We start from the raw sequence: 72,089 nt of genomic DNA on the forward strand, positions 1-72,089 counted from the left end.
TTATTAGGGACACTTAGGTTTTAGTCATTTGAGTAATTTTTAATCAGACTTTTAAAGACTTGGGATGCTAACAATAGCTAACTGCTCTGATTTCAATGATTTTCAGTAGATTTTGTTTATTCAGTAAGGCAAAGGCTATTGGGGAGGCATACCTTCTCAGTAGTGCCTTCCTGGAGAGGAATGATAAAGAAATGATTGACTATAAAGAAATTTCTCCCAGGCAAGAGCTGCTTGCTACTCTTCACTTCTTCCCCTTCCACTGTCTGAAGCCTAAACTCTGCTTTGCTTAGGACCTTTCCTTTCTTTGCCCCTCCGGTTTCAATCCCTATCCTCCAATCCCTATCTCTTCTGCATCTCTCAGACAACGTAAGATGAATAAGTGCTGGGGATCTATTGTACAGCATGGTGACTACAGTTAATAATAGTGTATTTTAAATATTTTATTTATTTATTTTAGAGAGAGTGTGTATGCAAAACCGTGGGGAGGGGAAGAGAGGGAGAGGGAGAAAGAATCTCAAGCAGACTCCCTGCTGAGTGTGGAGCCAATACTGGGCTTGATCCCAGGACCGTGAGATCATGACCTGAGCTGAAACCAAAAGCTGAATGCTTAGCCAATGGAGCCACCTAGGCACCCCAACAGTACTGTATGTTATGCTTAAAAGTTGCTAAGAGTGTAGAGCTTTCATGTTCTCATCATACATACCAACAGCAGCAATAACAAAATGATAATTATGTCAAGTTAAGGATTGTTAACTAACCTTATTGTACTAAGCCTTTTGCAATATATACATGTATCAAGTCATCACATCATATACCTTAAACTTACACAATGTTATATGTCAACTGTATCTCTATAAAGCTGAGGGGAAAATGAAAAAAAAATCCTGGCTCCAGACAGTGAGGTGTCCTGAAAATAGCACTGGACTGAGAAGTAGGAGATGAGTGTTCTAAGACTTGATCTGTCACTTCAGGAATTTGTCTAACTTCTCTGGTCCTCAGTTTTATTATCTATAAAAAGAGGGGATTGGATTACCTTATATTAGAGTCAGTTTCAAAATTTTACCCAAAGTAGCATGCACATCATCATGCTTTGTGCATCTCACTGGAATCATCTTCCATTTTGCAAAATTCCTCTAAGTCTCTTGTTTGTTTTCAAGGGAACCTTTGCATCTATTAAATACTGTAATCATCTGCTAACTTTGTCCCAAGAACCTGTGCTGTGAAGTTCTTTTTAACAATTTTTAATTATTAAACTCTGAGCACATTTAAAATTCAATGTAAATAATGCAGTAATAGTCATGAAAAGAGAAAAAATCTGCTCTGGAATCTGGCCTAGTGTTTTAGCGCTGCCTTCAGCCCTGGGCGTGATCCTGGAATCCCAGGATCGAGTCCCACGTCGGGCTCCCTCCGTGGAGCCTACTTCTCCCTCTGCCTGTGTCTCTGTCTCTCTCTCTGTATCTCTCATGAATAAATAAATAAAATACTAAAAAAAATGAAGTGTCGATTATCTCATGTAATTTATTGAATACAGTATTGAATGTGAAACCCAGAATGGTTACAGGGTACAGAATGGTTGTCAGCATATGGGTTGTTCACCATCACGATCTCATGGCGGATTGGAAGTCCTGGGTCACAGCCACTGCCCAGCTCATTGACAGTGTCTATCACATATTGCTAGCTTGGGAAAAGATCAAAATTAAAAATTCAAAGTATGGTTTCTACTGATTGTGTATCTCTTCTGCACAAGTGTAAAGTAAAAAAAAAATCATATGTCAAGCCATTTTAAGTCATGATCCTCTGTGTTTATAGTTTGTGTCAATTTAACTAACAGTATGGTAAACTGGAAGATGCCTAGGACTCAGCTCCTTTACTAGCCAGCTATGTGCCCCGAAACAAGTCATTTCACCACTCCAGAATTCAGTTTTCTAGTCTATAAAATAAGGGAGAGGTGGACTACATGGATGATTTCTAGGCACCCTTTCAACTCTTTCAAGCTGTCCTCTACTTACGGTCTATGGCAGAGTATTATCTGGTCTTCATTGCCCTCTTGTGGGTAAAAGATGAACTGTAATTATCACTGTATTTGTATGAGATTTCAGAATAATCACCTTATTAAAATAACAGCATTCAGCATAAACACGAGAGGCACCTAACTCTGGGAAACGAACAAGGGGTAGTGGAAAGGGAGGTGGGTGGGGGGTTGGGGTGACTGGGTGATGGGCACTGAGGGGGGCACTTGGCAGGACGAGCACTGGGTGTTATGCTATATGTTGGCAAATTGAACTCCAATAAAAAATTTTTAAAAAACATGAAAAAATAAGTAAGTAAAATAACACTAAATCCAAACCAAACCAGTCATTTGGCATCATGCAGACAAAAAAGCTGGATGGATGAATAGTCTGATTTCTACTATTTTTTCTATCATGGTGACACAAGGTTACTCATAATTTTTGAAATAAAAATAAGTACATAGTCTCATGTGGTCAGGAACAAAAAATAGATCAAATAGATATTTTTCTCTCCCCTACCCACCCTAGTTTTCTATCTTACTAAAACATGAACTTTTCAATAACCTGTCAGTGTTTTTTAAAATACTGTAAACAAAATTAAAAGAGAAGACATATGAGAAAGGATTGCAGAAAACCAGCAGTATGGATAAGATTAAACGTTAATACCTATATTATAGAAAAAAAAGTTTCTGGAAATCAGTAAGAAACAATAACGAATGTTCCCCACCCCAAATGGGCTAAGACCAGAATGGGGTATAACTCAAGAAAACAATAAAAATGGTCAATAAATGCATGAGCAACTATTTACTCTCAAAGGATGAAAAATATGCAAATAAAAACATGAGATCACTTTTCATCCATCAAATTGGGCAAATGTGGTTTGAAAGGAAGGTAATATTTGATGAATGATGGAGTGCTTAGAAAAACAGGCCTGGTGTTTGTGTAATTTGGGACAACTTTCTAGATGGCAATTAGTCAATATATATTAAAAACCATACAAATAGTCATAATCTTTGACCCAAAATTTTACATATAGAAAATATAGACATGAATTAAGATTAATATGGGGACATTAAATGCTGTTTTATAAAAGGAGACTGTTCGAAAACAATCTTAATGTCTAGCAATAAGAGTTTGATTACATATATTATGGTAAATCCTTCAATAGAATATTATGTAAGCATTAAGTGCAGTTCCTAAAAGAATATGTAGTGACTAAGAGGAAATTCCAGTATATATTAAACGAAACATTATGATCAGTGTGTTTAGAATGATATCACTTTTATTATATAAACATATAGGATTAAGATCTGGTTACCTCAGGGTAATAGGATTACAGATAACTTATTTTCTTTATCTTGCTTTTTCTCTTTTGTTCCTTTTTTTTTTTTTTACCATGGATATATATAATTTCTGTAATCAGGAAAAAAAGTTCTTACTGGTGAGACTGTTTTCTCATTGGGAACAAATGGAAAAAGAGATGATTCAAAGTTTACACCAACTCTTGTACATCTATAAGAAGACTCTATATTGAACAATATATTACAGAACACACCTTTGGGTATGCTGTTTTTAAGGCAGCCAGGAACAATAAAAGAGAAAAAAGAAGAGATAAGCCTATCTCTTGCTTCCTCACAAATGTACTACATGAAGGCATGATTTGTATTTTTACTCTAATCAATACAGCTAATGTTGAATTAAGAGCTATTTCTTTCATTAAGGCAGCATTCTTCAATCCCATTTGATCAATTAAGTAGAAGCACAGCGTGGCTTGTCTGGATAATTCAGGGGGGCTAGAGTGAAATTCATTACACATTTACCCGTAATTCATAAAGCATAAAAGGAATTGACAGATCACTAAAAAATATGCACACTTGCACTCACAAAACCCACCATTTAAGAAATCACTTAAATATGGCTGAATCAAAATTCTCTTTATGGCTTTGGAGAAGACCTAAGCAATTTATAAAGACACAGATCATTGCAGCAGTTCCTATATGACTAAAGATGACAATTCCCTCACATCTTGAGCTGTGAAGATGCTTATTCTCACTGGGAACGCACTTTGGTAACCCTTCACCTCCCCCCAAAAAACTCACACAAACATCACCTCCTCCAGAAGCAAAACAATTTTGGAAACATACCGATGAAGGGACATTTAATAATTTCTTTCATTCTTGAAATATTACTAGCTTCTATCATTATCCTTTCCTTCTCTTAAAGAGAAAGGAGTAAAGAATTAGGGCTTCATTGGCGATGGTAACTTGAAATAATTAAAAAGAGCAAAAGGAAAGGTGAGGTGGTGGATATGTTAATTAGCTTGTGTGCCCCCCAAAGACTAGTTTTGAAAAAATATATTAACATTTTATCAAAGGGTGTATCACAGTTTACCTGCCCCTAAATGAAATGTAAGAAAAGCACTCCACTGTAATGAATACTACAACTCCATAGCAAGGAGAGAAAAAAAGTGAAATTCTTATCACGATCATTTAGGTAAAAAAAAATTGTTGCAATTAGAACTACTTCAGGTAGTTCAAATGAAAGTAGAGATTCCTACCCCAATTCCCATCCTGACCTTACTCAAATTGCTGTCTTAATTTTCCAGTGTTTTAAAATTCAATTACAGAATTGAAGAGAAATCTATCTATTCCACATCCTCTACTTTCTAGAAGGATCATAGCCAAGCTATTTCCAAAAAAATGAGGGTCTATACTATTTGTTAAGACATTCAGAGAAGGAGTTTTTCCAGTGGATTATGAATCAAGCAGAAAAACAGCAAGGACAGAAAGCTAGTTTTCCGCTTTCAAAATATCAGTTTTGGATAACCAAATCCTTTTTAAGAGGCTTATAAATCTCTGATCTTCTATAGCCTAAAAGCTGCATCATTCTTTATAGCCTAATCAAAAGGATTTCAGGTGCTGTATTTGAAGCATGGTCTGATAATTTGTTAAATAATTATCCTCAGAGATGGAAACAGTATATGTGGCAAAAGAAAAAAGAAAAAAAGAAAATAAAAGAAAAGAAGAAAAGAAAAGAAAAGAAAAGAAAAAAAAAGAAATCTGCTCCCCCGCCCCTGCCCCCGTGATTTCAATTGCCCAGAGTCCCAATAGGCAAAAGTAGAGGAATGAGAGAAGTCTAAATCTGTGACGGATGGAACCAATGTAATGAATCTATGTGCTGCAGAGAGACAAGTGTCCATAATTTAAAAGTCATCACTATTGATATTTAAGACATTGGGTGCTAATGCAAGTATCTTTAAAGTCCAATATGTAAGAAGCAAGAGAACAGAGTTATTTCACAAAACCATACTTTGTTTTCTGATCTGTTTCACCTGTATTTTCGTGTTTTCCTAAGATCTGGACAGTCTACCAGTCAAGAAGATCAAAGGATTATGTACATTCTGTTTATATTTTGTGATGGTTTAACATTTGTTTTAAATTATAATGAAGAAGGAAAGTGGAGAGTCAAGATCCAATTTCCAGTCTCAATGTTCTTCATGCATTAAAAAGTGGCATAAAAATAAAGGGAACCTCCCCACATTAATCCCAATCATTAGAACCTATCTCTCTGATCATTAGATTGTGGCTGCTTGGGGTACCACAGTGAAAACATCATCCAGAGGCCACATGAAGTGTAGTCTCAGGATAATTTGATTCTTAAGTACTGTCTGTCGTGCCCACAGTTGCTCAAAAAGAGAAAGGGAGAAAAGCAGCACAAACATTGTATCCTGGTTATTCAAAATGCACTATTTATTCACTTTAACACAGACGACTTTTTTTTTTACAGTTGAAATATTTGATACATAACTTTGAGTTTTTAGCAGCACCTGCAACGAGAGGATCATGGAATACCTCAAGGTAAAGGAGAGATGGCTGAGGCAGGCACAAATTAACCTGAAATTCACCAATCCACTGAAGACATATGGAATCTGAGGCCCCTCGAATGTTAGCCCAATGCATGACAATAAACTAATATTCTGCATGAGGTTTTAATGGAGTATTGTAAAACAGTATAACTCCAATTAGAAATATCTTATTCAAAAACTCCAGTGTTCATTAAAAAACTTACTGAAAATATTGCACTCCACCTTCTAGTGTTTACAATTTCTAAGTCTATATGCACAGTTCCTGGTACTCATAGATTTCAGCCTTTGGTGTTTTATAATCTTACCCAAACTATATGTCAGCATCCCACTGAGTGTTACTCACCAAAATGCCACTGGTTTTGTCACTTAATGTTTACTGCTTTCTTTGAGATATTGTGTAGTGATTTGGCAGAAAAAATGGTTATGGCTAAGAGGAAAGGGGCTTCAGATGATCTGTCAATAAAATTAACACTTGCCTTGGTCAGACAGGAGGTCTATGAATAGGATACCCATGTAATTTTTTTACTTAAATGACCACATGTCATCTTAACAGTGACAAGTACTTTTGTAAGTGGATGGAGGTCTTTATGTAAGCCTGAGATCTACAAATAGAAACTATTATAAGCAGAGTGCAAGTAGAAAGAGAAGGCCCCAGGTCTCATGCACTTAAAAACAATTAGCATTTAACAGTTCTGATGTACAGATTTTCACCCTAACATGATTGTAGCAAAACAATCATAGAACTTGGAAACCAGTGTGGCTGGCTATAGGCATAGGCAGGATAGGGACCAATACTTAAGAGCTGTGGGGTCCCAGTTCTGGCTTAGACTTCTGGCATCAAAATTACTTTGACAATGGGGTCAGGACTATATTTAAATGGGAAATATTGAGTATGACTGGATTGAGATACTTTCTTCCACTTGTCTATGTAGCCAAAAAGTCCCAGAGCTCTTAAAGCACATAAGGTCCCATGTGTAAGGCTGATTCCATATGTGGCTACAACGGAGAGTTCTAGGCTATATTACTGTGAAAGCTCCTGCTTCCTCCCTGGCCTACATCTCTTTTGGGGGGCCATTTCTAACTGTCCCTCACTACCTTGGGTCACTATTTTATATCATAGATGTTTAAAAAGTACAGGCTAAAAGCTTTGCAGGACAAACAGATCAACCAACAAGAACTAGACTGCATATTTGCAATACAGTATATAGCTAGCAGTCATGGTAATCAAAATTTGGCAAACCATTTTTTGTTTTTTAATATGGTCCTTTTAGGATATTTATATCAGGGCACATAATGACTACTCAGAGCCCAAGAATTTATCCTGCCATGGCGCAAAAGAAAGAGCTGTGTAGTTGCTGTTAAATGCTGATCCCAAAATAGTTTGAGAATTTTAAAAGTCCATCTCCAAAATCTTAGCTGTTGTCTTAAGAAACATCTACTGATAACATGGCACTGAAACATAGTTTGTACCTTCCAGATACATAGAACTTAGACCTGGAAGGGATTTTAAACCAAATATCTAGCTAGTACAGAAATTCTTCTTATGGTGTTTTAACAGATGGTCACTTAGTATCTTCTTGAATATTTTCATTGGAAGAGAGTTCATTATTAAGGCAGTCCATTCCACTGTTGGGCAACTCTATGAGAAACTCATTCTACCACTGGGTTAAAGTCTGCTCTCATGTTACTTTCAATGTCCTAGTTTGGCCAGCTGAACATAACAGTGCAACATTCAAGATATTAGTTCCTTCTATAAGAAATATTTGAATGAAGGAACCTTGTGAGAAAAGCTCATTATCCCCAAATCTTTCCTGAAGTTTCCTCTGAGAGCAGAGCATGGTGGACCAAAGGACCATCGAAATTATGAGCAGAGAGCACTGCATCCAAAGCCATATACGAAGCAGCATCGCTAAATTGATAAGTGGTTGTCAGAGAAGCAACATCCCTATGCAGCAAAAGTGGACTTACAAAGTAAAAGCAGACCAACCATCTATTTGCAAGGGTGGTTGGCATATTTAAGCATAATCTAGTCACTAGTACCCTGTAACTTCAAAAACAAAGAGTATAATCAATTTCCAGTGTCATCAGTGTATCTCTTATTGAGATATTTTTTGAAAAGCTCAAATGGGAACAAACCATATATAAAGATTCAAACAAGGCAGTGTACACCATTAAACTCTTGTATACCTAATTATCACAACCTTTTAATAATTGAAGCTTAGGAATCCTTGTTTGCTTTATTTTTAAAATTGTAATACAGCTCAGTCTTATTTTTTTCCTTTGGCAGAAATGTCAGAAACTGCTTGCCAAGAGTCCATGGTGACATTTGTTAGTTGACTAATGGAACACTTTAAGAGATAGCTGTAGCTCTTTAACTCCTTCATGCTGCTGGGTTCTAAGTTTAAACTGTTATTTGAAAATATTTAAATCTCTCAGGACTAAAGCTTTCTGAAATGTCCTGATACACACAAGAAGGAAACAGCAGAAATCACACAAAATACACTTGGCTTGATAAAGCTTTTTTTTTTTAATCACTCTATAACCTTAATTTGAAAGGCTCTGATACATGATCACAACCTTCTATCTTACCCTCTTGTTTGTATATGTGCACTCTTAGAGGGGCACAGTTATTCTGACACTATTGACTGAACAATTTGGGGCCCACTTTTTAAAAGGCTTCCTACTTTTAACAGCATGAGGATCCTGCTTTGGAACCACTATTCAAATCAATAGTGTGACCTAACATGCAATGTTCCAGCTGTTCCTCTACAGCCAACACCTGCCTGACAGCTTCTTCAAAGGCCACTGTCACATTGGTATCATCTTTGGCACTTGTTTCTAGATAAGGGTAATCCCCATTCTCCATGCACCAGGCTTGTGCCTCCTCAGTTGTCACTTGCCTGTCCTCTTTGTCTACCTTGTTACCCAGAACTACAAAGGGGAAGTGCTCAGGGTCTTTCACATCTGCATAGTAGATGAATTCTTTCTGCCAGTTACCAAGGTTCTCAAAGCTCTGCCGGTCATCCACGCTGAAGGTCAAGAGGCAGCAGTCTGCTCCCCTGTAGAAGGGTGTCCTAAGGCTCTTGAAACGCTCCTGCCCTGCAGTATCCCAGATCTGGAGAGTTACAAAACGTCCATCTACCTCCAGATCTCGATTTAAGAACTCTACCCCTATGGTGTGAAAAGCCTGGGAGTCAAATTTATTGGTTACATAACGGTTCATAAGTGAGCTTTTCCCAACTCCACCATCACCCAGGAGAATAACCTTTAAGAGCAAGGATTTCCCACTCATTGTTGCAGCACCAGATGGGAAGGAGTTTATAACCTAGAGAACCTGAAAATAAAAGAAAAAGTAGGAGGGAAAACAGTTAAACTTGAAACTTAAATTAACTTCATAGTAAATTTCTCTGAATTATATGGCCTACTAGTTTAACGTCTCTTGATTCATGCTCATTAATTATATAGTACAGCAGAAGGAATAAAATCCCTTTGCATACAAAGGAAACTAGGTCTTGGTTTTCTGAGGTCTTTTGCCTGTGTCAGGAAAATGGCTGAATGCCATGGGTAAATGGACTAGCAGATGGTGTTATAATTTGGTTAGTTCTGACCCTATTCTAGGGGAGAGAGTCTAGAAAAGGAATACCACTCAAATGTACAACCATATTATTAGTTTCCAATTTGACAGTTCCAAACAAGAGGCAAATAGTACAAAACTGATTTGGAATTTGAAGTCTGTTCATGATGGACCCAAGAATTATTGAGGAAAGAAAGTTGTATAAGCTAAAATTTTAATTTCATCAGTAGAGTCTGGGGGCTACAATTAGACTGGACCCGAGAACTTGGAAGAAAGATAAAGGTCAAGTTTCTTTGGGAATTTGCCTCATTATACTTGCATTCATACAGATACCCTCACAAATAAAGGATATTTCATAATCTTTTCTTCATGTAAGTTGATGATTATTGACTGGTATCATTATAACAGCTATCATTTAGGAAGAAAATCTTGAATGGCTTATTAATATTTAGATTTAGGTTCTAATTCCATAATAGCACCAATGAAAATATACTGTAAACTTTAAAGTGTTAATAATTATGCTGTTCCCTTCCTGTTACCTCCACAACATGTCTGTATATGTAATATCTAGAATGCATCTTAAAATAAAAAGATCAAATGTTTACTGAACAACTAATCTGTACTAGATTTTGTTAGGTACTTTCACACTAGAGTCATTTGGGAACAAAACAATGGTGATGTTAATTGGGTGTTATTTATGCAAGAGACCCAAAGAGATGAAAAGCAGTTACTAATCACAAGAGCACATACAAAAGAGCTTCTGTAGGCAAACGCATTTGAAATGTAATTTTCAAAAGCTTCATTAGTCCTTAGTATTATATTGGTGCATGTGTAATAATTATATATTTTTCTAAATATTCCTTTTTAAGATGTCAAATGAAAAAAATAAAATATATACCTACCCAGTTGGGTCTTTGCCACAATTTTAGTCTTTTCTTTTCCTTGTTGTTTTATTCTTTTTAGGGTTCTAGAAAATGGATTGGGAAATGTTATTTTTAAAAATCTATGATAAAATAAAGTTAAGTCTTTATGTAAATATACTCAAGTCAGGAAAGAAACAGACTCACCTCAACTTACCTATGGAGGATGCTTTTCACAAATATACTTAATAGTTCAAAATGCTATAAATGCTTAACATGGACAAAATAATATTATTGCAAAAAAACTTAACTTGTCCTAATGAGTATACTCATATGATTTTTAAAGTTTTGTATGTCTCTCCCTTCAAAGTAAAGGTAAATCAAAGGAAGTAGACGATATTCACAATAGACAATATTCAGGAAAGAGAAAGCACAGAGGAGTCTAAGACATGTTGAAATCCTAAGTCAGAGATGAAACTCCTTCCCTTTATGTTTACCGATGTTCCTATCTCCAAAAAAGTTAATGCATTCACCAATCTGCCTCGAGGTTGTCTCTGCAATTGATTCCACAAGATTAGAGAAGAAATCATGTTTGGAGATTCCCTGTTTACAATATATTCTCTTGGCTAATTATTTTATTCATTAATTTTGATCATCTGTCTCGAACACAGGTTTTAGTATTTAGCTGGCTTTATTAAATTCAAACAACTTCACTTAACATTATAGTTAATTATGGCAAGAGTGTTATTTAAGCAGCATCGAGAGTGCTGGTTTAAAGAGAAAACAGTTCTTAGATTTGTTGAGTATTCTTTCTTACTGAGGAATAAAGGTTGTAAGAAATCTCTATTGCCTAATAATCTCATGTTATTTTTTCAAATATAGATAAAGCATATAATAAGGAACTTATTAGAAATCTAAATTGGTAATTATGAATTTAAATAATGTCTTCTAAATTGATAGGCTTTATCCTCCTCCTTGGTCTATATCTACTCTAGACATTTTTCAAGTTTTCTACCATTTCTGATTTTTGTCCTCTTTTTTCCTGCTCTCAAATTGTTGTCTTTGGAACTAGCTCAAGTAGCAAGCATTTCTTTAAATGGAAATATACAAGTCTTAGCACACTTCTTTACTTTTTATACTGGTCTGTAGGATAATGTTACAGAATGTTCACTTTAAAAAGGAACAGAGGAAAAAAAAAGGAACAGAGGAAGTACAAACATGGGTAACAGTACTAATAGTATTAAGGGTCAATGACAAATGAGCTTCCTCAAGTTCCTAGCAAACAGGTGTTCACATCATTAAACAACTCAGTAACTCTACTTTCCTGGCTGTGGAGAAACTCAAATGATGGGTCAAGGACTGAGTGAATGTGGAAACCAAATACTCAACTCCAGGAATAATTATGAAGTATTAATAACTATGTCAGATAACGCTGCAGTTGCTTGTGCATTCCCTATCTGGTCATTTGCACAAATAACTTCTGGGTACATAAGCTCTATACCAGGGAAAAGGGAGGAAAAGCAATGTGGCTCCGTGTCAAGTGCACTGGATTGGCAGCAGTCAGGAGACAAAAGTCTTCATCACTACTATGCCATTCATTTATTTTATGGACTTGAGCAGGTTATTTAATCTTGCTGTGTTTCAATATCTTCCTATATAAATATGGATTTGTAATCCCTGCCCTATTTAACTCACAGGATTTGAGGAAAAATGAATAACTTATGAAGTTTGCAAAGATTTGGAAGCGTTTATTGAAATTTTTGGTTTGAGATTTTTGTTCTTCTTGCTCCTCCACCTCCTTTCATTCACCGTTGGGGGCCTTGTGACTCATTATTAACCCTTCTCAGAAAAGGCCTGCCACCAATCCTGCCACTGATGCTTGAGAAAACATTTGAGTTCCGATTGTGTGCTGTGTCCTTACTAAAAAGTAACCCTCCGCTCTCATCCACTGTCTCCAACTCCCATTTCTTTCCTGAAGGTAGAATTGAATATGATTTAGACATGTCTTCTTGCCTTCAGTCACTAAATCCTGTGGAGTTTTCCTTGGAATATTCTTTTCCAGTCCTCTGCTACCATCCTCATTTTGGCCCACATCTCCTTGCATCTATTGTGAAAACGTCCTGGCTCTTCTCTCCCTGCCTCTGGTTTCTCCCTATCTACTTTGGAAAACTTCATCACTTGAGCACCCATTGGGTGTAGACATTACTGGAAATGCATACATTTTTAAGGCAAGGTCTTACCCTCAAGGAATTCATGAAGTAACATGTAAGGTTCAGATCTCATGATTTGCAGTTGAAATGGTATCATTATACTGCCTTATTTTGTCAAACAACCTTTTTTTCTAAGTATATCTTTCCTATACAACCAAATTTCAAATTCCTGGATGGTAAGACTCTTCTTTGTATCTGTCTTTGAAGTCTCTCCAGCATGCAGCAAGCACCAGGGTCCTTCATATGGATAATCAATAATATTTGCTAATTAATTAACTGTTTAGGTCGGTGCTCAGAACCAGTGCCTCCGAAATGATGTCAAGGTACAAGAGATCTGCAGTTCTGTAAGATGTTCAAATACTATTATTTATTTGTGACTAAAGAGCAGAAGTTATGGACTTATCTGGGTCAGTTTCTAGATGAGACTTAACAGGAATTTCACCTGTTGAAAGTCAATGGAAATACTCTAGTTCCCCTCCCCCTACATTTTTAAGATAAATACATAAATTTCTCTGTCCCCACCAAATATAAGAGCAGTATAATTATCTCTACGTTATGTTTTCAGCAGATGCTGGCATCCTTATCATCATTATCATCACCATCATTTGAAAATAAGTGTGATTCCTTTAGTACATACTCAAAAAGGACTAGCATAGTATAAAAGCAAACCAATTTTTTTCCTTCCCCAGAATATGCCAAGTTAAAGTCAAACCTTAAAAGGAGATTGCATTAAGTAGGCAATAGAATTCTTTGATAACCCTAAGTACATGTAACAGGAAAGTCAAATCCCTTATCCATCCTATATGGGTCCTCTATGAGCTTAGGATTTTGACTAAAATGTTTAATCTGATTTTGGTCCTATTCCAAGAAAGATCTGTCTTTAAACAACTCAAATATCCTAGAGGTGCAATTCTCCTTTCTAACCAACTTCCCACAATTAGCAAGAATTTTCTAAGAATAGTATATTCACTTTTTTCCCCATTTAGAGTCTAAGTCTCAGACAATAAGGTAAATTAGAAATTCACATGACTGATACTCCCTAGTTTTCTTTGTTCTTTAGCACACTTGAAAACTTTTGAATCTGCTGTGCCCGCACCCACACAGTTTATTAAAATTATTGTATTTAGTTGGGGAGGTTTAGGAGTGTGTGTGTGTGGGGGTGTGTGGAAGGAAGCAGTACAATGACAAGAAAGAGGTTAAACCTTTGAAAACAGTGCATTTTAGTGTGATGATGTAAAGAAGAGAAACAAAAAACCAAACTGGCAACATCAGTTCAGTTGCCATGGGTGAAATGATGCTCAAATCCATAGTGCAGTTTGTTTGGGAGCAAGTGTTAAGAGGGATGTGGTACTGCAGGGCTGGGGGTGGGGGAGAAGCAGCAGGGGAGAGCTAGGCAGTGGATGAGAGTGCCCCTGATAGCAATCTGCACAGAGGAGGAGCCATGGTTGAAGCTGTAGGGAAAGCCAATCTTGGTGATACTGGTTGGGCCACTCAACTCACTGTTGATTCTTGGCACAGTATTTGGAAAATACTGCGCTGGGGAACAGGGCAGGGCTTGCTTTAACTTATGTAAAAATCAATACAAATAAGAAATTATTGTGTCTTTGAGACCCTCTATCTTAAATGGTGTAGGTTGTTTCCAGTACAACCTGATGCTTATGGGGGAGGGGGGTTCTGTAGCGGGGAAGCCCACTGACGCACTGGATTCATTGTGCAGAGCAAACAAGTTATCCGCTACATTCCTGCTCTGAGTCTAAATGCCACAGCTGTCATGCCACTGAAACACTGTTCCCACATTTATGACTATATTTATATCCTATATGCAACCAGAAGGGTTCAATGTGGAATTTCATCTCTAACCTTTCACTCCTCACAACAGTTCTAGGGCTATGAGCCCGAAGACACACTAGATAGCAATTTGGCACTGTTCCCAGGCCACTTCTTCCCAAGTAGACTGCCAGGAGACAGGTAGGTGAGGTTTGAGTGACATTAATTGAGCGGAATACAGGGGAAAGAAGCTTCCTTAGGAGACCGGGAATGCTGTCATCCCTATGACAGGGTCACTGTTAGCATTGAGGATCTGGAAAGTGAGATGTTAAGCACAATTCCTACTACCATCCACCAAGGTGGGCTCACCTCACCCCCATCTCTCAGAACTAGCGGCTGTGGCGCATGCGCACTGAGCCACACCCGTTCCCAAGGGAGCCCTGCGTCCATCTGCGGGGCTTTGGCAGCAGCTCCGAATTACTCAGCAACGCCCCCCTCTATCGTCACCTTCCTTCCCCAACTGGAACCTCTGCAGTGCCTAGGCCTCTTTCCCAAGGTGCAAGGACCCCGGGGGATCACCGAGACCTCCCTTTCTCCGTCTTCCCACAGACCCCCCACCTCCCGGCCTCCCGCGTCCACTGGCAGCGAGCCCCTCTCCCTGCCCACGCACCGGTACCTTACCCAATACAATGGGAGAGCGATGGGAGGGGGCCAGGCAGGTCAGCTCTGCGTGCCGGCAGTCCGGCTCCTCAGTGACACGGTCACCGCTCCTGCTGCCTCCTTGTCCTCGGTGGGGCAGCAAGAGCAGCTCGGACGTCGGTGGCCTGACAGCTGCCGCTCGCGCCCGCCAGGGCCGCCGCGCAGCGTCTCGCGCCCGCGCCCGCCAAGGGAGGGGGCGGGGCCCGCGCCGCCTCCTTGTGCCCCTTTCTTGGAGCTAGAGACCCGGCGCGCCTCCCGCCCTCGCTTGTAAAGAGCGCTCCCTGGCTCGCTCGCTTTTCTTTCATGCTCAGGGTCCAACCCTGGCCTCTCCTCTCTTCTCCGATTAGTAGGCACAATGACAATGGACCCTCAGATATTGCTCTCCCACTTCGCTCCTCTGCTGCCTGGGGGGCCTCGCCCCATTTTCTGCAATAACCCTTCAACCTACCTCATTTACCTTTCGTCCAAACCCTCTACTTTTGTAGAAGATAGCACATACACCCTCTGGTTTCAAATAACTCAGGGAAATACACGATCACAGCGCATTACTAGGCCCTCTAGCTGGGCACTGCTCATGAAATTCTCTAGGCAATCCAAACAGAAAGGTTCACATTGATAGCTCAGGCCTGGAAGACAAACTGCCCTTTATCCTTTAACAGCTACCTTTCTAGACAGCCACACAGAGAGTATTACCTGAGGACTCCGGAAATGTTGCTGGGGTAGAACGCAGTGTTCAAAATGTGCTTAGCCACCCAGTCCATCCCTTCTTGTTTCCTTTGGCCCTCTGATTCCTCCAACTGGTTTGTGATTTTTTTCCCCCGAAACCAAAAGAGGATGGAATTCCTGGGGTCATTTAGCCTGCACTCCAACTCTCAGGCAGATTCATCTCCGAAGCTTCCCTGATGTATGAGAATCTGTGCCTGTGTGCTACCCCTCACTCATCGTGTGCCCCCTCAGGGCTGTCACATATGCTCTCTCTCCATCTAGACCACTATCTCTTTACAAGTCAGCCATTCAATCAAATCTCATAGGCCCCAGGTTAACTATCATTTCCTCAAGGTAACCTTTCTCAATAACCCCAGAATAGAAAAAGTGCTCTGATTTACGTTCTGGTGGTCTCCTGTAGCCAGCCTGCTGTATTTTTCTTCATAATATGTATCCATTTAGGAATAGTTTTTTAAATGTATGATTATTTAACTGACAACTGCCTTCCTCCACTAAACTATGTTTTACCAGAAAGTCAAGGATTGTAATGGTTTAGATTTATTATCATATCCTCAAAGCCTAGGTCAATCTTTATTACATAGGACATGCTCGGAAAATATTTAATATGAATGAATGTTATATCATCAATTATTGTTATTTTAAAATAAGATTAATGGATCTAATTGAATTCCTTGTGCTTCTAACTTAAACCAGTCTTGCCGTCCACGAAAACACCCTAAAACACGCTTCTGATAAAGAGATGTACTTAATCCTCCAAATCAGTTTTTTTTTAATTTTTTTTATTTTTTATTTATTTATGATAGGAACACAGTGAGAGAGAGAGAGGCAGAGACACAGGCAGAGGGAGAAGCAGGCTCCATGCACCGGGAGCCTGATGTGGGATTCGATCCCGGATCTCCAGGATCGCGCCCTGGGCCAAAGGCAGGCGCCAAACCGCTGCGCCACCCAGGGATCCCTCCATAATCAGTTTTTTACTCACATATTCTTATCTGTAATAAAAGAAAACTTTTGATCATTGGTCTCTATATATGTATATGTATTTAGAAGTTACATACATTTTCCACTGTGTATATATACTTTATTACATTATGTATACATTATAATACATACGCATTAAAATACTCTGACAGGGTGACAGGCATTAAGGAGGGCACATTACGTGGTGAGCACTGGGTGTTATACTTTATGTTGGGAAATTGAATTTAAATAAGAAACAAAAAATACTCCAACACAGAGATTTAAAAATAATAAGAAAAAAACAAGTACGTTGATGCCTCAATGTTGTCTTTCTGCACTTCAATAAATAATTTTGTAAACTGCTCAAAATAACAATTCTTCATATTAGAGTCTCTCATCCTTTAATCTAATTTTTTTTAATTTTTATTTATTTATGATAGTCACAGAGAGAGAAAGAGAGGCAGAGATACAGGCAGAGGGAGAAGCAGGCTCCATGCACCGGGAGCCTGACGTGGGATTCGATCCCAGGTCTCCAGGATCGCGCCCTGGGCCAAAGGCAGGCGCCAAACCGCTGCGCCACCCAGGGATCCCGAGTCTCTCATCCTTAAGCGAATCTAGACTCTTCTGTCCTTTTCTCATAGATGCTATTTTCCAAAGTTTAATAATCTTTGAGAATCCTCCAAACCTAAGTGCAAGATTTAAGGAACTTTTAATTTTTAGGCTTGGACACCCAATTCTGTAGCCAGAAGCTCATACTGCTGAAAGCATTACATATTTGCAGAATGTGGGAACCCTTAGGGGTAAGTGAAATCCTGTCAGCCCAAAGATTCCTAACTGCAAATTCTGCACTAAAAGAATCTTTAGAAGCCATTTGAAAAGCAATTACCATTTATGGGAACAGAAACAATGTGACTACCATTAGTTAACGAGGAGACAGCACCAAATGGGCAGCTCAAAGTTTCAAATAATTGCTGTAGGTTTTGTGACTCTCAACTAGAGTATTCCAAATGATCCACCAGTGAAGTCTCAAACCATGTCCTCCATGAATAATGAATGCTTCCATGCATAATGAAATAATTTAGTCCATCTTTGTGACACAATTACACACACACACATCACTTTTCTACCAAAAATAGAATCATATTATGGTCATATTTTGGTTACATAGTAATCTAAACCATAATTGCCTTTATATACTAGAGAAAAGCTTACTTTTGTAGAGTGACACACACATGCAAAAATCAGCATTCAATGTATGGAATTTATTATCTCCAAAAGTCCACAATCCTGATTCAATTTTAAATACATTGACCTGGGTTTAAAGAAGACACAACTGGAATGTAATCAATATAAAAGAAAAGCTTGATTCAGCGTTCACAAGATGCATACAAGCAAGAGTTCCATGAACAGTTCAAACAAATTAATAAACAGTGCACATTTTTCCCTTCCCAAAGAATTACAATGCATATTAGAACATTAAAGACTCTTGGAATTTTGCATTAAAGAAAACATTTCCCAAATATTTGTGATCACAGATTCCTTTTATTTATGGAACACCTGGTAACAGGACTAGTACACTTCAGAACCCAATTTGGCAACTGCTGTCTTAAGCAATTTTACAGTGTTATAAAGTGATAAAAGGTCATCAGTTTGCCTTAAACATGGATGGTAATATATGTCATCTTGCTTGGCCACTCAAATTGGTTTGTAGTGGCTTTTTGGAGAATTGTGCTGTGAAGGATTCTAATAATCAATAAGGTGAATCCAGCTCAGTAGGAAAGACAGATTAGTTAGTAATGATTACCATGGATGAAGCAATGTGTTTGTCATTCTTGGCCTAGAGTATTTATATGGCAACTATACTTTTCATATTTTCTAGATAGTTCTGATTTTGAATATTTTGTTCTTTTGTCCCCATATCTACAGTAATACTTGTGGCACCATTTGATGTTTTATTCAGAAAATATAGTAGCCATAGGTATGTAAAAAGGAAATTGGACAGCAAAATTTGCCAATATTTACCAACCATTGTCTAAAGCAAGCCACTGGTTCTGGTGACATGATATTTTTTATTTAAATTCAATTAGCCAACATATAGTACATCACTAGTGACAATATTTTTTTATTACTTGCCTGAGTGGAACAGGGATACTTTGCAAGTTTTTCCATAGCCTGAAGGGAAAATCTCTGAAGACTATTCAATTATTGAAAGCCTCAGTATTGGGGATCTCTGGGTGGCGCAGCGGTTTGGCGCCTGCCTTTGGCCCAGGGCGCGATCCTGGAGACCCGGGATCGAGTCCCACATCGGGCTCCCCGTGCATGGAGCCTGCTTCTCCCTCTGCCTGTGTCTCTGCCTCTCTCTCTCTCTGATGACTATCATAAATAAATAAAAAAAAATTGAAAGCCTCAGTATGAATTCAGTTTTCTTTTTAAAAAACATGTATTTTCAAGCCCTGTTTACTAAAAAAAACTCTTAGAAACAATGAAAAACTTGGTGTCAAAGAGCACCTCTAGTACCCAGACTGAGATTCTAAATATTCTCTGATGAGAGGGACCAAAATTTCTTAGAGAAATGGCTGATTCTAGTTCTATGGCAAGAAGTGACCAGGATGAACCTGGGATATCTTGTCATATCAGATATCAAAGAAGTTAAGGAATTGTGAGATAACAGAAAATAATATATTGGTCTCTGTCTCCGGTGTCTGGCACAGAGCTCCTAAATTCCATATAAATTCCTAAGTGATAAGACCATTGAGAGCATCTTTTGATCTAATAATTGATCTTCTTTAAAATTTAAATTCAATTCAGTTAACATGATGTATTATTAGTTTCAGAGGTAGAATTTAGTGATTCATCAGTTTGCACATAACAACCAGTGCTCATTACATCAAGTGCCATCCTTAATGCCCATCACCCCATCCTCCAACTCCCCTCCCCTCCAGGAACCTCAGTTTGTTTCCTAGAGTTAAGAGTCTCTTATAGTTTGTATGTGTACACACACACACACACACACACACACACACACACACCACCTCTTGTTCATCCATTCATCTGTTGATGGACATCTGGGCTCTTTCTATAGTTTGGGTATTGTGGGCATTGCTGCTATAAACATTGGGGTGCATGTACCCCTTTAAATCACTATTTTTGTGTCCTTTGGATAAATACCTAGTAGTGTAATTGCTGGATCTCTCTCTTTTTTTTTTAAGATTTTTATTTATTCATTCATGAGAGAGAGAGAGAGAGAGAGAGAGAGAGAGGCAGAGATAAAGGCAGAGGGAGAAGCAGGCTCCATGCAGGGAGCCCGACGTGGGACTCGCTCCCAGGACTCCAGGATAACGCCCTGGACTGAAGGCAGGCGCTAAACCACTGAGCCACCCAGGGATCCCCAGTTACTGGATCTCAAGGTAGTTCTATTTGTAACTTTTTGAGGAACCTCCATACTGTTTTCAAGAGTGGCTATACCTACCAGTTTGCATCCCCACCAACAGTGGTTTCCCTTTGTCTACATCTTTACCAACATCTGTTGTTTCCTGAGACGTTAATTGTAGCCATTCTGACTGGTGTAGGGTGGTAGCTCATTTTGTGTGTGTGTTTTTAAAGATTTTATTTATTCATTTGAGAGATAGAGAGAAAGCACAAGCCAGGGTGAGAGGCAGAGGGAGAAACAGACTCCTCACTGAGCAGTGAGCCCAATGCTGGGCTTGATTTGAGAACCCTGGGATCATGACCAGATTCAAAGGCAGACACTCAATTGACTGAACCACCCAGGAGCCCCTCTTATTTTGGTTTTGATTTGTATTTCCCTGATGCTGAGTGATGTTGAGCATTTTTTCATGTGTCTGTTAGCCATTCATATGACCTCTTTGGAGAAATGTCTATTCATGCTTTATTCCCATTTCTTTAATGGATTTTTTGGTTTTGTGGTGTTAGGTTTGGTAAGTTCTTTATGGATTTTGGATACTAACCCTTTATCTGATTAGTCATTTGCAAATGGCTTCTCCCATTCTGTAGGTTGCCTTTTAGTTTTGTTGACTGTTTCCTTTGTTGTGCAAAAGCTTTCTCTCTTGATGAGGTTCTAACAGTTCATTTTTGCTTTTGTTTCCCTTGCCTAGACACGTCTAGCAAGAAGTTCCTGCAGCCAAGGCCAAGAGGTTTCTGACTGTGTTCTCCTCTAAGGTTTGAGTGGATTCCTGTGTCATATTTAGGTCTTTCATCTATTTTGAGTTTGTCTATTGTGTAACAAAGTGGTCCAGTATGATTCTTTTGCATTTGGCTTTCCAACTTTCCCAACATCATTGGTTGAAGAGACTTTTTTTTCCATTAGACTTTCTTTCCTGCTTTGTTGAAGATTAGTTGACCATAGAATTTAGGGTCTATTTCTGGGTTTCCTATTCCGTTCCATTGATCTATGTGTTTGTTTTTGTGCCAGTATCATACTACCTTGATGATTACAGCTTTGTAATACAGCTTGAAGTCCAGAATTGTGATGCCTCCAGCTTTGATTTTCTTTTTCAACATTATTTTGGCTATCCAGGGTCTTTTCTGGTTCCATACAAATTTTAGGATTATTTGTTCCAGTTCCTTAAAAAATTCTGTTGGTATTTTAATAAGGATTGCTTGAATGTGTAGATTGCTTTGGGTGGCATAGACAATTTAACAATATTTGTTCTTCCAATCCATGAGCATAGAATGTTTTTCCATTTCTTTGCGTCTTCCTCAATTTCTTTCACAAGTTATTCTATAGTACAGATCCTTTACCTCTTTAGTTAGGCTTATTCCTCGGTATCCTATGGTTTTTGATGCAATTGTGAATGGGATTGATTCCTTGAATTCTCTTTCTTTAGTCTCATTGTTAGCATATAGAAATGCAACTGATGGGATGCCTGGGTGGCTAAATGGTTGAGTATCTGCCTTCAGCTCAGGGCGTGATCCTGAGGTTCCAGGATCAAGTCCCAAATCAAGCTTCGCACAGGGAGCCTGATTCTCCTTCTGCCTATCTCTCTCTCTCTCTCTCTCTCGAATAAAAAAATAAAATCTTAAAAAAAAGAAACGCAACTGACTTGCATTGTTTTTATATCCTTCAATTTTGCTGAATTTCCGTATTCTAGCAATTTTGGGGGAGAATTTTCTACATACGGTATAATATTGTCTGCAAAGAGTGAAATTTTCACTTTTTCCTTGCCAATTTGGCTGCCTTTTATTTCTGTTTTGTTGTCTGAATGCTGAGGCTAGGATTTGCAGTACTGTGTTAAATAACAATGGTGAGAGTGGACATCCCAGTCTTGTTCCTGACCTTAGGCGAAAAGCTCTCAGTTTTTCCCCATTGAGAATGATATTGGCTGTAGGTCTTTCATATATGGTATTTATGATGTTGAAGTACGTTCCTTTATCTCTACTTTGTTGATGGGTTTTATCATGAATGGATGGTGTACTTTGTCAAATGATTTTTCTGCATCTATTAAGAGAATGATATAGTTCTTATTCTTTCTTTTATTAATGTGGTGTATCACACTGATTTGCAAATATTGAACCATCGCCACACCCCAGGAATAAATTCCACTTGTTCATGGTGAATAATCCTTTTAATGTACGATTGGATCCTATTAGCTAATATCTTGTTGAGAATTTTTCCATCCATCTTTATCAGGGCTTTTGGTCTGTAATATTCCTTTTTAGTGGAGTCTTTGTCTGGTGTTATGATCAAGGTAATGCTGGTCATTATATGCTGATCATAGAATGACTTTGGAAGTTTTCCTTTAATTTTTACTTTTCAGAATAGTTTGAGAAGAATAGGTATTAACTCTTTTTTGAGTATTTGGTAGAAATCTGCTGTGAAATCATCTGGCCCTGGATTCTTGTTTGTTGGGAGATTTTTTATTACTGCTTCAATTTCTATGCTGGTTATGGGTCTGTTCAGATTTTCTATTTTTTCCAATTTCACTTTTGGTAGTTTATATGTTTCTAGGGATTTATTCATTTCTTCCAGATTGTCCCATTTGTTGCCACATGATTTTTTTGTAATATTCTCTTATGATTGTATTTCTTTGGTACTGGTTGTGATCTCTCTTCTTTCATTCATGATTTTATTTACTCGGATCCTTTCTCTTTTTTAAGTCTGACTAGGAGTTTATTGATCTTATTAATTCTTTCAAACAACCAGCTCCTAGTTTTGTTGCTATGTTCTACTGTTTATTTTTTATTTCTATATCACTGATTTTTTTGTAATCTTTATTATTTCCCTTCTTCTGCTGGAATTAGAGTTTATTTCCTGTTCTTTTTCTAGCTCCTTTAGGTGTTAGTTTAGGTTATAAGTTTGAGACCTTTCTTATTTCTTGTATTGCTATCTACTTCCATTTTAGGACTGCCTTTGCTGCATCTCAAAGGTTTTCAACTGTTGTATATTCATTTTCATTTGTTTCCATGTATTTCTAAAATTCTTCATTAATGGGACACCTGGATGGCTCAGTGGTTGAGCATCTGCCTTCAGTTCAGGGTGTGATCCTAGGGCCCCAGGATTGAGTCCCATGTCAGGCTCCCTGCAGGGAGCCTGTTTCTCCTTCTGCCTATGTCTCTGCCTCTCTCTGTGTGTCTCTCATGAATAAATAAATAAAATCTTTAAAAATTTTTCATTAATTTCCTGGTTGACCCATTCACTCTTTAGTAGGATGTTCTTTAACCTCCATGTATTTGTGGTCCTTCCAAATTTCTTCTTGTGGTTGACTTCAAGTTTCATCTCATTTTGTTCTGAAAATATGCATGGTATGGTCTCAGTTTGGGGGATGTTTTTAAAGATTTTATTTATTTATTTTAGAGAGAGTGTGTGAGCACAAGCTGGGTGAGGGGCAGAGAGAGTGAGGAAGAAGCAGACTCTCTGCTGAGCAGGGAACCTGATGTAGGGCTCAATCCCAGGATCTTGTGATCATGACTGAGCCAAAGGCAGATGCTTAACTGACTGAGCCACCCAGGTACCTCGATCTCAGTCTTTTTGTACTGGTTGAGACCTGATTTGTAATCCAATATGTGATCTATTCTGGAGAATATTCCATATGCACTGGAGAAGAATGTGTATTCTGCTACTTTAGGATGAAATGCTCCGAATATATCTGTGAAGTCCATTTGGTCCAGTGTGTCATTCAAAGCCCTGTTTCCCTGTTGATCTTCTGCTTAGATTATCTGTCCATTGCTCTGAGTGGGGCATTAAAGTCCTTTACTGTTATTGTATTATTATCAATGAATTTCTTTAATTTTTTTATTAATTGGTTTACGAAAAAAAATAATTGGTTTACGTATTTGGCTGCTTTCAAGTTAGGGGGTATAAATATTTACAATTCATAGATCTTATTCTTTAGGCCACTTTATTATGATACAGTGTCCTTCTTCCTCTCTTATTAAAGTATTTGGCTTAAAATCTAGCCAATGATCATATGATCTCACTCCTATGTGAAATTTAAGAAACAAAATAGAGGATCATGGGGAAAGAGAGGAAAAATTAAACCAAGATGAAACCAGAGATAGAGACAAACCATAAGGAAAGATGAATGGATAAAGAAGATGTGGTTTATGTATACAATGGAATATTACTCAGCAATTAGAAACGACAAATACCCACCATTTGCTTCAACGTGGATGGAACTGGAGGGTATTATCATAAGGGATTCTTAATCATAGGACACACACTGAGGGTTGCCAGAGGCAAGAGGAGTAGGGGAATGAGGTAACTGGGTGATGGACATTAAGGCTGCAAGCCTTATGTGTCTACACTTGAAGGTTAAGGACCTCTTATCCCAAGCTGCTTTCAGGATTTTTTCTTTATCTTTGTAATTTTCAAGCTTCACTATAATATGTTGAGCTGTTGATCTATTTTTGTTGGTTTTGCAGGGGGGTCTCTGTGCCTCCTGGACTTGAATGTCTGTTTCATTCCTCAGATTAGGGAAGTTCTCAGCTATAATTTCCCCAGATAAACCTTCTGCCCCTTCCTCTCACTCATCTGGGACTCCTATAATATGGATAGTATTTCATTTTATGGCATCAGAGTTCCTTCAGTCTACCTCTGTGATCTAAAATGTTTCCTTCCCTCTTCTTTTTAGTTTCCTTATTCTACATCATGTTATCTTCTGTAGCACTGATTTTCTCTTCTGCTTCATTTATCCTCATTTTTATGGTCCTCACTTGGGACTGCATCTCAGAAATAGCATTTTTAATTTTGGCCTGATTACACTTTAGTTCTTTTATCTCTATAGTAAGGGGTTTGCTAGTGCCTTCTGTACATTTTTCACACCCAGCTAGTATCTTTATAATCATTGTTTTAAATTCTAGTTCAGATATCTTACTTATATCTGCATTGATTAAATCCCTGGCAGTACTACCTCCTGTTCTTTTTTTTTGGATAAATTTCTCTCTCTCATCATTTTGTCCAGAAAAGAAAAAAGGAAGAGAAAACAACAAAAACAAAAACAACAGAAAAACAAGAACAAAAAACCCCACTAGATCCTGGATGTGTTTTGGTCTGCTTACTAAAAGAAACTAAGATATGAAAGAAATCCTTTTTCTTATATAATATGTAAGTATATTATATAATACAAATAAATAACATAATATATAAATGTATTATGATTTGATATATAATCTATTATATTATTTGATATATATTATATATCATAATATATTATTATTATGATAGTGAAAGAAAAAAGGAGCACTTTGTAGACAGTAGACAGTCTAGTATTGTTTCTTCTGAAAAGAAGATTAGAAAAAGAACAAATGGTGACAATTTCTAAGGCTCTCAAAGTGAACAACACCTTTACAAATATCCTCATTATAGGTGCACTGTTCTCACCTGCTGGAAGTACGGGGAGGGCCCCCCGGAGCCCAGAGCAGCCTGGAGATGGTGAGTACGTGCAGCCCGGGCCAAGATCTGGAGAGGCTGACTTGAACCGGCTGCAGGCGGCCACGGCCCGTGTGTCCCCCGCTCTCGGAGGTACCGACCCGAGTCTCTGCCCCCGGTTGGGATGGGGTCCCGGTGTCCTGTCATGGCCGGTGTTACAGACACAGAGAGAAGGTGTGGCAGAGTAGGTACCCAAGAGACATTCGGTGATGAAACGGCTGTATTCTGGTGCCTGGGGGACTGAATTTCTCAAATGTAGAAAGTGAGGCTTAGGGTCAGCACTGCCGGACAGACTCCAGGACAATGAGTTGGGATCACGTCGAATCTGTAGATGAAATTGAGGGCGGAGTGACATTTTTTGAGGTTGTGGTTGTGGACTTCACCCCGGAGGAGTGGGTTTTGCTGTATTGTGCTCAGAGGAGGCTCTACAGAGATATGATGCTAGAGACCTGCAGGAACCTGACCTCAGTGGGTGAAAACTGGAAATGCCATAGCATTGAAGATCAGCACAAGAACCAGGGGACATGTATGAGGTGTCATGCGGTGGAGATACTTTCAGAAAATAATGGAACTAATCAATGTGGAGAAACCAACCAGATTTCAAATTTTATTTTGCATAAGAGACTTTCTACTCAAGTAAAATCCTATGAATACATTAAGTTTGAAAAAGCCATCATGGATACTACATCCCTAAAAAGTTCCATAACATCATTTCAACGTGGAAAGAAATCCCATCAATGTAAGGAATGTGGGAGAACTTTTTTGTTACTCATCATTTAGGGAACACATTAGAGCTCACATTGAAGAGGAACCCTACACATGTAAGGAATGTGTAAAAGCCTTTATATACTTCTCCAAACTTAGGGTTCATATAAGAACCCACACTGGAGAGAAGCCTTATGAATGTGAAAAGTGTGGGAAAACCTTCAGATCTCCCTCAAGCCTCTGGACACATAGGGAAACTCATACTGTTGAGAAACTCTATGCCTGTAGAGAATGTAAGAAATTCTTCTCTTCTCCCTCGTCTCTTAGAAAACATGGGAGGGTTCACAGTGCAGAGAAACCCTATGAATGTAAGGAATGTGGGAAAGCCTTTCTTCATTCTTTTTACCTGATCATAGATGCAAGAATGCACACTGGAGAGAAAGCCTATAAATGTGTGGAATGTGGGAAGGCCTACAGTTGGCCCTCTGACCTTAGGATTCACATGAGAACACACTTTGGAGAAAAGCCTTATGAATGTAAACAATGTGGGAAATCCTTCAGTTCCCCTTCATCCTTTAAGGGACATTTGTGAACTCATACAGGAGAAAAACCCTATGCATGTGATGAATGTGGAAAAGCCTTCAGCAGTCTCTTGTACTTTAGAACACATGTGAGAATTCACACTGGAGAGAAACCCTATATATGTAAGCAATGTGGGAAAGCTTTCAGTTGGTCATCATCATTTCGAAGACTTTTGAGAACTCACAGTAGAGAGAAACCCTATGAGTGAAGGAATGTGGTAAAGACTTCAGTAGACTCACATCCCTACAAAGACATGTGAGAATTCACAGTGGGGAGAAACTCTAAATGTAAGCAGTGTGGGAAAGACTTCTGTGGTCCCTTATCCTTAAAAAAAAAAATGACATAGAAACTCTGACAAGAGGGAAACCCTAGTCAGTAAATGTGGGAAAAACTCCATGTAAATTACATCACTTATCCTGCACAAATTTGCATACTATTAGAAAAATTTTGTAAGCATCTTGAAAAACACATCCTCATTATAAATGAACAGAGTTTAAGAATTAAAGAACAACAATGAGTAAACAGGGGAAGGCTGCACTAAATATTTTTTATTTGCTTCATGAGATACATAAATAAGCATATATGTTTGTTTGTATATATACACAAATATATAAATATATATAACATAAATAACATATATAATATATAAATAGGTATATAAAGGTATATAGGTATATATTTATAAAATAAAATACAATGAACGGAAACAAAAATTTAAAGATATATAAAGTATATGTAAAAATAAAAATTAAGGGGCACCTCTGTGGCTCAGTGGTTGAGTGTCCTGGCTCTGGTTGTGGTCCTGGAGTCCTGGGATTGAGTTGAGCATCAGGCTCCCTGCAGGGAGCCTGCTTCACTCTCTGCTTATATCTATGCCTCTCTCTGTGTCTCTCATGAATAAATAAATAAATACAATCTTTAAAAAAATAAAATTAAAAAAGAATTTAAAAAGAATTGAGAAAATAAGAAAATAACTGAAAAATAATATGAAAAGCCTAAAGAATAAAAATATAACGAATGCTATATACTGTTTTCCTCAAGAGCTGAAACTTTGCAGCCACCTATGATCAGTAAGCTTGATGAGAGGTTGTTTTGCTGGTCTTCTGGGGGTGGGGCCTTTTGCATTGATCCTCAGGTGAGCTTGCCTTAGTGGAAAAACACCTCCAATGAATAGACTGGGCTTGTTGTAAGTGGCTCCTGCCTGACTCCACTAGATGGCAATGTTTTGCTCCCTGAAGGATTTCAGGATTCATGATGCAATGAATATGGTGATGCCCTGCTCTCTAGCCCCAGAGCCGAAAATTTGTGCCCCCCGCTTCAGTGAGCCCTCACAGAAAAACAGTCAATCTCTATTTTCTCCCCAGTTTCCATAAGAACTTTGTGTTCACCTGATTTGTGACCAAATGTATTTATCTCTGGCAGTGGACTGAGTTTCAAAACCCCAAATATTATGGACTTCCATGGCATGGACCCAAGCTGTTCCTCTCTGGGGAAGAAGGGTGTCTCACTGTGCTTCTGCTTTTATCTGGACCCCTCCCAGGAAAGCATTTGCACAACCATGGAGTGGTTCACAGTTTATGGCAACATAGAGCAGAAAGCCAGCACCTAGATTTGCTGTTCTCAGCCAGCTTCTCCACTTATATGTCTGGGAACTCTGCCACACTCAGGCCCACCCATTCTTCTTGCAAGTCCAGAAATCCTCCAGCCATGCTGTCACTCCTGGGATTCCACTCTGCTTCACCATCTGAACATCTTTAAGCCAGGCACATTCCCCACTACAGCAGACTTCTAAAAGTTCTGATTTTGCACTCCACTGCTTATAATGCTTTGTGGTAGCCTCCTTAAGCACCATGTCATTAGATATATCACACCAGATTTAAGTCACTGCATCTCCTACCTTCCAAACAGTGGTCAATTTTCTACTGGTAGACTTGTAGAATTTGTTTTCTCAGATCTCTGATTTCTCAGGTATTCAGAATGATTTGGTAACTATCTAGTGATGTTCCACGGACCAGACAAACAGGGTCCCTCTATTCCTCCACCATCTTAACTTCTTCATAATATTTAGTCTTTGACTCCAGTTCATGACACAAGTCTCCTAAATCCTTTGGAATTTACTTGGTGATAGAAGCATCTTTTGTTCTAATTAGGTGACCCTGGGTGAGTTCTTGGAGGGCTTCACAATGGGGGCTGGTCACCAGAAAGATCCAGCCATAATTAGAAACTTGAAATTTTCAACCCTGTCCCCTATTTCTTTGGAGAGGGGAGAGGGACTGGAAATGGAATTGATAACTGATTCTCTTTATGTGAGGTGAGGAAGCCTCCATAAAAATCTCAAAAGTATGGGGTTTAGAGAGCTTCCAGGTTGTTAAACACATCTAGGTACTGGGAGAATGTTGCACCCCAACTCTACAGAGACAAAAGCTCCTCCACCCACTTGGGACACTCCCAGAAATTGCTGTATGTATCTCTTCATCTGCCTATTCATCTGAGTCTTTATTAGTAAACTGGTAACGGTAAATAAGCATTTCCCTGAGTTCTGTGAGCTACTTTAGCAATTAATGGAATCTAAATGGGGGGGGGGTTCATGGGAAGCTCTGATTTATAGCTAATTGGTCAGAAGCAGTGGTAACAGCTTAGACTTGCAATTGGGTTTTTCCCTATAAAGGAAAACTACTAGGGTTGTGTCAGGAATAATTTGGGAGCCAAATTAAAGAGACTTTACTGTCCATATATGAAGCAATTTTAACATCTGCAAGTAAAATAATTACAATGGATTGAAATGTATCAAATATATTTAAATATCTGAGTTAATGATACTTAGAAATGTAATTGGTAAACTTGGAGAAAGCTAGGAAACTAGCTCATTATTTTGAAACTGGTAAATAAAATAATGAACCAAACACTTAACTTGCCTTTTTATATACACATTCTTCCTCTGTGTAACCTAATAGTTTGTGAGCAAAATGTTTTAGTAGAAGATTTCTGGCTGATAAATTAAGAAATAATGATAGAACTTTACAATGGTTAATGAATTAATGGATCTAGGCAGTGATCACCATCACTACTAACATTACAAAGAGTAATAACAAAATATCACATGACTGCTAATGGAAAAACAAAGCAGTACCTATGAAGTCTTTTTGCGAGAAAAATAGAATCCACATCTTATCAAGCCTCTAGATGGAACTGTGAATTTTTAGGAAAATATGAGGACAATGATGTTAAATAACATCATAAGGATGTAAGAAAAGAATATCTAGACTTGGGTTTAGAGTGGGGATGTTGGGGAGAACTCTACAGAAAACAGCAGGGTTTCAACAAATAAATTGCAAGAGAAAATTTGAAAATGAAAGTAAGAAAAATTGCATTTATAATAGATTCACAGATAAAATATTTGGGAGTAAATTTTTAAAAGAAGTGCAAAACTCGTACTCTTAAAAGCAACAAAATTTTGAAAGAAATTTGATGAGCACTATGTGTGATACACAACTGATGAATTATTGAACACTACCTCTGATACTAATGATGTACTGTATGTTGGCTAATTGAATTTAAATACAAAGAAAGAAGATCTAGATAATTGGAACGTATGCTATGTTTGTGGATCAGAAGATTTAATATTATTAAAATTGCAGTATGTTCCAAATTGATCTACATGTTCAATGCAATCCCTACTAAAATCCCAGATAGCTTCTTTGTAGAAATTTATAAGCTGATCCTAAAATCTATATGGATATTTTACAAATATACAATTTATCTAAGGTAAGTGGATAAACTAACATATGGCTATCATTAGTTTGATTGGCATGTTTTGGTATTCTTTGAGGTTTCTGGAATCTGGAAAACTAAAGATAATATCCTATATGTTGTCCATTTACCATAGCCTTTCTGCCCTTTGAAGTTCTCCTTTAATAGAAAAATCCCCCTCTCCCCGATGTCTTCAGAATTTAGTATATAGATTCTTGGTCTTGGCAGGGATATTAAAAATTATCTAATCCATTGAATCCCAAACCTAGCTGTACATGAAAATCACAAAGAGGATTTATCAAAAGTATAGATTCCAAGTCCCTAACATTGGAATTCTGCAGTGGGGCTCAGGAATGAGTTTTTCACAAGTTCTCTGGGGGATTCTGATAAGCTGGCCCATGTACAAGAATCATAAAATACTTCTAGCATCTCATCTAGTGCACAAATCTGTTCTGTAATTCCCTAACTTGTGGTCATTCAGCCTCTGAATAATGACTTCACAAGCAGCCTATTCCATGATTTAGTTTACTTTGCTAGAAAGTTTTCCTTATGAAATGATGAAATCTGTGGCTTCTAAGCCCCATTTTGATGCTAGTTTTAACCTCAGAGATGGCAGGTAGTTTTGTAGAAGTATCTCCTAAGGAAAAAATATCAGAAATACAAGTTTTTTTCTTTGAGGATGGTGAGTAGCTTCTAAAAATACATTGCGTGCCAGCAAGAATGCAGGTTAAAAGAAAAAACTCAAAGCAAATACTATGCTCAACATTTCTGTGCAAGAAGTCATTGTTCACTAAGGTACTAGCAATTTCTCTTTGAAGGATAAGAATTTTCCAAGGCTGAAAGATTCAATATTTCACTTTCTTTGAGAACATTACAGCTCTTTTGTTTAAAAATGATGCTAATTATGCAAAACATTGTTCAGATGAAAATATAAGTCATAATATGATGGTTTGTATGAAAATTAACATTTTGAAAATTGTCTTGGCTAATGTGTAAAACATCCAAAGTAAGCTTATTCAACTTTTCATAAAGAAGGCATTGTGTTCTAAGTCTATAAGAGATAAGTTTATTTTTTTAAACTCATAAATGTTTTAATGACCCAGTTCTAAAAGAGATAAAAAATAAAATGGGGTCCATCCTAGCCAGATTTTTTTTAAAGGTATAATATATGTTTCAAGTGTACAACATTATGATTTGACATCTTTGTGCACTACAGAGTGATCACTACTAAAAGTTTAGGTGCCATCTGTCACTATACAATCAACCACTTTCACCCATTTCACCCACACTCATTCCCTTTCCCCTTTGGTAATGACCAATTTGTTCTCTGTATCTGTGAGATTGTTTTTGTTTTGTTCAGCTTGAGATTCTACATAAGTGAAATGATACAATATTTATCTTTATCCATCTGACTTATATCGCTTAGCTTAATAACTTCAACATCCATCTACGTTGTTGAAAATGACAAGATTTCTTTTTTTTTACAAGATTTCTTTTTAATGGCTATTCTACTCTCCCCTACTCTCTTCCTCCCTTTCTCCCTCCCTCCCCCCCAACACACACACACACACACACACACACATATTTATCAATCAGTGGACATTTAGGTTGTTCCCATATCTTAACTACTATAAATAATACTGTAATAAACATAGGGGTGCATATATCTTTTTGAATCAGCATTTTTGTTTTTAGATACACACCGGGAAGTGGAATACTTAGATCATTAAAAAATTTTTTTATTGGAGTTCAATTTGCCAACATGAAGCATAACACTCAGTGCTCATTCTGCCAAGTGCCCCCCTTAGTTCCCATCACCCAGTCACCCCAACCCCCCGCCGACTTCCCCTTCCACTACCCCTTGTTCATTTCCCAGAGTTAGGTGTCTCTCGTGTTTTGTCATCCTAACTGATATTTTCACTCATTTTCTCTCCTTTCCCTTTATTCCCTTTCAATAATTTTTATATTCCCCAAAAGAATGAGACTATATAATGTTTGTCCTTTCCGATTGACTTATTTCACTCAGCATAATACCCTCCAGTTCCATCCACGTCGAAACAAATGGTGGGGATTTGTCCTTTCTAATGGCAGAGTAACATTCCACTGTATACATAGACCTCATCTTCTTTACCCATTAATCTTTCGATGGACACCGAGGCCCCTTCCACAGTTTGGCTATTGTGGACATTGCTGCTAGAAACATTGGGGTGCAATGTTCTGGCATTTCACTGCATCTGTAACTTTGGGGTAAATCCCCAGCAGTGCAATTGCTGGATCATAGGGCAGATCTATTTTTAAATCTTTGAGGAACCACACAGTTTTCCAGAGTGGCTGTACCAGTTCACATTACCACCAACAGTGCAAAAGCATTCCCCTTACCACATCCTCTCCAATATTTGTTGTTTCCCATCTTATTAATTTTCACCATTCTCACTGGTATGAGGTGGTATCTCATTGTGGTTGTGATTTGTATTTCCCTGATGGCAAGTGATGAGGAGCATTTTCTCATGTACTTCTTGGCCATATCTATGTCTTCCTCTGTGAAATTTCTGTTCATGCCTTTTGCCCATTTCAGGATTGGATTGTTTCTTTCTTGGATGTTGAGTTTAATAAGTTCTTTATAGATCTTGGATACTAGCCCTTTACCTGATAGGTCATTTGCAAATATCTTCTCCCATTCTGTAGGTTGTCTTGGAGTTTTGTGGACTGTTTCTTTTGCTGTGCAAAAGCTTCTTATCTTGATTAAGTAACAATAGTTCATTTTTGCTTTTGTTTCTCTTGCCTTCATGGATGAATCTTGCAAGAAGTTACTGTGGCCAAGTTCAAAAAGGGTGTTGCCTGTGTTCTCCTCTAGGATTTTGATGGAATCTTGTCTCACATTTAGATCTCTCATCCATTTTGAGTTTATCTTTGTGTATGGTGAAAGAGAGTGGTCCAGTTTCATTCTTCTGCATGTGGATGTCCAATTTTCCCAGCACCATTTATTGAAGAGACTGTCTTTTTTCCAGTGGACAGTCTTTCCTGCTTTGTCGAATATTAGTTGCCCATAGAGTTCAGGGTCCATTTCTGGATTCTCTATTCTGTTCCATTGATCTATGTGTCTGTTTTTGTGCCAGGACTACACTGTCTTGATGACCACAGCTTTGTAGTACAACCTGAAATCTGGCATTGTGATGCTCCCAGCTATGGTTTTCTTTTTAAAAATTCCCCTGGCTATTCAGGGTCTTTTCTGATTCCACACAAATCTTAAGATAATTTGTTCCAACTCTCTGATGAAAGGCCATGGTATTTTAATAGGGACTGCATTAAATGTGTAAATTGCCCTGGGTAACATTGACATTTTCACAATATTAATCCTTCCAATCCATGAGCATGGAATATTTTTCCATCTCTTTGTGTCTTCCTCAATTTCTTTCAGAAATGTTCTGTAGTTTTTAGGGTATAGATCCTTTACCCATTTGTTTAGGTTTATTCCTAGGTATCTTATGCTTTTGGGTGCAATTGGGAATGGGATGGACTCCTTGATTTCTCTTTCTTCAGTCTCATTGTTAGTGTATAGAAATGCCACTGACTTCTGGGCATTGATTTTGTATCCTGCCACACTGCCAAATTGCTGTATGAGTTCTAGCAATTTTGGGGTGGAGTCTTTTGGGTTTTCTATGTACAGTATCATGCCATATGCAAAGAGGGAGAGTTTGACTCCTTCTTTGCTAATTTGAATGCCTTTTATTTCTTTCTGTTGTCTGATTGCTGGGGCTAGGACTTCTAGTACTATGTTGAATAGAAGTGGTGAGAGTGGACATCTCTGTCTTGTTCCTGATCTTAGGGGAAAGGCTCCCAGTGTTTCCCCATTGAGAATTATATTTGCTGTGGGCTTTTTGTAGATGGCTTTTAAGATGTTAAGGAATGTTCCCTCTATCCCTACACTCTGAAGAGTTTTAATCAGGAATGGATGTTGCATTTTGTCAAATGCTTTCTCTGCATCTAATGAGAGGATCATATCGTTCTTGTTTTTCCTCTTGCTGATATGATGAATCACATTGATTGCTTCATGAGTGTTGAACCAGCCTTGCATCCTGGGGATAAATCCCTCTTGGTCATGGTGAATAATCTTCCTAATGTATTGTTGGATCCTATTGGCTAGTATCTTGTTGAGAATTTTTGCATCCCTGTTCATCAGGGATATTGGTCTATAATTCTCCTTTTTGGTGGGGTCTTTCTCTGGTTTTGGAATTAAGGTGATGCTGGCCTCATAGAACGTATTTGGAAGTACTCCATCTCTTTCTATCTTTCCAAACAGCTTTAGTAGAATAGGTATGGTTTCTTCTTTAAACGTTTGATTTTAGGGGGGGAATCTCTCTATGTCCTGGATCTAAATGCCTGTTTCCCATCCCACGTTAGGGAAGTTCTCAGCTATAATTTGGTCAAATACAGTTTCTGGACCTCTGTCCCTTTTGGTGCCCTCGGGAACCCCAATTTAATGTAGATTTTTCCTTCTGAGGCTGTCATTTATTTCCCTTAACCTATCCTCATGATCTTTTGTTTTTTCTTTTTTCCTCAGTTTCCTTCCGTGCCATCAACTTGTCTTATATGTCACTCACTCATTCTTGTACCTCGTTAACCCTCATCGTTAGGACCTCCAGTTTGGACTGCATCTCATTTAATTGATTTTTAATTTCTGCCTGATGAGATCTAAATTCTGCAGTCATGAAGTCTCTTGAATCCTTTATGCTTTTTTCTAGAGCTACCAGTAGCTTTCTAATTGTGCTTCTGAATTCGATTTCTGACATTGGATTGTAATCCAATTCTTTTTATCTCTGTGGGAGAGAGGACTGTTTCTGATTCTTTTTGGTGAGTTTTTCCTTCTAGTCACTTTTCTCAGTGCAGAGTGGCCAAAAACAAGTTGTACTGGAAAAAGGAGAAAAAGAGAGGGGAAAAAAAGGTAAAAAAAGGTGGTGGTGGGGGGAACAGAAAACAAAAAACTAGGGGAGTATCCTCTGATTATATATACTGTAGATCCCTTGACTTCCCCGGGAACTTTCCAGTGCTCCTTGGTCAATAACTTGATTTTCCCCTGTCCTTTTAGCAGGTGTTTTGGGGAAGGGGACTGCTGTGCTGATTCTCAAGTGTATGCACCTGGAGGAGCTGCCCATCCCCCTGCTTGGTGCAGGGCTCAGTGGGAGCTGTATATCCTGTGAGGCCCCTGCTCAGTCCCAGGTACAAGGTGACACCAGGAGGAACAACAGTGGCCGTGGCCAGCTCTCCAACTCTGGAGTCAGCTGCCACAGTAACTACCACAGCTCCTAGTCTGCAGGGGCCTGTATGCTCTGGGGGTGAGGGACGTAGATCTGTACAACTTGGGACCGCCCGGCGGCGGCAAGAGCTTCCTTCCTGTCCTGTGTCCTCCTAGCCTCTGCCTGTCCCAGGGGGAGGGCCGGATCTTGGGCTGTGTTCCCCAGCGCCCTGGGCTCTGGGGCCTGCACTGCTGGAATCGTGCTCCCCGGCGCACAGCCCCCTCTGCACCGAGCCGCCTGAGCTGCCACCCGAGCTGCTCCCAGGGCCCCGCTTTGTGCACGCTGCAGCCCTTTGGGGAAATCGGCCTGCGGTGTGTCGCGCACTCTCCCCTGGGGTGCAGTTCCTCTGTTAGTGCCCCTGGGAGCCTGAAGGCATCCCTGCCCCTCCTGTGATCCTGCCCGAGCTCCCTGTGAGCGCCTTTCCCTCCAGAAAGTTTGGTAAAACTCCTGCTTCTCCGGGATGGGGCTTTCCTTTCCTGGGGGCACATGCCGGTCGGCCTTAGCCCGGCTCCGGGGGGGGGGACCCCCCTCCCCTTGGATACTTCTTTTCTTTCTTTCTTTCTTTCTTTCTTTCCTTTCTTTCTTCTTTCTTCCATCTTCCTACCTTGATAGAAGTGCAAACTCTTCTCACTGTAGCATTCCAGCTGTTCTGTCTTTAAATCTCAGACCGAATTCATAGGTTTTAGGATGATTTGAAAGTTATCTAGGCAAATTGGTGGGGACAGGTGACTTGGGGACCCTACTCTTCCACCACCTTGCCCCACCTCCTTAAACGTTTAATAGAATTCCCTGGGAAGCCATCTGGCCCTGGACTTTTGTGTCTTGGGAGATTTTTCATGACTGCTTCAATTTCCTCCCTGGTTATCGACCTGTTCAGGTTTTCTATTTCTTCCTGTTCCAGTTTTGGTAGTTTGTGGCTTTCCAGAAATGTGGCCATTTCTTCTAGATTGCCTAATTTATTGGCGTGTAGCTGCTCATAATAAGTTTTTAAAATCATTTGTATTTCCTTAGTATTGGTGGTGATCTCTCCTTTCTCATTCATGATTTTATTAATTTGAGTCTTTTCTCTCTTCTTTTTAATAAGGCGGGCTAATGGTTTATCTATCTTATTAATTCTTTCAAAGAACCAACTCCTGGTTTTGTTGATCTGTTCCACAGTTCTTCTGGCCTCTATTTCATTGAGTTCTGCTCGAATCTTTATTAATTCTCTTCTGCTGCGTGTAGGATCTATGCTGTTTTTTCTCCAGCTCCTTTAAGTGCAAGGTTAGCTCTTTTTGTATTTGAGTTCTTTCCAGTTTTTGGATGGATGCTTGTATTGTGATGTATTTTCCCCTCAGGACTGCTTTTGCTGTGTCCTAAAGATTTTGAATGGTTGTATCTTCATTCTCATTAGTTTCCATGAATCTTTTTAATTATTCCCTAATTTCCTGGTTGACCCTTTCATCCTTTAGCAGGATGGCCCTTAACCTCCACGTGTTTGAAATCCTTCCAAACTTCTTCTTGTGATTTAGTTCTAGTTTCAAAGCATTATGGTCTGAAAATATGCAGGGGACAATCCCAATCTTTTGGTATTGGGTAAGACCTGATTTGTGACCCAGTATGTGGTCTATTCTGGATAAATTTCCATGTGCACTTGAGAGGAATATGTATTCATTTGCATTCATTTGTAAAGTTCTGTAAATATCTGTGAAATCCATCTGGTCCAGTGCATCATTTAAAGCTCTTGTTTCTTTGGAGATGTTGTGCTTAGTAGATCTGTCGATTGTAGAAAGCACTGTGTTCAAGTCACCAAGTATAAGTGTATTCTTATCTAAGTATGTCTTAACTTTGGTTATTAATTGATGGATATCCTTGGAAGCTCCCACATTCGGGGCATAAAAATATCCATGATTGTTAGGTCGTCTTGTTGGATAGATCCTTTAAGTATGATATAGTGTCCCTCTTCATCTCTGACTACAGTCTTTGGGATAAACTTTAATTTATCTGATATGAGGATGGCTATCCCTCCTTTGTTTTGAGGACCATTTGAATGGCAAATCGTTCTCCAAACTTACATTTTCAGGCTAGAAGTGTCCAGAGGTCTAAAATGAGTCTCTTGTAGACAGAAAACAGTTGGTTCTTACTTTTTTATCCAGTCTGAACTCATGCACCACTTGATGGGGTCATTAAGCCCATTCACGTTCATAGTTACTATTGAAAGATATGAATTTAGTGTCATCATGATACCTATTCATTCCCTGTTTTTGTGGATTGTTTCCTTGAACTTCCTCTTTCTTTTACAGAGTACCCCTTAATATTTCTTGCAGAGCTGGTTTGATGGTCACATATTCTTTCAGTTCCTGCCTGTCTTGGAAGCTCTTTATCTCTCCTTCCATTCTGAATAAGACCCTTGCTGTATAAAGTATTCTTGGTCGCATGTTTTTCTCATTTAGGACCCTGAATATATCCTTCCAGCCCTTTCTGCCCTGCCAGGTCTCTGTGTAGAAGTCTGATGTTAAACTAATACTTCTCCCCATAAAGTTTAGGGATCTCTTGTCTCTTGCTGCTTTAAGGATCTTCTCTTTATCTTTGGAATTTGCAAGTTTCACTATTAAATGTCGAGGTGTTGAATGGTTTTTATTAATTTTGGGGGGGGATCTCTCTATCTCCTGGATCTGAATGCCTGTTTCCCTTCCCATATTAGGGAAGTTCTCAGTTATGATTTGTTCAAATACACTTTCTGGTTCTGTGTCCTTTTCGGCGCCCCCTGCAACTCCCATTAAACATAGATTTTTCCTTTTGAGGCTGCCATTTATTTCTCTTAACCTTTCTTCATGATCTTTTAATTGTTTTTTTCTTTTTTTCCTCCGTTTCCTTCCTTGCCATCAACTTGTCTTCTATGTCACTCACTTGTTCTACCTCGTTAACCCTCGGTGTTAGGACCTCCAGTTTGGATTCCATCTGATTTAATTGATTTTTAATTTCAGCCTAGTTAGATGTAAATTCTGCAGTCATGAAGTCTCTTGATTCCTTTATGCTTTTTTCCAGAGCCACCAGTAGTTTTCTAATTGTGCTTCTGAATTGGCTTTCTTACATCGAATTTTAATCCAAATTCTGTAACTCTGTGGGAGAGAGTACTGTTTCTTTTTTTTTATTAATTTTTTTTATTTATTTATGATAGTCACAGAGAGAGAGAGAGAGGCAGAGACACAGGCGGAGGGAGAAGCAGGCTCCATGCACCGGGAGCCTGATGTGGGATTCGATCCCGGGTCTCCAGGATCGCGCCCTGGGCCAAAGGCAGGCGCCAAACCACTGCGCCACCCAGGGATCCCGAGAGTACTGTTTCTGATTCTTTCTTTTGTGGTGAGTTCTTTCTCCACTCAGTGCAGAGTGCCTAAAAACAAGTTGTACTGGAAAAGGAAGGAAATTAAAAAAGGGAAAAAAACAAAGAAGAAAAAACAAAAACAAAACAAAACAAAAAAAACAAGGAGGGGTATTCTCTGATTCTATATACTGTAATTCCCTCGACTTTCCCTGGAGCTTTCCTGTGCTGCTCAGTTAAGAACTTGGTCTTCCCCTGTCCTTCCACCTGGTCTTCTACAGGAGGGGCCTGCTGTGCTGATTCTCAGTTGTGTGCACCTGGGGGAGCTGCCCCGCCTCCTGCGAAGTGCACGGTTTAGTGGGAGCTGTTTATCCTGTGAGGCCTCTGTTACCTGGCAGCCCCGCTCTGTCCCAGGCACAGGGTGACACCAGGAGGAACAACAATGGTGGCGGCCAGCTCTCCAGTCCTGGAGTCAGCTCCCTCAGTAACTACTGCAGTCTCCCAGTCCGTGCTGGCCTGGATGCTCTGAAGGCGGGGGTGCTGATCTGCTCAGCTCAGGTGAGCCCTGCGGCAGGAGTGTTCTTGCTGTCCTGTGCCCTCCCAGCCTCTGCCTTTCCTGTGGGGAGCACAGGATCCCGGGCTGTATCCCCTGGTGCCCTGGGATCCCGGGCCTGTGCCGCTGGAATCGCGCTTCTGGGCCGCCTCCTGAGCTGCTCCCGAGGCCCCACCAGGAGCGCTCTCCGGCCCTTTACTGTGCTGGGCCTGGGTGTGTGGCGCGCTCTCCCCCGGGGCGCACTTTCTCTGCTAGTGACTCCAGGAACCAGGGCGCTCTACTGCCCCTCCTGGGATCCTGCCCAATTTCCCTGAGAGCTCGTTTCTGTCCGGGATGATTCTAAAGTTTCCTGCGTCTTTGGGATTGGGCTTTCCTCTCCTGGAGGCTCTGGCTTCCCTGCCTTAGCCCGGCTCCTCGCGGGGTCCCTCCCCCACTGGATTCTTTTTTATTTCTTTATTTTTCCGTCTTCCTACCTTGATAGAAGCTCAAACTCTTCTCTTTGTAGCGTTCCAGTTGTTCTCTCCTTAAATCTCAGGCCGAATTTGTAAGTTTTCAGGTTGATTTGAAAGTTATCTAGGTAAGATGGTGGGGACAGGTGACTTGGGGACCCTACTCTTCCACCATCTTGCCCCGCCCCCTAGGTTCATTCTTTTGTATGTGGTTGTCCAGTTTTCCTAGCACAATTTACTGAAGAGACTGTCCTTTCCTTCGTTCTTGGCTCTTTTGTCATAAATGAATTGTTCATATATGTGTTCGCTTATTTCTGAGTTGTTTATTCTGAGTTCATATATGTGTGGGCTTATTTCTGAGTTGTTTATACCAATACTAAACTGTTTTGATTACTATTGCTTTGTAGTATAGCTTAAAATCAGGGAGCGTGATACCTCTAACTTTATTCTTTCTCAAGATTGTTTTGGCTATTCAGGATCTTTTTTTTTAAATTCAGGTTACTTAACATACAGTAAGTATTGGTTTCAGGAGTAGAATTTAGTGATTAATCACTTACATATAACCTCTACTGCTCATCCCAAGTGTCTCCTTAATGCGCATCACCCATTTAGCCCATCCCCCACAATCTTCTATTTGTTCTCTATAGTTATGAGTGTTTTATGATTTGTCTCCCTCTCTGTTTTTATCTTATTTTATTTCTCATTCCCCTCTCCTATGTTCATCTGTTTTGTTTCTTAAATTCCACATGAGTGAAATCATATGATATTTGTCTTTCTCTTACTGACTTATTTAGCTTAGCATAATACACTCTAATTCAGGATCTTTTGTTGTTCCACATAAATTTTAGAATTGTTCTAGTTCTATGAAAAATGCCATTTGAATTTTCATAGAGATTTTATTGAACCTGTAGATTTCTTTGTGTCGTATGGGCATGTTACCAATATTACGTTTTCCAATTCAGGGGTACAGAATATCTTTTCATTTATTTGTATATTCTTCAGTTTCTTTCATCAGTATCAGTTTTAGAAATTTTTACAGTTTTACAGTATTTTTACCTCCTTGGTTAAGTTTATTTCTAGGTATTTAGTTCTTTTTTTGGTATTTTGTTCTTTTAAAAATATTTTATTTATTTATTCATGAGAGACACAGAGGGAGAGGCAGAAACATAGGCAGAGGGAGAGGAAGTCTCCTTGCTGGGAGCCAGATGTGGGACATGATTCCAGAACCCCAGGATTACGCCCTCAGCAGAGGCAGATGCTCAACAACTGAGCTACCCAGGCGTCCCAGTATTTTGTTCTTTTTGATTCAATTGTTAGTGGAATTGTTTTCTTTATTTCTTTTTCTGATAGTTTGTTATTAATATATAAAAAGAACACAGATTTCTGTATGTTTATTTTGTATCATGCTACTCTACTGAATTCATTTATTAGTTCTAACAGTTTTTGGTAGTCTTTGGGGTTTTCTTTATATAGTATCGTCATATGCAAACAGTGACAGTTTGCTTTTTCCTTTATAAATGAGATGGCTTTTATTTCTTTTTACAACCTCATTACTATAGCTAGAACAATACTATGTGAAATAAAAGTAGTGAGAGCGGGAGGGGCAAGATGGCGGAAGAGTAGGGTCTCCAAGTCACCGGTCCTCAATAAATTACCTAGAAAACCATCCAATCATCCTGAAAATCTACGAATTCGGCCTGAGATTTAAAGAGAGACCAGCTGGAATGCTACAGTGAGAAGAGTTCGCGCTTCTATCAAGGTAGGAAGACAGGAAAAAAGAAATAAAGAAACAAAAGGCCTCCGAGGGGGAGGGGCCCCGCGAGGAGCCGGGCTGAGGCCGGGGCGAGTGTCCCCAGGGCAGGAGAGCCCCGTCCCGGAGGAGCAGGAGCTGCACCAACCTTCCCGGGCGGAAAGGGGCTTGCAGGGAGTTAGAGCAGGATCCCCAGAAAGGCGGGGATGCCCTCGGGCTCCCTGGGACAGTAACAGAGGAACTGCGCCCCGGGAGATGCACCGAGCTCCCTAAGGGCTGCAGCGCTCGGCGGGACCCGGAGCAGCTCGGAGGGGCTCGGGCTGCGGCTCCGCGGAGGGGGCTGCGGGGCTCCGGGAGCAGATCAGCGGCGGTGGCTCGGGCGGAGGAAGAAGCTCCGCGCGGAGGGGGCTGCGCGGCTCCGGGAACAGCTCGGAGGGGCTCGGGCGGTGGCTCCGCGGAGGGGGCTGCGCGGCCGGGAGCGCGAATCCAACAGCGCAGGCTCTGGAGCACAGGGCGCCGGGACACAGCCCAGGATCCGGCCTCCCCCAGGGACAGGCAGAGGCCGGGAGGGCCCAGGACAGCAAGGACGCTCCTGCCTGGAACTGAGCAGATCAGGGCCCCGCCCGGGAGCCCCCAGGCCCTGCAGACGGAGAGCCCCGGAGCTACTGCGGGAGCTGACTCCAGGGTCCCAGAGCTGCCCCCGCCACTGTGGCTTCCTCCCGGGGCCTCACGGGGTAAACACCCCCACTGAGCCCTGCACCAGGCCGGGGCAGAGCAGCTCCCCCAAGTGCTAACACCTGAGAATCAGCACAGCAGGCCCCTCCCCCAGAAGACCAGCGAAACGGACCAGTTCCAAGGGAAGTCAAGGGAATTAAAGTATACAGAATCGGAAGATACTCCCCCGTTTTGTTTTTGTTTTTGTTTTTTTTTTGTTTTGTTTTGTGCTTTTTTTTTCTCTCTCTCTTTCTTCTTGATTTCTGATTGCTTCCCCCCCCTTTTTTTCTTTTTTCTCCTTTCTTTCTTTTTCTTTCTTTTTCTTCTCTTTTTCCCCTTTTTTTCTTCTTTCTCTTTTTTATCTTTCTCTTTTCTATCCTTCTCTCTCTTTTTCTCCTTTTCCCAATACAACTTGTTTTTGGCCACTCTGCACTGAGCAAAATGACTAGAAGGAAAACCTCACCTCAAAAAAAAAGAATCAGAAACAGCCCACTCTCCCACAGAGGTACAAAATATGGATTACAATTCAATGTCAGAAAGCCAATTCAGAAGCACTATTTTACAGCTACTGGTGGCTCTAGAAAAAACCATAAAGGACTCAAGAGACTTCATGACTGCATAATTTAGATCCAATCAGGCAGAAATTAAAAATCAATTAAATGAGATGCAATCCAAGCTAGAAGTCCTAACGACGAGGGTTAACGAGGTGGAAGAACGAGTGAGTGACATAGAAGACAAGTTGATGGCAAAGAGGGAAACTGAGGAAAAAAGAGACAAGCAATTAAAAGATCATGAGGATAGATTAAGGGAAATAAATGACAGCCTGAGGAAGAAAAACCTACGTTTAATTGGGGTTCCTGAGGGCGCCGAAAGGGACAGAGGGCCAGAAGATGTATTTGAACAAATCCTAGCTGAAAACTTTCCTAATCTGGGAAGGGAAACAGGCATTCAGATCCAGGAAATAGAGAGATCCCCTCCTAAAATAAAAAAAAAAAAACGTTCAACACCTCGACATTTAATAGTGAAGCTTGCAAATTCCAAAGATAAGGAGAAGATCCTTAAAGCAGCAAGAGAAAAAAAGGCCCTGACTTTTATGGGGAGGAATATTAGGGTAACAGCAGACCTCTCCACAGAGACCTGGCAGGCCAGAAAGGGCTGGCAGGATATATTCAGGGTCCTAAATGAAAAGAACATGCAACCAAGAATACTTTACCCAACAAGGCTTTCATTCAAAATGGAAGGAGAGATAAAGAGCTTCCAAGACAGGCAGGAACTGAAAGAATATGTAACCTCCAAACCAGCTCTGCAAGAAATTTTAAGGGGGACTCTTAAAATTCCCCTTTAAGAAGAAATTCAGTGGAACAATCCACAAAAACAAGGACTGAATAGATATGATGACACTAAACTCATATCTATCAATAGTAACTCTGAACGTGAATGGGCTTAATGACCCCATCAAAAGGCACAGGTTTTCAGACTGGATAAAAAAGCAGGACCCATCTATTTGCTGTCTACAAGAGACTCATTTTAGACAGAAGGACACCTACAACCTGAAAATAAAAGATTGGAGAACCATTTACCATTCACATGGTCCTCAAAAGAAAGCAGGGGTTGCCATCCTTATATCAGATAAATTAAAATTTACCCCGAAGACTATAGTGAGAGATGAAGAGGGACACTATCTCATACTCAAAGGATCTATCCAACAAGAGGACTTAACAATCCTCAATATATATGCCCCGAATGTGGGAGCTGCCAAATATTTAAACCAATTAATAACCAAACTCAAGAAATACCTTGATAATAATACACTTATACTTGGTGACTTCAATCTAGCTCTTTCTACCCTGGATAGGTCTTCTAACCACAACATCTCCAAAGAAACGAGAGCTTTAAATGATACACTGGACCAGATGGATTTCACAGATATCTACAGAACTTTACATCCAAACTCAACTGAATACACATTCTTCTCAAGTGCACATGGAACTTTCTCCAGAATAGACCACATACTGGGTCACAAATCGGGTCTGAACAGATACCAAAAGATCGGGATAGTCCCCTGTATATTCTCAGACCATAATGCCTTGAAATTAGAACTTAATCACAACAAGAAGTATGGAAGGACCACAAACACGTGGAGGTTAAGGACCATCCTGCTAAAAGATGAAAAGGTCAACCAGGAAATTAAAGAAGAATTAAAAAGATTCATGGAAACTAATGAGAATGAAGATACAACCGTTCAAAATCTTTGGGATGCAGCAAAAGCAGTCCTGAGGGGGAAATACATCGCAATACAAGCATCCATTCAAAAACTGGAAAGATCTCAAATTCAAAAGCTCACCTTACACATAAAGGAACTAGAGAAAAAGCAACAAATAGACCCCACCCCCAGCAGAAGAAGACAGTTAATTAAAATTCGAGCAGAACTCAATGATATCGAGACCAAAAGAACTGTGGAACAGATCAACAAAACCAGGAGTTGGTTCTTTGAAAGAATTAATAAGATAGATAAACCATTAGCCAACATATTGAAAAGGAGAGAGAAGACTCAAATTAATAAAATCATGAATGAGAAAGGGGACATCACTACCAACACCAAGGAAATACAAACGATTTTAAAAACATATTATGAACAGCTGTACGCCAATAAATTAGGCAATCTAGAAGAAATGGACGCATTCCTGGAAAGCCACAAACTACCAAAACTGGAGCAGGAAGAAATAGAAAACCTGAACAGGCCAATAACCAGGGAGGAAATTGAAGCAGTCATCAAAAACCTCCCAAGACACAAGAGTCCAGGGCCAGATGGCTTCCCAGGGGAATTCTATCAAACGTTTAAAGAAGAAATCATACCTATTCTACTAAAGCTGTTTGGAAAGATAGAAAGAGATGGAGTACTTCCAAATTCGTTCTATGAGGCCAGCATCACCTTAATTCCAAAACAGACAAAGACCCCTCAAAAAGGAGAATTACAGACCAATATCCCTGATGAACATGGATGCAAAAATTCTCAACAAGATACTAGCCAATAGGATCCAACAGTACATTAAGAAAATTATTCACCACGACCAAGTAGGATTTATCCCCGGGACACAAGGCTGGTTCAACACTCGTAAAACCATCAATGTGATTCATCATATCAGCAAGAGAAAAACCAAGAACCATATGATACTCTCATTAGATGCAGGGAAAGCATTTGACAAAATACAGCATCCATACCTGATCAAAACACTTCAGAGTGTTGGGATAGAGGGAACTTTCCTCGACATCTTAAAAGCCATTTACGAAAAGCCCACAGCAAATATCATTCTCAATGGGGAAGCACTGGGATCCTTTCCCCTAAGATCAGGAACAAGACAGGGATGTCCACTCTCACCACTGCTGTTCAACATAGTTCTGGAAGTCCTCTCCTCAGCAATTAGACAACAAAAAGACATTAAAGGCATTCAAATTGGCAAAGAAGAAGTCAAACTCTCCCTCTTCGCCGATGACGTGATACTCTACATAGAAAACCCAAAAGCCTCCACCCCAAGATTGCTAGAACTCATACAGCAATTTGGTAGCGTGGCACGATACAAAATCAATGCCCAGAAATCAATGGCATTTGTATACACTAACAATGAGACTGAAGAAAGAGAAATTAAGGAGTCCATCCCATTTACAATTGCACCCAAAAGCATAAGATACCTAGGAATAAACCTAACCAAAGAGGTAAAAGATCTATACCCTAAAAACTATAGAACACTTCTGAAAGAAGTGGAGGAAGACACAAAGAGATGGAAAAATATTCCATGCTCATGGATTGGCAGAATTAATATTGTGAAAATGTCAATGTTACCCAGGGCAATTTATACGTTTGATGCAATCCCTATCAAAATACCATGGACTTTCTTCAGAGAGTTAGAACAAATTATTTTAAGATTTGTGTGGAATCAGAAAAGACCCCGAATAGCCAGGGGAATTTTAAAAAAGAAAACCATAGCTGGGGGCATCACAATGCCAGATTTCAGGTTGTACTACAAAGATGTGATCATCAAGACAGTGTGGTACTGGCAGAAAAACAGACACCTAGATCAATGGAACAGAATAGAGAACCCAGAAGTGGACCCTGAAATGTACGGTCATCTACTATTCGATAAAGGAGGAAAGACTATCCATTGGAAGAAAGACAGTCTCTTCAATAAATGGTGCTGGGAAAATTGGACATCCACATGCAGAAGAATGAAACTGGACCACTCTCTTTCACCATACACAAAGATAAACTCAAAATGGGTTGAGAGATCTAAATGTGAGACAAGATTCCATCAAAATCCTAGAGGAGAACACAGGCAACACCGTTTTTGAACTTGGCCACAGTAACTTCTTGCAAGATACATCCACAAAGGCAAAAGAAACAAAAGCAAAAATGAACTATTGGGACTTCATCAAGATAAGAAGCTTTTGCACAGCCAAGGATACAGTCAAGAAAACTGAAAGACAACCTACAGAATGGGAGAAGATATTTGCAAATGACATATCAGATAAAGGGCTAGTTTCCAAAATCTTTAAAGAACTTATTCAACTCCACACCAAAGAAACAAACAATACAATCATGAAATGGGCAAAAGACATGAAGAGAAATCTCACAGAGGAAGACATGGACATGGCCAGCAAGCACATGAGAAAATGCTCTGCATCCCTTGCCATCAGGGAAATACAAATCAAAACCACAATGAGATACCACCTCACCCCAGTGAGAATGGGGAAAATTAACAAGGCAGGAAACAACAAATGTTGGAGAGGATGCGGAGAAAAGGGAACCCTCTTACACTGTTGGTGGGAATGTGAACTGGTGCAGCCACTCTGGAAAACTGTGTGGAGGTTCCTCAAAGAGTTAAAAATAGACCTGCCCTACGACCCAGCAATTGCACTGTTGGGGATTTACCCCAAAGATTCAGATGCAATGAAACGTCGGGACACCTGCACCCCGATGTTTCTATCAGCAATGGCCACAATAGCCAAACTGTGGAAGGAGCCTTGGTGTCCATCGAATGATGAATGGATAAAGAAGATGTGGTTTATGTATACAATGGAATATTACTCAGGAATTAGAAACGACAAATACCCACCATTTGCTTCAACGTGGATGGAACTGGAGGGTATTATGCTGAGTGAAATAAGTCAATCAGAGAAGGACAAACAGTGTATGTTCTCATTCATTTGGGGAATATAAATAATACTGAAAGGGAATATAAAAGAAGGGAAAAGAAATGTTGGGAAATATCAGGAAGGGAGACAGAACATAAAGACTCCTAACTCGGGGAAACGAACTAGGGGTGGTGGAAGGGGAGGAGGGCGGGTGTTGGAGGGGAATGGGTGACGGGCACTGAGGTGGACACTTGACGGGATGAGCACTGGGTCTTTTTCTGTATGTTGGTAAAGTGAACACCAATAAAAGTTAATTAAAAAAAATAAAAATAAAAATAAAATAGTAAATGTTATGTAAATAAATAAATAAATAAATAAATAAATAAATAAATAAATAAATAAAGTAGTGAACGTGGGCCTCCTTGTCTTGTTGCTAATCATAGAGGAAATCCTTTCAGCTTTTCACCATTGAATATGATGTTAAGTATGAGTTTGTTATACATGGCCTTTATTATGTTATGTTACCTGTAAATCTACTTTGTTGAGAGTTTTTATCAGAAATGAATGTTGAACTTTGCCAAATACTTTTTCTGCATTACAGGAAATAATCGTATGATTTTTATCCTTTATTTGGTTAATGTGGAAAATCATGTTGATTGATTTGAAGATTTTGAACCATCTAAGCACCCCTCAAATAAATCCTACTTGGCCATGGTATGTGGTCCTTTTAATGTATTGTTGAATTCAGTTTGCTAATATTTTGTTGAGGATTTATGCATTTGTGTTCATCAGGAATATTGATTGGCCTGTAATTTTCTTTCTTTCTTTCTTCTTTCTTTCTTTCTTTCTTTCTTTCTTTCTTTCTTTCTTTCTTTCTTTCTTTCTTTCTTCTTTCTTTCTTTCTTTCTTTCTTCTTTCTTTCTTTCTTTCTTTCTTTTTCTTCTTCTTCTTCTTCTTCTTCTTCTTCTTCTTCTTCTTCTTCTTCTTCTTCTTCTTTCTTCTGATGTCTTTGTCTGGTTTTGGTATCAGGATAATGCTGGCATCATAAAATGAGTTTTGAAGTTTTCCCTCCTCTTCAATTTTCTGGAAAAGTTTCAGAAGGATAGGTATTAACCTTGTTTAAATGTTTGGTAGAATTCACCAGGGAAACCATCTAGTCCTGGACTTTTGTTTGTTGGGAGGTTTTTGTTTACTGATTCGATTTCCTTATTAATAATCAGTATATTCACATTTTCTATTTTTTCATGATTCAATCTTGCAAAATTGTGTATTTCTAAGATTTATCCATTTCTTCTAGATTGTTCAATTTGTTGGCATATAATTGTTCATACTTGTGTTTTATGATCCTTTGTATTTCTGTGGTGTGAATTGTAACTTCTTTTGTTTCTTATATTATTTATTAGAGCCCCCTCATTTTTTTCTTGGTTAGTCTAGCTAAAGTTTTGTCATTTTTTATCTTTTAAAAGACAAGCCCTTAGTTTGACTGATCTTGTCTAGTCTCTATTTCATTTATTTCTGCATGAATCTTTATTATTTCCCTCCTTCTACTGACCTTGGGCTTCATGTCTTCTTCTTTTTTAGCTCCTTTTTGTGTCAAGTTAGACTGTGTATTTGAAATTTTTCTTGTTTTTTTTTTTTTCAGGTAGGCCTGCATTGCTATGATCTTTTAGAATTGCTTTTGCTGCATTCCAAATATTTTTGGTGCAAAGACTTTCATTTGTCTTTAGGTTTTTTTGATTTTTTGTTTTGCTTTTTTCTTTGATGATGCTTTGTTTTTTCAGTATCATGTTGTTTAATCTCCACATTTTTGTGGTTTTTCCAATTTTCTTCTTGCAATTGATTTATATTTTTATATCATTGTGGTTATAGAAGATGCTTGATGTGATTTAAATTTTCTTAAATTTATGGAGACTTGTTTTGTAGCCTAAAATTAATCTATGGTGTCCTATGTGCACTTGAGAGGAATACGTTTTATGTTTGTTTGGATGGATTGTTCTTTATATATCTATTAAGTCCATCTGGCCTAGTGTGTCATTTAAGGTTGATGTTTCCTTAATAATTTTCTATTTTGATGACCTATCCACTGATGTAAGTGGGGTGTTAACATCCCCTACTATCATTGTAATGTTTTCAATTTATCTCTTTAGGTACATTAATATTTGCTTTATATAGCTTAATGTTTTTTATGTTGGCTGCATATATATATTTATAGATGTTATATCTTCTTGTTGAATTGACCATTTATGCAATGCCCCTCTTTGTCTATTTTTTTTTTATTTTTTTTAATTAACTTTTATTGGTGTTTAATTTACCAACATACAGAAAAACACCCAGTGCTCATCCCGTCAAGTGTCCACCTCAGTGCCCGTCACCCATTCCCCTCCAACACCCGCCCTCCTCCCCTTCCACCACCCCTAGTTTGTTTCCCCGAGTTAGGAGTCTTTATGTTCTGTCTCCCTTCCTGATATTTCCCAACATTTCTTTTCCCTTCCTTTATATTCCCTTTCACTATTATTCATATTCCCCAAATGAATGAGAACATACACTGTTTGTCCTTCTCCGATTGACTTATTTCACTCAGCATAATACCCTCCAGTTCCATCCACGTTGAAGCAAATGGTGGGTATTTGTCGTTTCTAATTGCTGAGTAATATTCCATTGTATACATAAACCACATCTTCTTTATCCATTCATCTTTCGATGGACACCGAGGCTCCTTCCACAGTTTGGCTATTGTGGCCATTGCTGCTAGAAACATCGGGGTGCAGGTGCCCCGACGTTTTATTGCATCTGAATCTTTGGGGTAAATCCCCAACAGTGCAATTGCTGGGTCGTAGGGCAGGTCTATTTTTAACTCTTTGAGGAACCTCCACACAGTTTTCCAGAGTGGCTGCACCAGTTCACATTCCCACCAACAGTGTAAGAGGGTTCCCTTTTCTCCGCATCCTCTCCAACATTTGTTGTTTCCTGCCTTGTTAATTTTCCCCATTCTCACTGGTGTGAGGTGGTATCTCATTGTGGTTTTGATTTGTATTTCCCTGATGGCAAGTGAGGCAGAGCATTTTCTCATGTGCATGTTGGCCATGTCCATGTCTTCCTCTGTGAGATTTCTCTTCATGTCTTTTGCCCATTTCATGATTGGATTGTTTGTTTCTTTGGTGTTGAGTTTAATAAGTTCTTTATAGATTTTGGAAACTAGCCCTTTATCTGATATGTCATTTGCAAATATCTTCTCCCATTCTGTAGGTTGTCTTTTAGTTTTGTTGACTGTATCCTTTGCTGTGCAAAAGCTTCTTATCTTGATGAAGTCCCAATAGTTCATTTTTGCTTTTGTTTCTTTTGCCTTCGTGGATGTATCTTGCAAGAAGTTACTGTGGCCAAGTTCAAAAAGGGTGTTGCCTGTGTTCTCCTCTAGGATTTTGATGGAATCTTGTCTCACATTTAGATCTCTGATCCATTTTGAGTTTATCTTTGTGTATGGTGAAAGAGAGTGGTCCAGTTTCATTCTTCTGCATGTGGATGTCCAATTTTCCCAGCACCATTTATTGAAGAGACTGTCTTTCTTCCAATGGATAGTCTTTCCTCCTTTATCGAATATTAGATGGCCGTACATTTCAGGGTCCACTTCTGGGTTCTCTATTCTGTTCCATTGATCTATGTGTCTGTTTTTGTGCCAGTACCACACTGTCTTGATGACCACAGCTTTGTAATACAACCTGAAATCTGGCATTGTGATGCCCCCAGCTAAGGTTTTCTTTTTTAAAATTCCCCTGGCTATTCGGGGTCTTTTCTGATTCCACACAAATCTTAAAATAATTTGTTCTAACTCTCTGAAGAAAGTCCATGGTATTTTGATAGGGATTGCATTAAACGTATAAATTGCCCTGGGTAACATTGACATTTTTACAATATTAATTCTGCCAATCCATGAGCATGGAATATTTTTCCATCTCTTTGTGTCTTCCTCAATTTCTTTCAGAAGTGTTCTATAGTTTTTAGGGTATAGATCTTTTACCTCTTTGGTTAGGTTTATTCCTAGGTATCTTATGCTTTTGGGTGCAATTGTAAATGGGATTGACTCCTTAATTTCTCTTTCTTCAGTCTCATTGTTAGTGTATAGAAATGCCATTGATTTCTGGGCATTGATTTTGTATCCTGCCACGCTACCAAATTGCTGTATGAGTTCTAGCAATCTGGGGGTGGAGGCTTTTGGGTTTTCTATGTAGAGTATCATGTCATCGGCAAAGAGGGAGAGTTTGACTTCTTCTTTGCCAATTTGAATGCCTTTAATGTCTTTTTGTTGTCTGATTGCTGAGGCGAGGACTTCCAGAACTATGTTGAACAGCAGTGGTGAGAGTGGACATCCCTGTCTTGTTCCTGATCTTAGGGGAAAGGCTCCCAGTGCTTCCCCATTGAGAATGATATTTGCTGTGGGCTTTTCATAGATTGCTTTTAAGATGTCGAGGAAAGTTCCCTCTATCCCAACACTCTGAAGGGTTTTGATCAGGAATGGATGCTGTATTTTGTCAAATGCTTTCTCTGCATCTAATGAGAGTATCATATGGTTCTTGGTTTTTCTCTTGCTGATATGATGAATCACATTGATGGTTTTACGAGTGTTGAACCAGCCTTGTGTCCCAGGGATAAATCCTACTTGGTCATGGTGAATAATTTTCTTAATGTGTTGTTGGATCCTATTGGCTAGTATCTTGTTGAGAATTTTTGCATCCATGTTCATCAGGGATATTGGTCTGTAATTCTCCTTTTTGGTGGGGTCTTTGTCTGGTTTCGGAATTAAGGTGATGCTGGCCTCACAGAACGAATTTGGAAGTACTCCATCTCTTTCTATCTTTCCAAACAGCTTTAGTAGAATAGGTATGATTTCTTCTTTAAACGTTTGATAGAATTCCCCTGGGAAGCCATCTGGCCCTGGACTCTTGTGTCTTGGGAGGTTTTTGATGACTGCTTCAATTTCCTCCCTGGTTATTGGCCTGTTCAGGTTTTCTATTTCTTCCTGCTCCAGTTTTGGTAGTTTGTGGCTTTCCAGGAATGCGTCCATTTCTTCTAGATTTCCTAATTTATTGGCATACAGCTGTTCATAATATGTTTTTAAAATCGTTTGTATTTCCTTGGTGTTGGTAGTGATGTCCCCTTTCTCATTCATGATTTTATTAATTTGAGTCTTCTCTCTCTTCTTTTTAATAAGGTTGGCTAATGGTTTATCTATCTTATTAATTCTTTCAAAGAACCAACTCCTGGTTCTGTTGATCTGTTCCACAGTTCTTTTGGTCTCGATATCATTGAGTTCTGCTCGAATTTTAATTAACTCTCTTCTTCTGCTGGGGGTGGGGTCTATTTGTTGCTTTTTCTCTAGTTCCTTTATGTGTAAGGTGAGCTTTTGAATTTGAGATCTTTCCAGTTTTTGAATGTATGCTTGTATTGCGATGTATTTCCCCCTCAGGACTGCTTTTGCTGCATCCCAAAGATTTTGAACGGTTGTATCTTCATTTTCATTAGTTTCCATGAATCTTTTTAATTCTTCCTTAATTTCCTGGTTGACCTTTTCATCTTTTAGCAGGATGGTCCTTAACCTCCACGTGTTTGTGGTCCTTCCATATTTCTTGTTGTGATTAAGTTCTAATTTCAAGGCATTATGGTCTGAGAATATACAGGGGACTATCCCGATCTTTTGGTATCTGTTCAGACCCGATTTGTGACCCAGTATGTGGTCTATTCTGGAGAAAGTTCCATGTGCACTTGAGAAGAATGTGTATTCAGTTGAGTTTGGATGTAAAGTTCTGTAGATATCTGTGAAATCCATCTGGTCCAGTGTATCATTTAAAGCTCTCGTTTCTTTGGAGATATTGTGCTTAGAAGACCTATCCAGGGTAGAAAGAGCTAGATTGAAGTCACCAAGTATAAGTGTATTATTATCAAGGTATTTCTTGAGTTTGGTTATTAATTGGTTTAAATATTTGGCAGCTCCCACATTCGGGGCATATATATTGAGGATTGTTAAGTCCTCTTGTTGGATAGATCCTTTGAGTATGAGATAGTGTCCCTCTTCATCTCTCACTATAGTCTTCGGGGTAAATTTTAATTTATCTGATATAAGGATGGCAACCCCTGCTTTCTTTTGAGGACCATTTGAATGGTAAATGGTTCTCCAACCTTTTATTTTCAGGTTGTAGGTGTCCTTCTGTCTAAAATGAGTCTCTTGTAGACAGCAAATAGATGGGTCCTGCTTTTTTATCCAGTCTGAAACCCTGCGCCTTTTGATGGGGTCATTAAGCCCGTTCACATTCAGAGTTACTATTGATAGATATGAGTTTAGTGTCATCATATCTATTCAGTCCTTGTTTTTGTGGATTGTTCCACTGAACTTCTTCTTAAAGGGGAATTTTAAGAGTCCCCCTTAAAATTTCTTGCAGAGCTGGTTTGGAGGTTACATATTCTTTCAGTTCCTGCCTGTCTTGGAAGCTCTTTATCTCTCCTTCCATTTTGAATGAAAGCCTTGCTGGGTAAAGTATTCTTGGTTGCATGTTCTTTTCATTTAGGACCCTGAATATATCCTGCCAGCCCTTTCTGGCCTGCCAGGTCTCTGTGGAGAGGTCTGCTGTTACCCTAATATTCCTCCCCATAAAAGACAGGGACTTTTTTTCTCTTGCTGCTTTAAGGATCTTCTCCTTATCTTTGGAATTTGCAAGCTTCACTATTAAATGTCGAGGTGTTGAACGGTTTTTGTTGATTTTAGGGGGGGATCTCTCTATTTCCTGGATCTGAATGCCTGTTTCCCTTCCCAGATTCGGAAAGTTTTCAGCTAGGATTTGTTCAAATACATATTCTGGCCCTCTGTCCCTTTCCGCGCCCTCGGGAACCCCAATTAAACGTAGGTTTTTCTTCCTCAGGCTATCATTTATTTCCCTTAATCTATCCTCATGGTCTTTTAATTGCCTGTCTCTTTTTTCCTCAGTTTCCCTCTTTGCCATCAACTTGTCTTCTATGTCACTCACTCGTTCTTCCACCTCGTCAAGCCTCGTCGTTAGGACTTCTAGCTTGGATTGCATCTCATTTAATTGATTTTTAATTTCTGCCTGATTAGATCTAAATTCTGCAGTCATGAAGTCTCTTGAGTCCTTTATGGTTTTTTCTAGAGCCACCAGTAGCTGTAAAATAGTGCTTCTGAATTGGCTTTCTGACATTGAATTGTAATCCATATTTTGTAACTCTGTGGGAGAGTGGGCTGTTTCTGATTCTTTTTTTTGAGGGGTTTTCCTTCTAGTCATTTTGCTCAGTGCAGAGTGGCCAAAAACAAGTTGTATTGGGAAAAGGGGAAAAAGAGAGAGAAGGAAAGAAAAGAGAAAAAGAAAAAAGAGAAAGAAGAAAAAAATAGGGGAAAAAGAGAAGAAAAAGAAAGAAAAAGAAAGAAAGGAGAAAAAAGAAAAAAGGGGGGGTGGGGGAAGCAATCAGAAATCAAGAAGAAAGAGAGAAAAAAAAGCACAAAACAAAACAAAACAAAAAAAAAAAAACAAAAAAAAAAACAAAAACAAAAAAACAAAAAACAAAAAAAACCACGGGGGAGTGTCTTCCGATTCTGTGTAGTTTAAGTCCCTTGATTTCCCTTGGAACTGGTCCGTCTCGCTGGTCTTCTGGGGGAGGGGCCTGCTGTGCTGATTCTCAGGTGTTGGCACTTGGGGGAGCTGCTCTGCCCCTGCCTGGTGCAGGGCTCGGTGGGGGTTGTTGACCCCGTGAGGCCCCGGGAGGAAGCCACAGTGGCGGGGGCAGCTCTGGGACCCTGGATCCAGCCCCCGCAGTAGCTCCGGGGCTCTCCTTCTGCAGGGCCTGGGGGCTCCGGGGCGGGGCCGCTGATCTGCTCAGTTCCAGGCAGGAGCGTCCTCGCTGTCCTGGGCCCTCCCGGCCTCTGCCTGTCCCGGGGGGAGGCCGGATCCTGGGCTGTGTCCCGGCGCCCTGTGCTCCGGAGCCTGCGCTGTTGGATTCGCGCTCCCGGCGGTGCAGCCCCCTCCGCGGAGCCGCCGCCCGAGCCTCTCCGAGCTGTTCCCGGAGCCGCGCAGCCCCCTCCGCGCGGAGCTTCTTCCTCTGCGCGAGCCGCCGCCGCTGAGCTGTTCCCGGAGCCGCGCAGCCCCCTCCGCGGAGCCGCCGCCCGAGCCCCTCCGAGCTGTTCCCGGAGCCGCGCAGCCCCCTCCGCGCGGAGCTTCTTCCTCCGCCCGAGCCGCCGCCGCCGAGCTGTTCCCGGAGCCGCGCAGCCCCCTCCGCGCGGAGCTTCTTCCTCCGCCCGAGCCGCCGCCGCTGAGCTGTTCCCGGAGCCGCGCAGCCCCCTCCGCGGAGCCGCCGCCCGAGCCCCTCCGAGCTGCTCCGGGTCCCGCCGAGCGCTGCAGCCCTTAGGGAGCTCGGCGCACTCTCCGGGGCGCAGTTCCTCTGTTACTGTCCCAGGGAGCCCGAGGGCGTCCCCGCCTTTCTGGGGATCCTGCTCCAATTCCCGGGGAGCCCCTTTCCGCGGGGAAGGTTGGTGCAGCTCCTGCTCCTCCGGGACGGGGCTCTCCTGTCCTGGGGACACTCGCCCCGGCCTCAGCCCGGCTCCTCGCGGGCCCCTCCCCCTCGGAGGCCTTTTGTTCCTTTATTTCTTTTTCCCCGTCTTCCTACCTTGATAGAAGCGCGAACTCTTCTCACTGTAGCGTTCCAGCTGGTCTCTCTTTAAATCTCAGGCCGAATTCGTAGGTTTTCAGGATGATTGGATGGTTTTCTAGGTAATTTGCTGAGGACAGGTGACCTGGAGACCCTACTCCTCCGCCATCTTGCCCCTCCCCAGTCCTCTTTGTCTATTATAGTCTTTGTTTCAAAGTCTATGTTGTCTGCTATGAGAATAGCCACACCAGTTTTCATTTTAATTAGCATAGAATATCTTTCTTCATCTCTTCATTTTCAGTCTGTGTGTGTGTGTCCTTACTTCTGAAGTAGATGTCTTATAGGCAGTATATAAATGGGTCTTATTTTTTAAAATCTATTCAGCCACTCTGTCTTTTGATTGAAGTGTTTATTCCATTTACATTAAAGTAATTATTGATAGGTTGTACTTACTGTTATTTTGTTAATTTTTTCTCACTATTTTTGTAGTTCCTTTTTTTTTCTTTTCCTCTCTTCCTCTTTTCCCTTGTGGTCTGCCTTGAGTTGATAACAACTTAATTTTGAACACATACCAACACTTTACATCCCCCCCTGCATTTTATATTTTTGATGTCACTTTTTATACTTTTTGTTTTATGCATTCACTAACAAATCACTGTAGTTTTAGTTAAGCTTGCTTTTTGTCTTTTAACTTTCTGTTTTAAAAAATTATTTATTTATGAGAAGACAGAGAAATAGACAGAGGGAGAATCAGGCTCCCTGTGGGGAGCCTGATGCTAGCCTTGATTCCACATGACCTGAGCCAAAGGCAGACGCTCAACCACTGAGCCACCCAGGTGTCCCAGCCAATGGTTCTTAAATTGTGACTCCACTGTGGCTAAGCATCAGCCTTGCTTGGAAAGTTGTTAGAAATGCAAATTCCCTGGCCTTTCTCCAGACCGACTGAACTTTTTATGTGGGACCTACTGAACTCTTTGTGTGGAATCCAGCACTCTGCATGTTAACAAGCCCTCCAGTTAGCTGTGATGCATTTTAAAGTTTGAGAACAACTAGTCTCAGCTATCCTGGGAATAAAGACCTGTGATTTCTCCTGGTCTGCTTATGAGAACAAATATATTAGTGAATTGTATTCAGGAGGTACCTATAGGACTTTAGAAAAAAAGAATTTGTTTTCTCAGTTATACAGGACTGCCCTCCAGTGCTCGAGAAAGGTGTAAATCATTTCACTGCTCAACTTCCAATTTGGTGAGAAAATAATTAGGAGGTACAAGAATGACAAAAAAAAATAAGTCCTTTCTATAAAGATCAAGCATGACAGGGAAGCATCCATGGTATGTTCTGAACCTTGTTTTTTTGTGTAGGCTATACAACTTTATTTTTATTTTTTTTGCTCAAAATTCATAGAGGTATACTCCAGAAAAAGAAAATTTAATCAGATATAAGTTTAAAAATGAATTTAAAAATGTAAACACCAAGTAAGATAATATGTTAAAGCAAAGACCCCAATATATTGTGAAATTTATAATGTATGTGAAAGTAAAGCATATGACAATAGTACAAAGGACAAAAGTAGGAAAAATAAAATATACTGTTGTAAATTTCTTGCACTATATGTTAAATAGTACAAATTTATTTGAAAGTAAACTGTAATACGTTAAATGTGATAAAGAGCATATTGTAAGTCCTTGAACAACTACTGAGGAAATACCAAAGAAATAAAGTTTATAAGCCAATTGTGGAGATAACATGAATAACTAAGAAAAATTCAATTAATCCAAAAGGATGCAAGAAAAGAAAAAAAGGAAAACAGAACAGATAGAATAAATAAAATACAACGATAAATAGCAAGGTTTAAAATCAACTATATTCATAATGACATTAAATTTAAGTTGCCTAAATCAATGGTCAGTGAACTTTTCTGTAAAGGATAAGATAGCTAATATTTTAGGTTTTGAGGGCCATGGAGTTTTGAATGTCAATTCTGCCATTGCAGTATGAAAACAACCATATATAACACATTAAAAAATGAGCTTGACCTTGTTCTAGTAACAGTTATAAATCCAGGCAGTGGGTTGGGCTGGAATTGGTGTACAGGCCATAATTTGCTGGCTTCTGGCCTAAGTACTCCAGATAAAAGACAGATTCTCATATTTAACTGTTAAAAGACACTTAATAAGCTAGGAGTAGAAGGGAAATTCCTTAACGTGATAAAGATCATCCACAAAAAACACAACTAGTATCATACTTAATGGTAAAAGACGAAGCTTTTCACCTAATATCAGGAACAGCATAAAAATGTCTGCTGTCATCACTTCTACTTAACATTGTATTTAAGGTTGTAGTCAGGACAAATAGGTAAGAAAATGAAATAAAAGGCGTCCAAATTGGAAAACAAAAGATGTAAAAAGATCTCTGTTCACAGATGACATGATTTTAAATACAGAAAATCTTAAGGAATCCAGAGGCCCCTGGCTGACTCAGTCAGTTAAGCATCTGACTCTATTTCAGCTCAGGTTGTAATCTCAGGGTCATGATATTGAGCCCCACATCCAGCTCTGTGCTCAGCATGGAGTCTGCTTGAGATTTTCTCTCTCCCTCTGCCCCTCTCTCTTTCTCAAAATAAAATTTAAAAAGGAAAATCCTAAGGAATCCATTAAAAACTATAAGAACTAATAAACAAGTTCAACAAAGTTGCAGGATATAAAATCAATTGAATTTCTATACATTAGCAATGAACAATCCAGAAAGGAAATTAAGAAATCAACTCTGTTTACAATAGTATCAAAAAGAATAAAATACTTAGAAATAAATTTAGCAAAAACCATATATAGAAAACTATAAAACATCATTAAAGTGAATTAAAGATTTTAATAAGTTGGAAGACTCCTCATTTTCATAAATCAGGGATATAATATAGTTGATCCTTGAGAAACAAGGGTTTGAATTGTGCACGTCCATTATATGTAGATTTTTTTTCCAGTGAATACAGTACAGTAATATAAATGTATTTTCTCTTCCTTGTGATTTTTTTGTGATGTTCTTAATAACATCTTATTTTCTCTAGGTTACTTTATTGTAAGAATACAGTAAATAATACATATAACATACCAAACATGTGTTAATTGACTGTTACCAGTAAGGCTTCCAGTCAATAGTTGGTTATTAGTAGTTAAATTTAAATTTGAGGGAAGTAAAAAAATATGCATACATTTTCCACTGCATCAGGGGGGTCAGCACACCTAACCGTCACATTGTTCAAGGGTCAACCATATTGTTAAGATGGCAATACTCCGAAATTGATCTATAGAATCAATATAATCCCTATCAAAATCATAGCTGCCTTTTTTTTTTTTTACAGAAAATGATAAGCTGATGCCAGAAATTGATATGGAAATGCAAAGGACCAGAAATAGTTACACTTCTGCAAAAGTAAAATGAAGTTAGAGACTCATACTACTTGATTTCAAAACTTAGTATAATCAGTATAGGAGGGGAAGATGGTGCCAGAGTAGGAGGACCCTAGGCTTGCCTTGTTCCATGAATACAACTAGGTAACTATCAAATCATTCTGAATACCCCAGAAATTGACCTGAACGCTGGCAGAACAACTCCACAAATAAAAGTAGAGAAGAGGCCACATCAAGAAGTTAGGAAGTGCACACATGTGGCCTGGGAGAAAAGTGGATCCAGGCCACTGCTGTGGGAAGGGAGCTGTAGTTATGGAGAAGAGTGAGAGACAGACTAACATACAGGGGACCACATGGGGAAAATGAGTCCTCACAGCAATTGCCTTGGAAAGCTAGAGGGGCCAAATTCTGTGAGTTGTTCAAACCAGTGAGGCTTAAATCCTAAAGTTCTAAAGGTCAATGGGCTTGTCTTAGGGAGAGCCCAGAAGGCATTGGGGTGCCTCTTGGAGAGAAGGCAGGGAAAACAGCCCATGGACATATAGTGTAGAATCAGTAATCTATAGAGTACCTAGGACACAGTGGGGGGTTTATTTGCTCACCTTGGAGCATGTCCCAGAGAGGCAGAATCCAAGGAAAGACCGCTCCAGGAGCAAAGGAACTGGCAGGTACTAATTTCCCTTCCCCAACCTTCAGCATAAGCAGAGGGCCACCTGTGGGAACCAGGACAACACTGACACTCACTAGCTTGTTTACCAAGACCTTTCCCCCTCTGTGCTCCAATGGAACTGCCCTTCCCTGTTATGCTTGACTCCATCCCAATGAAACTCACCTTCCCCAGAAGACCAGAGTAAATCCCTACTCACAACATGTCTCCTGACCCAGGAGTTTTACAGGGTCTTGGTTCTGACAGTGGTGACAACAGGACTCATCTCACAAGCAGACTAGGCCATATGTAGTTAAAACTTGTCACTTTCAGGCCAGGGACCAAACACTACCCACAACAGGCAAAGAGAGTCTTTACAGATGACTGGCCTGAAAGATAAAGTGGCCCAGACACAACAGCAGAGCACAAGTAGCACACATTGGAGACACTCTTGGAAGTGCCAGGTCCTGGGAAATAGGGTATACCAAACCACAGGGCACTCTAGGACCTCTTCTTCATAAGGTCATTACCTTCAAGAACAGGAGAAGTAGCTGACTTTCCTAACACATAGAAGCAGGCACAGAGGCTTAGACAAAATGAGAAGACAAAAATTTGTCCCAAATGAAAGAACAGGACAAGGCCATGGCCAGAGATCTAAGCAAAATAGATATAAGTGCCTTGTCTGATAGAGAATTTAAAGTAATGATCATAAAGATACTATCTGGACTTGAGAAAAAAGTGAAAGACATGAGTAATATCCTTAACACAGAGATAAGGAATAACATAGCAGAGATAAAGGGCTCAATAAATGAAATGAGAAACACATTTGGTGGAATGAACAGTAGGCTGGAAGAAATGGAGGAATTAATTAATGACCTAGAAGACAAAGTAATGGAAAGTAATCAAGCTAAACAAAAGAGGTAAAAAAAGATTTATGCAAAATGAGAATAAACTTAGGGAACTCAGTGACTCCATCAAATGTAATAACATTTGCATTATAGGAGTCCCAGAAGAAGAAGAAGAGAGTAAAGGAAGCAGAAAATTTATTTGAAGAGGTAATAGCTGAAAACTTCCCTAATCTGGGGGAAGAAAACAGATATCCAAATCCTGAAGGCACAAAAAACTACCACCAAAATCAACAAAAATAGATTCATGCCAAAACATATCATAATTAAAATGGCAAAATATAATGATAAAGAAAAACATTTAAAAGCATCAAGACAAAAGAAGATAGTTACATACAAGGGAAACCCTGTAAGGCTATAGGCAGATTTTTCAGCAAAAATGTTCCAAGCCATAAGAGAGTGGCATGACATATTTGAAATAATGAGTAGGAAAATTTTTCACCCAAGAATATTCTATCCAGCAAGGCTATCATTCATAATTAAAGGAAAGAGAAAGATCTTCCCAGATAAACAAAAACTAAAGGAGTTCATGACCACTAAACCAGCTTTTCAAGAACTATTAAGAGGACTCCTTGAGTGTAAAGGACAGACCAAATATGACAGTATAAAAGTAGAAACACAAAATCAGGGAAAATGAATATTTCTCTAAAATATCAGTTGGGAGAAGTGTTGGGGAGGGAGCTAAGTTGGCAGCAAAATAGGAGGACCCTAGGTTTGTCTTATCCCTCGAACACAACTAGATAACTATCAACTCATTTTGAATACTCGAGAAATCAACCTGAGGACTGACAGAACAAACTGCACAATTAAAGGGAGAAGAGGCCAGTTGGAGGGAGGTAAGAAGTATGGAGGCATGGTTTGGGGGAGAAACAGGTTGCAGGTGCTGCAGAAGGGAAGGAGACCTATTTTCAGGGAAAGGTGAGAGAGAGTGGATTGCACAGGGATAAGTACAAGGCAAACACTTCTCCCAAAGCCATTGGCTGGGGAAAAGAGAGGAGCTGAATTTTGTGAGTTTTTGTAACAGCAGGGCTCAAAGACTGGAGTTTCAGAGGTCCCCAGGTTTGGCTGTGATAGGAACTTGAGAACACTGCCTTACTCTGAGAGTGGAGGCAGGCAAAGAACCCTGGAACAGACTGCACTATCTGAAGATTGCCTAAGGGGCACAAGGAGAGACTGGTCATACCTTTGGGAGTGCATCTGTGAGAGGTAGCATTGCCTCTCCAGGAACAATTAGAATTGGCAGTTGCCATTTCCCTTCCCTGCCCCCAGCATTGGCACAGATACACCTGCTAAGAGAAGCTAACCAGGACACTCTTGTTTAGCTTACCTGCTCCAAACTCCATACTCTTGTGCTCTGGTGCAATTTCTCTTCTGTGTCAAACCTACAGCAGTTCTAACATGGTGAGACCCTTTCCCAGAGGACCAGTGCAGATCCTCACCAATCTAGGTCCCTGAATTTTGGAAATTTAAAAATCAGCAGGCATGGATACAGTAGAACTCAAGGTGTGCTGTGCTGTGCTGCTCCAGGCAGGCAAACAACCCAGAGAGATAGTATGAAATTAGCGGTCTGAAAAACACCTGTGATGTACGGAGGGAAATTATTTACTCCGAAACTGCTTCCCTGAGAGCAGCAAGCATGGACTCCTCTCTCAAGGGACAAAGGAGTAGGCTGGTGCCATTTCCTTTCTTTACCCCTCAGCATAAACCAACTTCAGTAAATAGCAGAGTGCCAACACTGGTTGCCTGACCTGCTTACACCAAGTCCTGCCCCACTGTGCTCTGCTGGTACTGCTTTTCTAGGGCAAGTATGCCTAGCAACCAGTGCAGTAGGCCCCTTCTCCAGAAGACCAGTACAAACCCCTACATGCACCATGTCTACTGACCATAGAATTCTGGGAAACTTCAATTCTAGTGGAAATAGCATCAGGTTTCTTAACAATTTGACCAGAGCACACCTAATGAAAACTCAACACACTCTGGCCAAGGTCTGAACACTCCACACTGCAGACAAGGAGAAACTCTGCAGAGGACTGACCTGAGTAATGGAGCAGCCATAATACAGCAGCAGAGTGTATGTGGTACACACCAGAGACAATTCCCAAATCACCAGGTCCTGGACATTATATGACCTCTTCTTGATAAAGCCATTACTCCCAGTAGCAGGAACCATAACAGGCTTTCTTAACACAGAAAAGAAGACAGACCTATACAATATAACAGGACAGGAATTCATCCCAAAAGAAAGAACAAGAAAAGGTCATGGCTGTGATCTAATTGAAACAGATAAAAGTTATATGCCTCATCCAGAATTAAAAGCAACAATAAGGATACTAGGTGGGCTGAAGAAAAACTGAGAACATCAGGGAGACCCTTACTTCAGAGATAAAAGAGCTAAAAATGAATCAGGCTGATGAAAAATGCAATAACTGAGATTTGAAACTGACTGGATGTAATGACCACAAGAATAGAAGAAGCAGAGGAACATGGGGCACTTGAGTGGCTCAGTTGGTTAAGCATCTGCCTTTAGCTCAGGTCATTATCCCAGGGTCCTCGAATTAAGCACCACATTGAGCTTGCTGCTCTGCAGGGAGCTTGATTCTCTCCCTCCCTCTGCTTGCCACTCTCCCTGCTTGTGCTCTTACTTGCTCTCACTCTCTGTCAAATAAATAAAATCAAATAAATCAAATAAATAAATAAAAAAGGGGGTCGGAGGAACAAATAAGTGAGAGAGAAGATAGAGTTATGGAAAAATAATGAAGTTGAAAAGAGGAGGGGAAGAAAGCATTAGGTGATGAAAGTAGACTTAGGGAACTCAGTGACCTCATAAAGTGTAATAACATTTGTAACATAGGAGTCCCAGAAGAAGAGAGAGAGAAGAGTAGAAAATTTATTTGAGGAAATTATAGCTGAAAACTGCTAATCTGGGGGAGGAAACAAACATTCAAATCCAGAAGGCATAGAGAAGTTCCATGAAAATCAACAAAAGCAGGCTAACACCAAGACATACTGTAGTTTTTTTTTTTATTCATGAGAGACAGAGAGAGAGGGAGAAAGAGAGGGAGGCAGAGACATAGGTAGAGGGAGAAGCAGGCTCCCGACTGGAGCCTGATGTGGGACTTGATCCCAGGACTCCAGGATCATGACCTGAGCCAAAGGCAGATGCTCAACCACTGAGCCACTCTGGTGCCTCAAGACATACTTTAGTTAAATATGCAAAATATAGAGATAGAGAAAAAAATTCCTAAAATCAGAAAGACAAAAGAAGTCTCTAATTTACAAGGAAAGATCAATAAGATTAGCAGCAGGTCTTTCCACAGAAATATGGCAAGCCAGAAGAGAGTGCCATGATATATTCAAAGTGCTGAATGGGAAAAATCTGTAGCCAAGAATACTTTATCCAGCAAGGTTATCATTCAGAATACAGGAGAGATAAAGAATTTCCCAGACAAACAGCAACTAAAGGATCTTGTGACCATTAAATCAGTTTTGCAAGAAATATTAAAGGAGACTCTTTGAGTGGGAAAGAAAGATAAAAAATGACAAAGACTAGAAAGAAACAGAGAAAATCTTCAGAAACAATGACAAAACAAGTAACAAAATGGTACTAAATATATATCTATCAATAATCACTCTTTATGCAAATGGACTACATGCTCTAATCAAAAGACATAGCATATCAGAATGGATTTTAAAAATACCATCTATATATTGCCTAGAAGAGTATCATTTTAGACCTAAAGACACTTGCATATTGAAATTAAGGGGATGGAGAAACATTTATCATGCAAATGGATGTCAAAAGAAAGCTGGAGTAGCCATACCTATCTCAGGCAAACTGGATTTTAAACCAAAGACTGTAAGAAGAGTTGGAAAAGGGTATTCTATCATAATAAAGGGGACTAACCAACAAGAAGATATAACAATTATAAATGTTTATGAGCCAATTTGGGAGCACCTAATATGTAAAACAATTAATAGCAGTCGTAAAGAAACTCAAACATAAAGGATAATAATACAATAATAGTAGGGGATTATTACAACCCACTCACAGCAGGACAGATCACCTAAGCAGAAAATCAATAAGGAAACAATGGCTTTGAATAACACACTGGACCAGATGGACTTCACAGATATACTCAGAACATTTCACCCTAAAGAGCAGAATACACATTCTTTTCAAGTGCATATGGGACATTCTCCGGAATAAATCACATAGTTGGTCACAAACCAGGCCTCAACAAGTGCAAAATGATTGAAATCATACCATACATCATTTCTAACCACAATGCTATGAAATTTGAAGTCATTTATAAACAAATTTGGAATTACTACAATTACATGGAGGTTAAAAATATCCTACTAAACAATGAATGGGTCAACCAGGAAATTAAAGATGAAATTAAAAATACATGGAAACAAATGAAAATGAAAACACGATGGTCTAAAACCTTTGTGATGCAGCAAAAGTGACCAAAAGAGGGAAGTATATATCAATACATGTGTACCTAAAGAAAAGAAAAGTCTCAAATAAGCAACCTAATCTTATACCTAATGAAGCCAGAGAAAGAACAACAAATGAAACCTTAAGCCAGCAGAAGAAGGGAAATAAAGATTAGAGCAGAAATAAATGACATAGAAACAACAACAACAACAAAAACCCCAGTAGAACAGATCAATGAAACCAGGAGTTGGTTTTTTGAAAAAATTAATAAAATTTATAAACTCACAGCCAGACTTAGAAAGTAAAGAGAAAGGACCCAAATAAATAAAATCACATGTGAGAGAGGAGAAATAACTACCAACACCACAGATATACAATAAGAGAATATTATGAAAAATTATGTGCCAACAAAAATGGGACAATCTGCAAGAAATGGATAAATTCTTAGAAACATACAAACCATAAAAACTGAAACAGGAAGAAATAGAAGACTTGAATGGACTGATAGCAAAGAAATTGAATAAGTGATCAAAAATCCCAGAAAACAAAAGTCTAGGGCCAGATGGTTTCACAGGAGAATTCTACCAAATATTTAAAGAAAAGTTAATACCAGTTTTTTCAAGCTATTCTGAAAAATAGAAGTGGAAGAAAAGCTTCTAAACTTATTCTATGAGTCCATCATTACCCTGATTCTAAAACCAGACAAAGACTTCTAAAAAGGAGAACTACAGGCCAATATCCTGATGAACATGGACGTATAAATTCTCAACAAAATACTAACAAATCAAATCCAATAGTACATGTAAAAAATCATTTACCACGACCAGGTGGGATTTCCTCCTGGGATGCAAGAGTGGTTCGGTATTTGCAAATCAATAAATGTGACACACCACATTAATAAAAGAAAAGATAAGAACCACATGATCCTCTTAATAGATGCAACAAAAGCATTTGACAAAGTACAATACCCATTCTTGATTTTAAAAAAACATCAACAAAGTGGGCATAGAGGGCACATACTTCAACATCAAAATGGCCATATATGAAATACCCACAGCTAATATCATCCTCAATGAGGGAAAACTGAGAGCTTTCCCTCTAGGGTCAGGAGGAAGACTGGGATATCCACTCTCACTATTGTTATTTAACATAGTACTGGAAATCCTAGCCTCAGCAGCCAGACCAAAAAAAAAAAAAAAAAAAGAAATAAAATCGTCAAGGAAGAAGTCAAAATTTCACTATTTGCAGATGACATGATACACTATGTATAAAACTCAAAAGACCCCATCAAAAAAATTGCTAGAATGAATACATGAATTCACTAACGTCGCAGTATACAAAAATCAACATGCAGAAATTTGTTGCATTTCTATACAACAATAACAAAGCAGCAGGAAGAGAAATCAAAGAATCAATCCCATTTACAATTGCACCAAAAATAATAAGACACCTAGGGATAAACCTAATCAATGAGCTGAAAGACCTGTATAACATTGATGAATGAAATTGAAGATGACACAAAGAAGTAGGCAGGCATACCGTACTCATGGATTGGAATAACAAATATTGTTAAAATATATATATAACCCAAGGCAATCTATACATTTAATACAATCCCTATCGGGATCCCTGGGTGGCGCAGCGGTTTGGCGCCTGCCTTTGGCCCAGGGCGCGATCCTGGAGACTCGGGATCGAATCCCACATCGGGCTCCCGGTGCATGGAGCCTGCTTCTCCCTCTGCCTGTGTCTCTGCCTCTCTCTCTCTGTCTGTGACTATCATAAATAAAAATAAAAATTAAAAAAATAAAAATACAATCCCTATCAAAATATCAATAGCATTTTTCACAGAGCTATAACAGCCCTAAAATTTGTATGGAACCACAAAGGACCCCAAATAGCCAAAGCAATCTTGAAAAAGAAAAGCATAGCTGGAGGCATCACAATTGCAGGCTTCAAGTTATTTTACAAAGCTGCAGTGATCACGATAGTAGGGTACTGTCACAAAACATAAACAGAGATCAATGGAACAGAACAGAAAATCCCAAAATGGACCAATTACGGTCAACTAATCTTCAACAGAACAGGAAGGAATATCCGATGAAAAAGGGACAGTCTCTTCAACAAATGGTGCTTGGAAAACTGGAGAGTTGCATGCAAAAGAATGATACCGGACCACTGTCTTACATCAAACACAAAAACCCAAAATGGATTGAAGACCTAAATGTGGGACTCAAAACCATCAAAATCCTAGAGAACATAGGCAGTAACTTCATTGACATCAGCAATAGCAACTTTGTTATATATATGTGTCTTAAGGCAAGGGAAACAGAAGCAAAAATAAACTATTGAGATTATATCCAAATAAAATCTGCACAGTTAAGGAAACAGATAACCCAACCAGAAGACAACCTATAGAATAGGAAAAGATATTTGCAAGCAACATATCCAATAAAGGGTTACTATCCAAAATATATAAAGAGCTTATACAACTCAACACCCAAAAAAAATAATCCAATTTTAAAAAATGGGCAGAAAACATGAACAGACATCTTACCAAAGAAGACATACAGATGGCCAGAAGACACATGAACAGATGTTCATCATTAGTTCTGACCTGGGAAATGGAACTCAAAACAATGAGATATCACTTCACATCTGTCAGAATGGCTAAAATCAATCAACAGCACAAGAGACAGCAGGTGTTGGCAAGGAGATGAGAAAAAAGAACCCCCATGCACTTTTGGTGGGAATGCAATCTGGTAAATTCTTCAAAAGTTTAAAAATAAAACTACTCTATGATCCTGCAGTGCACTAATGTGTATTTACCCTTAGTATACAAAAACACTAATCAAAGGGATACATGTGCCTCTACATTTATAGCAGCATTATCTACAATATCCAAACTATGGAAGCATGCCAAGTGCCCATCGACAGATGAATGGATATAAAGATGTAGTAAATATATATATATATATATATATATATATATATATATATATATATATACACACACAATGGAATATTAGTCACAAAAAAGGAAAATTTTTTATTCTTTTGTTATTTATAAATTTATTTTTTATTGGTGTTCAATTTGCCAACATATAGAATAACACCCAGTGCTCATCCCATCAAGTGCCTCCCTCAGTGCCCGTCACCCAGTCACCCCCACCCCCCGCCCACCTCCCCTTCCACAACCCCTAGTTCGTTTCCCAGAGTTAGGAGTCTCTCATGTTCTGTCTCCTTTTCTGATATTTCCCACTCATTTTTTCTTCTTTCCCCTTTATTCCCTTTCGCTATTTTTTATATTCCCCAAATGAATGAGACCATATAATGTTTGTCCTTCTCCGATTGACTTATTTCACTCAGCATAATACCCTCCAGTTCCATCCACGTTGAAGCAAATGGTGGGTATTTGTCCTTTCTAATGGCTGAGTAATATTCCAATGTATACATAAACCACATCTTCTTTATCCAGTCATCTTTCAGTGGACACCACGGCTCCTTCCACAGTTTGGCTATTGTGGCCATTGCTGCTAGAAACATCAGGGTGCAGGTGTCCTGGCGATTCACCGCATCTGTATCTTTGGGGTAAATCCCCTGCAGTGCAATTGCTGGGTTGTAGGGCAGATCTATTTTTAACTCTTTGAGGAACCTCCACACAGTTTTCCAGAGTGGCTGCACCAGTTCACATTCCCACCAACAGTGTAAGAGGGTTCCCCTTTCTCCGCATCCTCTCCAACATTTGTGGTTTCCTGCCTTGTTAATTTTCCCCATTCTCACTGGTGTGAGGTGGTATCTCATTGTGGTTTTGATTTGTATTTCCCTGATGGCAAGTGATGCGGAGCATTTTCTCAGGTGCTTGTTGGCCATGTCTATATCTTCCTCTGTGAGTTTTCTGTTCATGTCTTTTGCCCATTTCATGATTGGATTGTTTGTTTCTTTGGTGTTGAGTTTAATAAGTTCTTCATAGATCTTGGAAACTAGCCCTTTATCTGATACGTCATTTGCAAATATCTTCTCCCATAAAAGAATGAAATTTTGCCATTTGCAATGACACAGATGCAGGTAGAGAATATAATGCTATGTGAAATAAATCAGAGAAAAATACCATATGATTTCAGTCACATGTGGAATTTAAGAAACAAAACAAACAAGGAAAGGGAAAAATAAGAGAGATAAAAAGACAAATCAGGAAACAGACTCTTTATTATATAGAACCAACTGTAGGTTACCAGAGGGGAGATGTGTGGGAGGGATGGGTTAAAGAGGTGATGGGTACTAAGGAGTACACTTGTGATGAGTACAGTGTGACATATGGGAGTGTTGAATCACTATATTGCACACATGAAACTAATATAATACTGTATTTTAACCAAGTGGAATTTAAACAAAAACTAAAAAAACAACAACAAAATAAGGCACCAGATGGCTCAGTCAGTTAAGATCCGACTCTTGATCTCAGCTCAGGTCTTGATCTCTGGGTTGTGAGTTCGGTCCATGCATTGGGGGTCCATGCTATGCATGGAGGCTATTTAATAAAGGAAAAAATAAAATTAAAATGAAATAAATAAAACAGAATTCTGTACTCTCACACACTCGAAGTACACCTGTGGTTGTGATGAGCACTGGATGTTGTATGGAAGTGTTAAATCACTATATTGTACACCTAAAACTAATATAACACTGTATGTTAAGTATACTGGAATGATAATTTAAAACTAAAAAATTAGGGATCCCTGGGTGGCGCAGCGGTTTAGCGCCTGCCTTTGGCTCAGGGCGTGATCCTGGAGACCCAGGATCGAATCCCAGTCGGGCTCCCGGTGCATGGAGCCTGCTTCTCCCTCTGCCTGTGTCTCTGCCTCTCTCTCTCTCTCTGTGACTATCATAAATAAATAAAAATTAAAAAAAAACTAAAAAATTATATAGATTGGAAATGTTTGTATTTCAAGAAATTAATTAGGTAGAGAGTTTTGAGTAGTGTATGAAGGCAAAGTTGTAGATTTAGCATTAATCATCCAACTTATGTTCAAGTTGAAACATTCCATTTTCTTAGTCTGTGTCACATTGTTCTATGGCTGATTTTCATCAGGGTCCTTTATAATACGACATTGGTTTCCCAGAAATCTAAGGACCTTTTGGCTGTGGTTCACTCAGTTTATGCTTAGGAACTTCTTCCTAAAGAACTTAAACATTTCTTTATTCAGCTTGTCTTTATCCACTTTCATAAAAATGGATCCTCAGAATGCATATTTTACAGATGAGGAAAGCAACATTCAGAGAAGCTATCTGAGTCACCCAAGATTATAGAGCTGTTCAGTGTCAGGGTCAAAGCATAGACTTATTCTTTATTGGCTAAGCACTTGCTCCATCCAGGGCAGTGAACTCATTGATGATGATACAAAGATGCAGAAGACATGGTCCCTGCCCTCAAGGAATATCAGTTCTTCATATCCAAAATAAGTCAGGCAGCCTATGAAGGCTGGGACATCATTAATGTGACTTGAACTTCATTAGATAAAATTGCTTTTAATTTTGACTCCTTTATTTGTTCAAATAGTCTTTGGGACTGTGGCAGGAGAAAAAGAGATTACAAATTATTATCTTAGGGACCTGTTATGTTTGGCCAGCATAGCACTTATATTTTCTTTAACTTTTAGTTAAAAATTTGGAAAGTTCACACTTAAATATCTAGATTTCTGGATTCTCTTGATAAAAAAAAAAACACCCAAAGATCTGGCCTTACTAGACCAATTCCCTGGAGGTGAGGACCTGCTGCCTATTTTTTTATGGATTGGTGCTAGCAGTTTTCATACTTCCTAACCAGTATCTTAGACACACTCTTACTGCCTACCCAACCACTGAAGTATTTATGTTTGTTAATCCTGTCAACTAACTCTTGGGGCTACCAAATTGTTGCTTGAACTATGCCTAACAGCAGATGGCAACAACAAACCATGTAACTGCCATTTCTCATATAAGTAGGAAAGTGGTAGCACAGCAACATTTGACCTCAGAAGCTTTTCTTTCTTCCTCTAAAAAAAGACAGAAACAAACTAAGGTCATTCAATTCTAGTTCAGCCATATTTTGACAAAATAACTGGTGAGAAAGGGATTTAGTGCTGCTAATAAGAAGCAGCCCATTGTGTGCTGTAAGAATATGTAAGGCACGAATGGAATAGCTGGCTACAAGGAAAAAAATCTTCTAATTGAGGGATAGGGCAAGCTGTCTTGCAGCCACTATTTGAGGACACGCTTCCTCACATAAAAT

The 72,089-nt window shown here is 39.4% G+C and overlaps 1 protein-coding gene across 2 annotated transcripts; it reads right to left on the reverse strand.

The window, feature by feature from the left end:
- Positions 1-5,742: 5,742 nt before the first annotated feature.
- Positions 5,743-15,499, reverse strand: RAB9B (RAB9B, member RAS oncogene family). Of its 2 annotated transcripts, none has more exons than XM_041740335.1 (3): positions 15,442-15,499; positions 10,351-10,415; positions 5,743-9,208 (listed from the first exon to the last, which is right to left on the reverse strand). In XM_041740335.1, exon 3 carries the CDS (start codon positions 9,164-9,166, stop codon positions 8,561-8,563), a length of 606 nt encoding a protein of 201 aa, XP_041596269.1. In that variant the 5' UTR covers positions 9,167-9,208; positions 10,351-10,415; positions 15,442-15,499; the 3' UTR covers positions 5,743-8,560. The 2 variants fall into 2 exon arrangements, with proteins under 2 accessions (XP_041596269.1, XP_041596268.1); XM_041740334.1 differs by lacking the exon at positions 15,442-15,499 and adding an exon at positions 14,967-15,142.
- Positions 15,500-72,089: the final 56,590 nt, after the last annotated feature.

The sequence above is a fragment of the Vulpes lagopus genome, chromosome X (genome assembly GCF_018345385.1).
Source record: "Vulpes lagopus strain Blue_001 chromosome X, ASM1834538v1, whole genome shotgun sequence".
NCBI lineage: Eukaryota > Metazoa > Chordata > Mammalia > Carnivora > Canidae > Vulpes > Vulpes lagopus.

What these genes read in the sequence shown, in the direction of transcription:
- RAB9B (XM_041740335.1), bottom strand. Translation starts at nt 9,166, where the DNA reads ATGAGTGGGAAATCCTTGCTCTTAAAGGTTATTCTCCTGGGTGATGGT.